The 72,089-nt window shown below is 35.2% G+C and overlaps 2 annotated features.

The window, feature by feature from the left end:
• Positions 13,638-14,175: an enhancer, noted in NCBI's record as "H3K27ac hESC enhancer chr11:96836046-96836583 (GRCh37/hg19 assembly coordinates)". NCBI's record gives its function as "activates a minimal SCP1, AML or CMV promoter by ChIP-STARR-seq in primed H9 embryonic stem cells {active_cell/tissue: H9 hESC(primed)}" and the evidence as "EXISTENCE:reporter gene assay evidence [ECO:0000049][PMID:30033119]".
• Positions 14,176-14,714: an enhancer, noted in NCBI's record as "H3K27ac hESC enhancer chr11:96835507-96836045 (GRCh37/hg19 assembly coordinates)". NCBI's record gives its function as "activates a minimal SCP1, AML or CMV promoter by ChIP-STARR-seq in naive and primed H9 embryonic stem cells {active_cell/tissue: H9 hESC(naive and primed)}" and the evidence as "EXISTENCE:reporter gene assay evidence [ECO:0000049][PMID:30033119]".

The raw sequence follows: 72,089 nt of genomic DNA, 5'->3' as shown, positions 1-72,089 counted from the left end.
TTACTACAGTTCTCTTGGATGTTAGAGTGGGAAGGAATACTTTTTTCTCTCTAAAAATACCTGATCTATTTTAGGCAAGATGACATGTATTTGTATTTGCCAGGATTTTCCTAGTTTACACCTGTTTTCCCAGTGTAATTATGCATTGTGTTCCTTTTTATTCTCAAAAGAGTTCAAGTTTGCATGATAAATTATGTGGTCATCTTAATATTAGAGGATAAGGCAGATTTCTCTGGAGGTACAGATTGTGGCACGGTCTTTCAGAATGAGTAAGAGTTATTGCATCTAAGAGAGAACAGATGAGGCGTAGGAATGAGGAAAGGGAGAGGGATGGGGAAAGAGAAGCACAAACCTCAGGAAAGCATGGAGAAATGGCTGAACAAAGAAAGTGTGGTTTTTGCTGAAATTACAAAAATGTATATGCTGTTACAGCATCAAATGTAAGAGAGAAATGGTAAAAGAAGAAAGTAAATTTGGGTTTCTGTTGGGAAAAAGGGAAGGTGGGATCCTTTGCTATTTATGGGCTTTTTTGTAGCACGGCTTAAAATATCAATTATTTTCATTTCAACATAACTCGACTGTCTGGCTTCCTAAGAACCTTCACAAAAATATGACTAAGGAGATAGATAGATAGATAGATAGATAGATAGATAGATAGATAGATAGATAGACAGACAGATAGATATAGATAGATAGATACAGATAGATAGATTTCTTCTATTATTTCCCTATCATTGTAGCTTGTGGTATGTAGTTTCTTTATCAGATAAACTAAAGGACTATTTTGAGACACTTAAATCATACTGTAAAACATTGAAAACATTATTAGAAGCATTGTTAGAAGCATTTTGAGTTTTTTAATTTTTCCAAAACATTTAAAAAATTATACTATGTTTAAACTCGTGACATCTAAAAAAAATTTAAAATTTTTAAAAACGCTTTTCTCCAAATTTATATATTTCAATCAAATTTCACCTTTTATTTATCAAGTAGCACTAAGCCCCACCGTAAAAATATTTATTCACTTAACAGAAATGGAAAGACACTTCTTAGTTTCACCCCATTCTGCTTTTTCTCAATTTCTTTTTTTTTTTTTTTTTTTTTTTTTGAGACGGAGTCTCGCTCTGTCGCCCAGGCCGGACTGCGGACTGCAGTGGCGCAATCTCGGCTCACTGCAAGCTCCGCCTCCCGGGGTTCACGCCATTCTCCTGCCTCAGCCTCCCGAGTAGCTGGGACTACAGGCGCCCGCCACCGCGCCCGGCTAATTTTTTGTATTTTTAGTAGAGACGGGGTTTCACCTTGTTAGCCAGGATGGTCTCGATCTCCTGACCTCATGATCCACCCGCCTCGGCCTCCCAAAGTGCTGGGATTACAGGCGTGAGCCACCGCGCCTGGCCGCTTTTTCTCAATTTCTATCCATTAAGCCCCGACTAATCTCCCAGATGTTTTACACGTTATCATTTTATTATCCACAACAAGACACAAGTCCTAAGTTTATACACAAGGAATTAAAGACTCAAAGATAGGTAAGATAATATTCAACCTAAATCATGTCACCAATAACTATCAAAACTCAACTTTAAATCCAAATCTGTTTGCTTCAAAATCAAACGACCTTTTGACTACAACATGTTGCCTCCTTTGCATTACCATGCTTTTTATTAGATTCAAAAAGAGTCTTAGAATGTTTCTTTAAACATTATCTAAACATTAGCTGTTTTTAAATTATTCAACGTACAGGACAGTCATATCAATCAGAAGAAATCAATCAGAAGAAATCAAATGATGATTTAATGATAACCACATTAAATCAGTTGTACACCTGTAAAAATACATCACAACTTCATATTCTGAGGAAACTTTCTCCACTACCATAATTTTTAAGAACTAGAACAGAAACAAACAAGAGGAGGAGGAGATGTTTCCACTGTTTCTCTTCTATAACCCTAAAGTATTGTCTGCTGTATCTCCTAGTGTCTCTATCACTACCTTCAATGCTAAATCACTATTTAGTGGAGTGTCAAATTATTCCTCTTTGCTACTCACTCTTTTTCTCTTTCACCTCATTTGAGCCAATAGATATGTTGTTTGAGAGGCAGAAAAAAAATCAGATTTAAATAGTCCTATAGCACTTCTGAGACTGCTCTAAATTTCAAGCTAATCTATTTATATTTTGTCATTAACTATGCACTCTTTAAAATAATTTCCCAATTCTTTTTCCCATGAAAAAGTTTCATGCGAAACTCTAAAAAAGTTCTTATGAGTCAGACAGAAAAATATTTCTATTTTGACAGACAATATCTATACATTACCAAGTGCAACAACAATTTAGGAAGCATGCATTCATTCTAAGACCTGACCCACAGACAAGAACAAACAAATATTAAAGACTGTGATTCCTGAACTATATAAAAAGAATCCTGAGCTTTTATGCTTTTATAATCTGGGAGTAATTGTATGAGTACTATGTTGAAATGCTAGAGGATAAAGAACAAATTATGCAGGACTAAGAGTTGCTGATCAATGATATTTTGTAATGTTTATTTGTCATGGAGAGTCCCTGAAAAGTAAAATGTCCATGAGACTTTCCAATATCTCCCATCTATAAACCAAAATGCCTCTTATGTTTAACCTAGATACCTCATGGCAGGCACATTTTAGTGAATACTTTTGTTTCTTCCCAGTATCTCTCATTCAAAATACTCTAGAAAAGCAAATCAATAGCTGATTGTTCCAAAAACTGTTTGCTTTATCATCCAAAAGTCAAATAATTTTAACCTTTTGTAGAGGACTAATTTTGAAGAATTCCAACTGTTTTTTAAGGTTCCACTCTGAACCATCTCCTAACATAACAAGGATGTGATGAAAAATTAAATAAAGGACTCAATTAGAGTCCCACTGATAATTAATAGATTAACTCCCCTAACATGGGTAAACTCCATCATGATACTTAAAAACTGAGTTCAAAATATTAGCAATGGCTAATAATATTTGCCTAAAAATTTCTCTGAACTCTATAGGTAAAAAAGGCAAATTTATTATACCATGAAAATGCCTATTTTTTTTATTATTTATGCATCACTCTTGGTTATTTTATCCCTTGCTCTTCAGTTCACCATAGAATTGCATGCCTACTGATACAAGGAAACAGAACAAAGAAAATAAAAATATGTCAAAATTTCTGGCTTTCAAGTAAAATAATATAGAAAAATAGATGGAAAAAAGCAAGGACCACTGTGAAATACCAGAAAATATTTTCTTGCTGAGGGGCGGGGGAGAGCTAGAAGGGAGTAAAGAGATCATTGAAGTGACTATGGCTGAGGAAGGAGTCTGAGGCGCACCTACGACTGGGGCTCCCTCCTGCAAAGCTTCAGTGGGGCAAAGGATGACTGAGGCTCCTAACTTAATGGAAAATATGGTTTCCATAGAAATTTTATAGAAAATTCTAATTTTCTAGAAAACAGAAAAGCGGAGAAACGTACCTCATATCAGAATCCCAGAGAAACAGGAAGATCATAGACATGGTTGTATGATCCATCTGGGCAGTTTCCCCACTTCCTGGTATGGAACAAAAGAAGTAAAATTACCCATGTGCAGTATTGCGAAGGTATCTAGGCAAAAAAAAAAAAAAAAAAAATGCTGCTTTTATTGTGAGCCCATACATTTAAAAGGTGGGGTTGGGTAGAGTGGGTGACCAAGCATCCATCCTCTAGGCAGATACCATGACATATATAAATCTCCCCAGAATGTAAATGTACCTCTAAGAACATAGAGAATGATCCTGTATTACTGGAGTTGTTTTTTGGTTTTGGTTTTAGCTTTGGTTGGTTTTACCACTCACAGAATAAATTCTAGACATTAAGTAATATAAGTTAGAGAAAAATCATGAAATGTGTTTATGTTTTAAATTGATACCTGCAATAAAGTATTCAACAAGTATTACATTATCATTATACATTTTTACCAAATTTAGATTTAATAAAACTAGATGACGTTTATTTTGTATTTACTCTTAATCATTTACTATGTTCAACATTTTATACACGTTATCTAATGTAATCCTCAGAAAAATCTGATAAGGTGGGTGTTACTATAATTGCTAGTTTGCTGATGAAGATAATGAGGCTTAGAGAGGGTTAGTAAATTATCTAAGGTCATAGAGTTAGTAAAGGACAAAGTTGCATCCAAAGGGACACCTGTTTGCATCCAAATTTAATGCCTTTAATCCATGCGCAGTGCCAATTTAATGCAGAAAGGAGACACTCCCTAACATTTTCTAGAAACAAAGAACTTTATCTTATTCTTTATATAAAGTTCTGTTGCTTAGAACAAATCTTTCTCAAAAAAAATTTAAAGTTTAATCATCTTCATTTCTTCCACTTTTAAATGTGGCCCATACAGATACCACACCCCTGTCTTTGACATAATGGTTAAAGACATATGCTATCCAATTCTTTTTTATGAGTTTTAGTTATTTTCAAAAATAATTAATTTGGGGTTAACTTTTGGTACCCATTTGCTTTTTCTCTCTGGATGTTCTTCAGTGTTCCCTACAATGTTGAAAATTTATTCTTAAAGTGCTGTGCTGTGTAATTTTAATAATCACTCTTTTGTTCTGTCATAAAATGCATTTAATTTTTGAAATAAAATCTTTTTTATTAAATTCATCTTCACATCATGATTAGTGTTCCAATCCAATAGTCTGAGTAAGAATTCAGAGACTATTCATGATATGAATTTAATTGAGTAAGGAGGATACTCAACACTAATCAGCTGAGAGAATGGTGATTAACAAGGTTAAGGGCAAAAGAAGGAAGCAGGGATTTGGGGAAAAGTTGGATTTCTGTGTAGAGCATGTTAAGTATAGAGGTAATTTGGAGATGTCCAATAGACTTGGAGAAATTCAGCTTTGTGTCTCCAGAAAGAGGACAAAACTAGAGGCCAATATAAAAAGGGAGAAATGGGCAGATGGCTGGAGTCTAAAGTAAAATTTTTCTGACACTCAAATGTGCTCACAGGAAGACTGTAGAAATTCCAAGGTCACCAGAATAACCACCCAATGAATTCTGGATCTCTTTTCTGTCATTTTTCCTACAAATATTATTTTTTGTTTGTTTATTGTCAGAGTTTTTTTATTTTATTTTTAGTTGACACAAAATGATTGTATATATTTATGGGATGCAGAATGATATTTCAATACATGTATACAATGTATAATGATCAAATCAGGGTAATTAGCATATTCATTACCTCAAACATTTATCATTTCTTTGTGTTGGAAACATTCAAGATGCAGTCTTCTAAGTTTTTGAACATATACAACAAATTATTGTTAACTATATTCACCCTACAGTGCTGTAAAATACTAGAATTTATTTCTTCTATCTAGCTGTAATTTTGTATTCATTAACCAACCTCTCTCCATCCTTCCTTCCCCTTTCCTCTTCCCAATCTTTAACAACCACAATTCTGCTCCCTACATTTTTTTTTTTTTTTAGATGGAGTCTTGCCCTGTCACCCAGGCTGGAGTGCAATGGCACGATCTCGGCTCACTGCAACCTCTGCCTCCAGGGTTCAAGCCATTCTCTTGCCTTAGCCTCCCAGGTAGCTGGGACTACAAGCATGCGCCACCACGCCCTGCTAATTTTGTATTTTTAGTAGAGAGAGGGTTTCACCATGCTGACCAGGCTGGTCTCAAACTCCTGACCTCAAATGATGTGCCCGCCTCAGCCTCCCAAAGTGCTGGGACTACAGACGTGAGCCATCGTGCCCAGCCCTGTTTCCTACTTCTATGAGCTGAATTAAATTTTTAGCTTCCACGTATGAGTGAGAACCTGCAGTATTTATTTTCTGTTCCTAACTTATTTCATTTAACATAATGTGCTCAGGGCGTATCCATGTTTCCACAGATTACAGGATTTCATCTTTTTATGGCTGAATACTATTCCATGGTGTATATATATCTCATTTTCTTTATCCATTCATCTGTTGTTAGATACCTAGGTTGATTCCATATCTTGGCTATTGTGAATAGTGCTTCAGTAGGTATAGGGGGTGGAGATACCCCTGCAATACATTAATTTCCCTTCATTTGGATAAATGCCAAGTAGTGGGATTGCTGGATCATATGGTAGTTCCACTTTTTGTTTTTTTGAGAAACCTCCATGTTTATCATAATGGCTATACTAATTTACATTCCCACCAATGGTGTACACCAGGTCCTTAAATAATGTTATGTCGTTCAAGGTCGCTTCATTATAACATTGATGGGATAAAAAAAAGTTGATTCCTGGCCGGGCCATTGTCCATGCGGAGTTTGCACATTCTCCCCACAGATGGTAAAAATGTTTCACTATACATCATTTTGCTTAAAGTCATATTTTCCAAGAACTTAATGGACACCATTAAGTCAAGACTTACTATATAAGAGTTCCATTTTCTCTACATCCTCACCAGCATTTGATACTTTTTGTCTTTTTGATAATAACCATTCTAACTGGGGTAACATGATATCTCATTGTGGTTTTGATAGGCCTTTCCCTGATAATCCCACCAATATTCTTTATCCACTTTCCTATAAACGTGTAAAACCCAACTCCTTTGTTTCATATACGTGGAGTGTCTTTCCAAGCCAACAACAATAGTATCAACTGATCTTGAAGAAACAAAACATATAAATTTTATGAACACAAAGGGTATTAGAAAGAAGTTATAAAAACCTTGAAATATACCAAACTAGACTTATAACACATTTTTCTACAAAAAGCAGAAAATTTTGAATGTTATTGTTTTAAAGAATATCTATGCATATGAGGCCTTTCCTATGTACTTGTTCAAAGATGTGCTTACTAGAGGAGTAGCTAGACTGATAGATTAAGCATTTCCTTTCAGCTTCTTAAACTACTAGACTGGCCATTTTTATACAATATTCAGATGTCTGGAGGTTGTAGGGTTTAATTTATACAATATTCAGATGTCTGAATGTTTTCAGGATTTTAAGCTGAGAGTGAAATATAATTTGTTACATTGCTGCACTTGAAAGACTGTTGCCCATTGAAATTATTCCCACCACTGTACTTTTAGGTTTCTGTCTCTAATGAAGCAATACAAGTTGGCTTCACCGTGAATTAGCAAAGGTGCCATTAACAATAGTGTTCAATTAATGCTAACATTTTCAATTTGTCTCATACCTCAAATTTTAATGGTTCCTTCTTAAATATTAATAACAGTAGGTACCACTGTAATAGCTGCTATAGAAACTCAAAGGGAGGTGTTAGCTATTATTAGTTTAAATTATAACACTAAAGAAACTCAGGGGTTCAAATTAAAACCCTCCACTATACATCTGAAAGGAAAATGTAAAACTCTAAGAAAAGAACTGCAATGAATGGAACTGGGGTGAGAAGAAGGAAAGCAACATTTTTCTAAATATTTTCTATTTTAACTTTTCTATTTAAAGAGAGACATAAGAACCCATACTTATTCCAAGCCTCAGAAATGTTCAATTATTCATATGGAACAAAAAAAATAGCCCCCAGATGCAATTAGACACCTGGTGGATCAGTCCCTCAGAAGGAAACCAAGAATATGTAATGTTTTCTCTTTGATACTCTTACAGAAAGAAGCTCTGTGAAAAATATAGCCATGTCTTATCTGGGACCTGGAAAGAAGAGATACAAGATACACCGTAGGCATTTTCAAAGAAAGCTTGGCCTTCTCCATTAACGTTCCAATTTTTAAAAAACAGTTACCTATGGCTTTCACAATTTTTATTTTTGCAAGCCCATTACCCTTGAAAACTGATTATCCTGCATTTTCCCAATTAAGATAGAGAGCAGAACTAGATGGGAATATCTGGTGGTATAGCCATTCAAAAGTTACAAAGGCCACAAGAAAAATGGAGAAGCTGACTCCTACCTCTGCCTAAATAAAAATAACCTAAAAGCCACCAAAATATTAAGAAAAATGTCCTGTGACATAATTTCTACACTGTTCTCTAATCTGATGAAGGCCCTCTCTTATTCTCCACTCTACCTTTGCTTAAGCTGTTCCTTCTACATGGAGACCTTTTAGAACCCCTTTTGTCTCCCCAAACCACAGGTATCATCCAGAACCAAATTCATGTTATCTTTCTCTGGAAATTACTAATTCAATTATTCCATCCCAAAAAGGGCTGTCTTCCTCCTTTTTGTACTGCTATCTTTGGGAACCTTGGCTTGTATCTTTCTTTCTTTGTTTAAATTGTCCCCCAGCTGGAACACAAATACTTTGAGAACAAATGCATCAGTGTCATATCATACCTCTGATAATGGTAATAAAGGAATCTGTAGATACCTAAGCCAGCTAACACACTGATCTTCGAGTCTTGGCTTCTCACTTACCAGCTACATAATTTTGGGCAAACATACAAGTGTTATTTGCTTCACTGTCTTTCTTATAAGGACTAAGTAGGATCTTATATGTAAAGTAGTTAGCACATGCCTAGCACACAATAAGAACGTAATAAATGTTAGAGGATATATAATTCATTCAGCAAAGAAAAGCGTAGATGAACCAATTTGTAAAACTTTAGGGGGCATTATTCATATTGAAGTCAATGTGAATAGCACCATGGAGCTCTACCTTTATATTGTGAATTGCATAGATATATCATATTCACTATCTTTTTTTTCTTCTGTTTGACTCTGTGCTAATCTTTAAGAATACAATAATGAAAAAGACCGAATTTATTTGCTCTTCTGTAAATTACTATCTATTATAAAAAGTAGTTTCACTATATAACTGTAAAAATGATAGTCATTAGACTCCCCCAATATTTAGTGTGGGAGTTGAGTTCTTTATCCCGATGGCATTTTATGACATTACTTTGCTGCCAACTACCAAGTTCAAAGTTTTGATAGTACATGTCAGACAGACATGATCTGCCAGCATGCATTATTCCTCCCTACTGATTAATCTCTAAAGATAAAATGAACATTTAAAGCCATGGGATTCTCCAAGTCCAAAAGTGAATAAGGATCTAAAAAGTTAAAAAAGTCTTTAATGTGTTTCAAAACCCTCTGTCTCAGCTGTGCCATACAAGCTGTGAGACATGCCTCTTGTTAGCTAAAATTTGAGAATTCATCCCTATTTTAGTGGCTTTCTTTTTACTTTCTATTTCTTTGCCCTATGCATCTCCTTCTTATTGGTCTTTCATCTCCAAATAATAACTTTCTTCTGACTGGTGAGTCATATATGGTAACCAGTAGCAGATTACTGGTAGAGGTTTCTCTTGGGTTAGCATAAATGGCCACATCAGACACAAAGATGTCCTTGCATGTCACCATTTGGTGAAAACTGATAACTTTGATCCCATTCTTTTAAAACTGTGCCCTAGATTTCAGATATATGAAAACATCAACAATTTTGTCCCACTGAATATTTAGTAGATATATCATGTATCTACTAGTCTTAATATTTAGAATTTATTAAGGCAAACAAGTGGATAGGAAACTATCAATAACATGCTTGAGTAGTGGACTAGTTATAAATGCATCTGAATCTATATCAGAACAATATTCAAGAGGGACCCCTGGAACTATGTGAAATCAGAGTAAGACAGTACTCCATACCCGCACCACAACATCTTGCTTTAGCAGAAGTCAAATATGAGCTCTGCAATTCTATGTTGTCCTGGAGAGATCTTCTTTTCTGCTCCCCTTCAATACCCTGGCCTGGCATTCATACCATTGCTTTGAGATGATTAACAACAATTATACCACGCCTTTGTCCTTATTCTCATGAGTCATTTTAAAACCAAAAGACAACAAAAACCCTTTATCTCCCAAAGCAGGCCTTATGACCACATTCTAATCCTATCATAGGTTATTATAGTACCTTTTTTTTAAAGCCTATATCCCACCACTCTCTACTTCCAAAAATCCCCTCACTATATCCAGTGAAACCCATTATCATTCATCAGAAAAAAAATCCTGTATATCTTTAACCTCTACTCTGAATATTTCCTATGTTTTCTTGCTTTTATGGAAACCAGTTTTTCTTAGAGCACTTTTTTTCCTTGTCAGTCTTTTCAAGTGGGGAAAGTCTATACTCCTCTGCTCTACATGGGAGACAGATGTGTCCCGTGATCTTCATTGTCAGTTTCAAATAAACCTTCTTAAAATCCCACAAACTTTGAATCTTATTCCATAAGGCCATAACACGCTTTACTTCTTTTTACCATACTTATCTATGAGAAATAAAAGTGAAAATTCTAAGCCCTCCAACTGGCTGAATGGGTCATCTCTTGGCCATGGGGACCATGGAATAAGCTTGGTCAGCCCTGAAAGAGGTTAGGAGGTCAGACATGCCCTCTTACAGTCCCTTCCTTGCTAACCACTACTAGTCTTTCTTCCTAAACAGAAAGCAGTCCTTTCAAAAGACTCCACAACCAATATCAACCAACTTTCTGAAACTGCACCTCCTTTTTTCCCTGATAAGAGACCACCAACCATGGAGTGGTTCTGGCCAGATTATGGACAATGTGCAATAAGGGTTTTCATGTCCTCTACTTCACTGTTTGATGTTAGAAGGCTGAAAACTGCACCCATGGATCATGCTAATGCTGTCATGTATTTTTTTTTTTTTTTGTACCTGAGGCCCATGAAGGAGCATAAAGCCCAATTGTGCACGTGCACATTTCACCTTTAATAAATATTCATGATTCCTCCTATAGTTTACTGAATATATATGTTCAGCCACCCAGCTCAGCATAAATTCCTCCAAGTGTTTGTCTCTGGCTTCTGCACAGAGGCTACACTTTCCAGCCTGTCAGAATGGCCACCCTGCAGGCTATAAGCTTTTATGAGAAATAAAGCTCACCTTTCCAAATCTATGAACCTCATCTTTCTTCAGTTGACATCTATAAGCCCCTGGTTCTCACCTCCTTGTGCCTATAAGCTTCTAGATCCTGATTGACTGGCACTTTCTCTTATAACAGCGTTCTAGAATCTGCTATCCATTGATCCCAATATCTTTTTTCTGTCCCTAAACCTCATTCTACATTCACTTCTCACTTTAATCCCCTTAAATTTCATTGCTCATCATTAAAATTACTTCCTTATATATACCATGAACTTCTTCATTTTTCTTTTACTCCTTAGTTGCTTGAGAAAAATCCATACTGCAGATACATCCATTGATCCACACTACACAACTGTACCTCCTCAGCTGAACATAGTTGGTAGAAAACACAACCACACACAAATATCTCTTTACATTCATGATCCTGATCTTATTCTGAAGACCACTACAGTCATGTGCCACATAACAACCTTTCAGTCAACGATAAACTGGATATATAACAGTGATCACATAAGATTGTAATGGAGTCAAAAAATTCCTATTGCCTAATGACATCTGTTGTAGCCATCATAACATCACAGCACAATGCATTATTCACATGTTTGTGGTGGTACTACTGTAAACAAACCTACTGCACTGCCAGTCACATAAAAGTACAGCACATACAACTATGTACAGTATTTAATACTTGATAACAATAATAAACAACTATGTTAACAGCTCATGTATTTACTATATTATATTATACTTTTTAATGATTATTTTAAAGGGCACTTATTCTACTTATGGGTGAAAAAAAGCTAACTGTAAAACAGCCTCAGGCAGGTCCTTCAGGATGTGTTGCAGAAGAACGCATTGTGATCATAGGAGATGACAGCTTCATGCATATTATTGTCCTTCAATACCTTTCCATGGAACAAGATGTGGAGGTGGAAGACAACAATACTGATAATTCCAACTTTGTGTAGACCTACGCTAATGTGTGGGCTTGGGTCCTAGTTTGTACCAGAGTTTAAAAAGTAAAATAATAATAAATTTTAAACATAGAAAAATTATGTAGAATAAAAATATAAAGAAATTATTTTTGTAGCTATACAACGTGTTTTGTGTTTTAATTTTTGTAGACATATAGGTATCTATATTTATGGAGTACAAGATATATTTTGATACAGGCATATAATACATAATAATCACATCAGAGTAAATAAAGTATCCATCACCTCAATAATTTATCCTTTCTTTGTGTTACAAATAATCCAACTATACTCTTTTAGTTATTTTAAACTGTACAATAAATTACTGTTGACTGCAGTGACACTGTTGTGTTATGAAATACTAGATCTTATTCAGTCTATCTAATTATATTTTTGTACCTGTTAATTATCCCCACTTCTTCCTACCCCACTACCTCTCCCAGCCTCTGGGAACTATCATTCTCCTCCCTATCTCCATTAGTTCAATTGTTTCAATATTTGTAGCTGCCTCAAATGAGTGAGAACATGTGAAGTTTTTCTTTCTGTGCTTGGATTACTTCACTTAACATACATGTTGCAAATGACAGGATCTCATTCTTATTATGGCTCCATTATGTGTATGTATACCATTTTCTTTATGCATTTGTTTGTTGGTAGATATTTAGATTGCTTACAAATATTGATTATTGCAAATAGTGCTACAATAAACATGGAAATGCAGACATCTCTTCAATAAACTGATTTCCTTTTGGGCGAGCATATACCTAGCAGCTGGATTGCTGGATCATATGGTAGTTCTATTTTTAGTATTTTGAAGAATCTCCAAATTGTTCTATATAGTGGTTGTACAAATTTGCATTCCTACCAACAGTGTACAGGTGTTCTCTTTTCTTTGCATCCTCACCATAATTTGCTATTGTCTGTCTTTGGACAAAAGCCATTTTAATTGGGGTGACTCACACCAATGTGTCCTGTATGTGGGACATGGAGTCAAAGGAGATTATTTTGGAGCTTTAAGATTTAACGACTGAACTTCTGTGTTTCTAACTTGCATGGGACCTGTAGCTCCTTCCTTTCGGCCAATTTATCCCTTTTGGAACAGGAGTATTTACCCAATGCTTATACCTCCATTGTATCTTGGAAATAACTAGGTTGTTTTTGATTTTACAGGCTCACAGGCAGAAGGGACTAGCCTTGTTTCACATGAGATTTTGGACTTTGGACTTTTGAGATAATGCTAGAATGAGTTAAGACTCTGGGGGGACTGTTGGGAAGGCATGATTGCATTTTGAAATGTGAGAAGGACATGAGATTTGGGGCCAGGGCAGAGTAATGTGGTTTGGATCTGTGGACATGAGAAGGGGCCAGGGGCAGAATAATGTGAATTGGATCTGTGTCCCTGCCCAAATCTCATGTAAAATTGTGATCCCCAGTGTTGGAGGTGGGGCCTGGTGGGAGGTGATTGAATCATAGTAGAGATTTCTCAGGAATGGTTTAGTGCCATCCTGTTGGTGCCTTCCTCAAGATAGTGAGTGAGTTCTTATGAAATCTGGTTGTTTAAAAGTATGTAGAACCTCTCCCTACTTTGCTCCTTCTCTGGCCATGTGATGTGTCTGCTCCCCTTTTGCCTTACACCATGATTGGAAGTTTCTTGACGTCTCTCCAGAAGCCAAGCAGATGCTGGCATCATGTTTCCTGTACAGCCTGAAGAATCATGAGCCAACTAAACCTCTTTTTGAAAAAATAATTACCCAGTCTCGGGTATTTCTTTATAGCAACGGAAGAACAGCCTTACACAAAGAGTGAGGTATTTATGTTAGTCTTCATACTCTGGGCTTGTTTGTACCTATCCTTTTTTTAGGATGGCTCTCTAGATATTTGAAGAAACTTGGGTATTGTGATGTAAGTCTTTGAACACTCCAGCTTCATTTGCTTTAGGGGGCATCCCAAGCCCAGTAATTTGCCAGCTCTAGCAGACTCATAGACGTACCACCTTGGTGGTCTTAGTAAGCTCTGAAAGAACTCCCTGGATTACCAGGTGGACCTTTGTTCTCCTTTCCTCACATTCCTCCAAAGAAAGAGACTCTCTCTGTCTGTGCTTAGCTGCCTGGTATTGGGGATGGGTGATGCAAGCATGCCCTTGGCCACAGCCACTGGGACTGTGCTGGGTCCGACCTGAAGCAAGTACAGCACTGGGTTTCACCTAAAGCCCACAGTGACCATTGCCTGTCTACTGCCTGTGTTCACCCAAGGCCTAAGGGCTCTTCAGTGATCTTGTGGTGGATACTGCCAGTCCTTAGTCTCTCCCTTCAGGTCAGTGGGCACTCCCCTGGCCCAGGGAAGGTCTAGCAATGCTGTCTAGGAGCTAAGGCCTAGAATCAGTGACCCTAGGAGCCTGCTTGGTGCTCTACCCCACTGTGGCCGAGTTAGTGCCCAAGCCACAAAACTAAGTTCCCTTTACTCTTTCCTCTCCTTTCCTCAGGCAGAAGGGGTTTATCCCCATAGCCACTATAGCTGAGAATGTGCTGAGTCACACTTGAAGCCAGAAGGCCTCTGAATTTCACCCAGTGCTCACAACAAGTACTGCCTGGCTACCAATGCTGATTTTTCAGAGCCCAAGGGCTCTTTATTCAGTAGGTGATAAATCCTGTCAGGACTGCATTCTTCCCTTGAAGAAAGTGGGTTCCATTCTGGCCCAGCGTATGCTTAGAAATCTCATGGAGGAGCTAAGGCATAGAAAGGGGGCCTCCGGGCTCTGCCTGGTGCCCTATTCTATTGTGGCTGAGCTGGTCTCCAAGTTGCAAGACAAAATTCTCTTTAATCTTCTCTCCTCAAGCAAAGAGAAGTAGTCTCCCAGGGCTGTGGTTGAGGGAGGGGTAATGCAAGCACTCCCTTGGATGCCTCACCTGGTGTCCCACTAGATTGTACGTACCACAAGTCCACTGGTTCTGAGACTAGCACAGCACCAGGACTTCCCCAGGAATTGTAGTCCTTGTGGCCTAGACTGCCTGTCAAGTTTATTTTGAACCCCAGAACACTTTGGCCCGCCATGGAAGGTCTTGTCGAAACTCAGGTTTCTGCTGAGGGATGAGGGAGGAGTAGTGTAGGTGATTCAAGACCTTCTTTCCTACTCTCTTCAGTGCCTCTTGCCTTGATATGATGTTAAAAGCAGGTACTGTGATAATTCATTTGATTTTTGGTTCTTATGAAGGTGACTTTTTGTGTAGAAAGTTGTTCAATTTGGTGTTTCTGCCAGGAGGAAAGTAGCTAGAGGCATCTACTTGGCCATTTTGTTCCACCTCCCACAATGTATTTGTGTTTTAAACTGTTATTACAAAAGAGTAAAAAAGTTTTAAAAAATTAAAAAGTTTATAAAATGAAAAAACTACAGTAAGTTAAATTTATTACTGATAAAAGAATTTGTTTTATAAATTGAATTCAGCTTAAGTTTACAGCATTTATGAAGTCTACAGTAGCGTACAGTAATGTCCTCAGCCTTCACATTCATTCACTCACTGACTCACCCAGAGCAACTTCCAGTCATGCAAGCTCCATTTATGTTAAGTGCCCTATAAAGGTATATCACTTTTTATCTTTTATACCATATTGGTTTTTGCTGTACCTTTGTTAACCTTTTATCCTATATTGTTTTTACTGTAATTTTCTATACTTACAAATACAAATATCACTGTCTTACAATTGCCTACAGTATTCATCGCAGTAGCACGCTGTACAGGTTTGTAGCCTAGAAACAATAGGCTAAGCCACATAGCCTAGGTGTGTGAGAGGCTATATCATCTAAGTTTGTGTAAGTCCACTCTATGATGATTGTGCAATGATGAAATTGCCTATTGACAAATTTCTCAGAACTTATCCCCACTGTTAAGTGACACATGCCTGCATTATATTGCTGTCAAGCAATTGTGCTACATTTCTCTAAGCTACTCTCCCAATTACCATATTTCATACTCTTTCTTCATATATCTCCAAAATCTTCTCCTCATAGTCACTCTACTGATTTTATTTTCAATTTCACTTCTACCCAGTCTTAACACCACATCTACCTAACCTTCTTTACACTCGTGCCCACATAATCTGCCTTCCCACCAGCTTGCCCCATGCTTTTGTAAATGATCCAGACACCAAGTAAGACCACTACTTTCACTTTTCAGTTCCATCCCATTTCTTCTCCCCTATTTAAGGACACTGCCCACACACTTTTTCCTCATTCTCCTACTTCATCAGTTCCATCTTCACACAGCACATTGTAATTTCTGCTTCTCTCACCTCATTGAAAAAAAAAAATCCTCTCTTTCGATTCCATTTCTCCTCCAGCTAACTCTATATTTTTGTGACTTCATACGACAAAATCCTTTGAAAGATTTATTTATACTTATTTTCTTCCAACTTAGCACCTCTTGTTTTTTCTCCAACCCACTCATTTTCCTTCTACTACTCCACTGTAACTCTTATTCAAGGTAGAAAATAATTTATGATCTGCTTATTCCAATGGTTAAATCTATCTTCATTTCATTTGACTTATTAGTGGCATTGTACACCACTGATTATTCCTTTCCATGGGAGAGAAAATAAGACAAAACTCTCTCCTCTCAGCTTCCTAATTCTACACTCTCCTGATTATTTTCCTACCTTACTGGCTCCTTCCAATCAGACTCTTGCTTGTTCTTTCTCACTTTCCTCAACTTTTAATATAAGATGCTTCAGGTCTCAGCACTTGTATGATTTCTCTTCTCTTTCTATACTTATTCGCTTGTCAATCTTACCCAATATTACAGTTTTGAATAGCATCTGATGATAACATTCAGGTCAGAGTTCTTTCTGATCTCCACATTTATATATAAAAATGTACAAGTAAAAATAATGTTGATGTCCCATTTGTGGGTCCAGTAGGCTTCTCAAACTCACACGTTCAAAATTGTAGTCTTGATCTCCCTATCAAAACTTTCTTCTACTATATTTTTCCCTTTCTAGGTAAATGGCAACACCATCATTCCAATAGTTGTTTTTTAAAAGTATAATTTTTCTCTTATATGCCATATCTAATTCATCCACATCCCTGTTCCAAACACATCCAGGATCTGACCACAGGTCTCCACTTCTACCATTGTCTCTCATCTGGATTAATCAACAACTTCCTGACTTTTCTCCCTGCTCCTGTTCTTGTCCCCTACAATCCGTCTTCAACACAGAAGTATACCTTCGTGTGTCATGCAAAATAAAAGCAAATTCCTTACAGCAGCCCACACAGTCCTAGGAAGTGTATCCCTTCCCCTTGGTTCTCTGATCTCATTTCTTACTCCCCTCCCTACTGTTCACTGCTCCAGCCACACCGTCCCTACTGCTCCTCAAATACATCAAGCCCATTTTTGCCTCAGGGCTTTGCATATGTTTCTCCCTATGCCTAAAATGCGATTTTCATAGATGTCCACATGGCTCATTCTCTTGCCTACTCTTGGTTTTTGCTCAAATGTCCCCTTTTCAGTGAAGCTACCCCAAACACCGTAATTTAAATTTCAGGCCTCTCTCCATTATTACCTTTCCTTTCCCTCCACTGTTTTTCTCCATAGTGCTTTGACTCATCTAACATGTTTTATATTTTAATTACTTTTTAAAATATCTTCTTGAATCCTCTTTCTTTCCTCTCCCCAAAGACTTCACCAGAATGTAAATTTCTTTGAGTACAGAATTTTGAATCTGTTGTTCGCTGCTGAATCTCCAGTGCCTGGTTTAGTGCCTGGTAATCAGTAGATGCTAAATTAATGTGTTGAATAAATGAATACAAATCAAAAGAAAAAAAAATCAAGTACTTTTCCCTCCTTCAGACATTCCAAGCTCTTTTATCTTCCCTTTCTGCATCCTATAAGCAATTACTTATTTTATAAAACATTTTCTACTAATCACTAATATCTCATTAGAAATTTTAGTTATTCAATTTCTATTTTCATAACACTTTCCTTTTAAATGCCTAATGTCACGTATGCATTTCAAGAGTGTGTACCACCATAAACAAGCATCAGGTGATAGAAGAATGTTAGTGCTTCTTTTATGTACCCTTAAATTTACAGTCTTACACTGTCCCTTTTTGAATCATCTCTTCTGCCAGTCCTGGTGCACTTGCTAACATTGGTACCTTGTATAGTACAACTGAGAGAAAAATGGGGTGAGTGCATCATATTTAAACCCAGTTATGCAGTCACAGTTTTTTCATAGCTGAGTAAAACTGGCCAGGCTTACAGCTAGCTATTACTCACTTGGCTGATTTAGTCTTCTCTTTCAGCCACATAAAAATGCCACCTGCTATTCACTTGATTGAAGATGGAATGATGTGAGCATCTAATAAAGAAGACAGAAAAATAACACAGCATTTGTGATTCATGTGTTCATATTAATGCTCATTCTTTCTCCCCTTCCCTCTTTCCATCTCTCTAAGTCATATCTTTTCCGCAACAGATTATGTTTACTCCAATATTGAGCCCATTACATTATTCTATTTTTGCTTTCATTCTGGATTATTTGTTCTCAAAATATATCTCTCTATTCAATTGATTCTTCTAAGAAAGAATTATTAGTATCAAAGTCACATCACAGATTTTCAGTGAGGTGTAGCATATTCCCCCAACAGTCTAAAGAAAAGATTTATAATGTCATTGCAGAGTATCATTCAAATACCGTGGCCCATTAAGGTGCAACTGATGCTTAACAAATGTGCTTTCTTTTGAAGTGCCTATCTTTTCACAGCACAGGATAGCAATATGCCAAGGAGATAGAGATACGATGGGTGAGAGTTCAACTTGAGAATGCTATATAAGAGAGAGGCTAACTAGAGTTCAAAGGGAATTTTATGCTCATGTACAATCATATCTGAGGCAGTAGACATTCCTTAATCAGACTTTTAAATTCTCATCTACCTAGTCTAAGTCTCATATTTTCACTTATATTTTTAACTTAATTAACAAAGCAGAAGATAAAGTAGTATTTGGACTTATAAAAATGCAAATCAGGGCTGGGCATGGTGGCTCATGCCTGTAATCCTAGCACTTTGGGAGTCCGAGTCAGGCAGATGGCCTGAGCTTAGGAGTTTGAGACCAGCCTGGGCAACATGGTGAAACCCCATCTCTACTAAAATACAAAAAAAAAAAAATAGCTGGGCATGGCAGTGTGCTCCTGTCCCCCAGCTACTCGGGAGGCTGAGGCAGGAAAATTGCTTGAACCCGGAAGGCGGAGGTTGCAGTGAGCCAGTGAGCTGAGATCCTGCCACTGCACTCCAGTCTGGTGACAGAAGGAGACTCCGTCTCAAAAAAAAAAAAAAAAAAAAAAAAAAAAGCAAATCAGTTAGCAAATCAGTTACCTAGCAATAGAAAAAGAAAAATAAAAGATAAATAAATACTCTTCACATTTTACACCCAAATTTAATCCATTATTTAAGCCATATCTCAATTTTTCTTTGGGAAATACTTTCTAATATAGACTAATAGATGTGTATTTTCTACTCTTTCCTGTAATTTACCATTATTGAAGCATTTATTCCATTCTGTGTCACATATATTATTAATATATATGTCTTTCTCCATGTTCAGTTATAAGCTGCTTGAGAGCAGAAATTGTACTATTTTCCTGTTTTTACCTTTAGCGCCTTTCACAGTGCCCATTATGGAGACACTCAAAAAGTATTTGTTAAATAAAACAACTGAATTTTAATTCCAGAGATATTTATTAATACCTTCCTTTGTCAAGCATTCCACTAAACAATAGAAGTAAACCTAGGAACAAGACAGAGTGATTGCTTTTGAAAAGCTCATGGTGCATATTTTAAACCCTAGGTTGACGTGCAGCTCTGGCAATGCTATTGGGCAGCTTATATTCAGGGCTCACGGTCACCATGTCCTTCCTCACTCTGATTTTGGCTCTGCCAATAACTACAGCATCTAGTCCACTTTTTAGAAAATTAAGTTGTTTTGATATTTACAAATACATATTTGCATTGTTGTAAACTTAAAAATGTAAAAGAAAAAGTTAATAGAGGAAAACAAAAATCACCATCATCCTCAGGTCCACAGGTATCCACTGTGAACTCATTGTGTATTTCCTGTCCAGTTTCTTCTATTCATTTTGAAAATTTGTAACATAACAAGGGTCATGCTGTACATACAAAAAAAAAACTCATGGTAAATTAAACTCAATTGTGTGCGGCTATGAAAAGCAATTCAGATGTGTGTAATTCTTAGTTTCGAAGATTATTCCATGTGGACATACCTAACAATTGAAAAAGTCCAAGGCAACCCATGAGAAAATAAAAAGGAGTCTATATCTGACTTAGCATAAGAAAACTGAGTCATATTAGGAATAGGTTCTCATGTTTTTCAGCATCGGGACTCTGAGAGTCCCCCCACCGTCTTCAATTGACCTATATCGAAGTTCTAGGGAGAATCAGAGAACACACAGGAAACCTCAATCAGAAAACACTCTCCAGAGCTATATAAATTGAGGTTTCCAGAACACAGCATCCTACCTATTTACCTTGTTCTCATGGTACCTGGTCTACAACATCACATTTTCATTTAATCATTTGAAAAATACTAGAAAATACAAAAATAAGTATTTACTTATTATATCATTCTCTCTCTTTTTTTCTTCTTTCCAAAAATTTAACATAGGGATGGATAAAAAGCCTGAATTTTTTACTATTGTAAGGGGTCATCTTTCTATCTATGGTATTTCTTCCAGGCAATTGTAATGCTTCATTGAACCATTATTCTGGGCAAACATATTGATTCTTTTCATCAAAGTAAATTTTTCCTTATGGTTCCCACCACCATTATGCAGAAGTAAGTTTATGAGTACTCACTTTTCCTATGCTTATATTTCTTGAGTAATCATTTAATATACATATCTTCTTCCATTATTCTGAGAGTTTTTAGTTTATCTACATCGCCCAGCACAGTGTCTTCCAGGTAAGTGGTGCTTATGTTAACTGCTATCATCTCTTCAGTGTTTACTAAGTAAATCTTTGAAACTGTGCTAAGTACTTTAAACATGTAAGTTTAACCTTGTAAAGTATTGAAAGAGCGATACCACTGTAACCCTATATATATTACCATATATTTGAAGGACTATATAATTCCTATATAATCACATATCTACAATTCTTATATATCTTCATGTATATAGTTATAAAAGGTAACTAAAAAGTTAAGAATAATTAGAATTAAGCAACTTGTTTTATTAACTGTGAGTCAAACCACTATATTAAATTATTTTCTCAACTATCTCTTTAAATAAATAAGTTAATAAACTTCACATAAAGATGGTTTTAGGACATACAATTCTGTTTAGTCATTCTGCCTGTATATCCACTTCAAATCAATTAGCCTTATAAGGAGTAATTTTGAACATGCAATGAAAATGAAAAAAGGCTAATTTTTAATAATTCTTGCTAATGGAAATAAACTATGAAAAAAATACACCATCCAGAAATCATTTGTTTGCAGCTTTTAAGTTAATCATATGACTTTTATATGACAAGTTTACTTTCCTAATAAAACATTACTTAGGCTATATATTACTTATGCTAATACTGAAATATTATACCCTGGAATAACTTTATTTTATGTTTTTCATGATAGAAAAATAGAAAGGCAAATTCAGTCCTTATTGTTCATTCTAAAATTAAACATCTTCAGCATACAATCCTTTACATGGTATACTATTTGTAGATAACTGAGAGATTTAGATCCTAGCCTCCAAGAGTGATTAGAAAATGCTTTGAGGCGGCCGGGCGCAGTGGCTCACGCCTGTAATCCCAGCACTTTGGGAGGCCGAGGCGGGCGGATCACGAGGTCAGGAGATAGAGATCATCCTGGCTAACACGGTGAAACCTTGTCTCTACTAAACATACAAAAAATTAGCCGGGCGTGGAGGCAGGCTCCTGTAGTCCCAGCTACTCGGGAGGCTGAGGCAGGAGCATGGTGTGAACCCGGGAGGTGGAGCTTGCAGTGAGCCGAGATCGCGCTACTGCGCTCCAGCCTGGGCGACAGAGCGAGACTCCGTCTCAAAAAAAAAAAAAAAAAAAAAAAAAAAAAAAAGAAAGAAAAGAAAATGCTTTGAGACTAATGTCAACTCAACTTCTCTGTTACATGGAAGGATGAGTGCATTTCGATGAGCTTGGCCTTTCCCTTGTGAGCACTGTTTAATCCTTGAACTACTTCTATGGAACTCCAGATCTTGAGAATATAGGAGGAAAACCACTGGACTGGAGAACCTCTGAGGTCCATTTCCAAAGCCAACAATTGAAAACTTCATGACACATGGTCTTAAATGAATGTTTTATTTTGGTGTGTGCATGCCTTCGTTTTTCAATTACCCTCAGGGTTTCCTTGAAGTCAAAGACCACATTTTACATATTTTACTGAATCCACATTAAATATTCAGTAAACACTTACTAAAGCAATGAATGGACACTACTCCACAGCTACCACATCCAACATATTTCTGAAAAATAGGAACAAAGGCTTGTGTACCTCAGGGACATCTGGTTCACTACTGTGGGGGGTCAACAAAAAATACCTCCTAGCAGATATCCTCTTAACTGTAATGGTTCCTCCTGATAAGGTTTCTGTTCCATTACACACACTATTTGTGCACAAATTGTTTTCTGTAGCCACCTAAAGGATCTTTTCATTTTCATGCCTCTGGTGGTATTCAGTACACCTTTTCTCTGGTTATTGTACCTCCTATGCTACATTCATTCATCTGAGATGACATCTTTGATCTACTCACACTCAGCCACCCACTTTGATGGCCCATGGGGCCCTAGTGCCTGTTCCTGCACTGCAGTTTGATGTCTATTTGGCTATGAATGAAGATGGAAGCAGAGAGAGTGTTATCAAAAAATGAACACAAGGCCTTGGGCAGAAAAGCTCCTTTTGTAGAATATTTGCTAGGACATAAGATAGTGAGGCAGAGAGAGAGAGAGGCGGTGTCAAGAGATAATGAATTTGCCTGAGGCAAGTTAATAAAATAAAATAGACATATAATCAATGCTTTGAAGGAACACAGTGTTAAATATTTTGTCAAATTAAGCATATGTTTTTAATTTTTAATTAAGTATATAATATATATATTCTGTTTTGTAGTATATGTGTGTATGTGTGTTTTAATTTTATGTTCTGTACTTGGAAGAGATTATACCTTTGCTGGAGCACTATCTATGGCCAGGTATATTATGAATTTTTTAAAAAAACTGCTTATATAATAAGACTGAGTGATTTTTCTGTATTATTTGTTCCATTCTTTCCATTTCCCTTTCCACGCAGAAGCATTTATCCCTCCACCATGATGGTTACACCTCTACAAAATGATCTAGAAGTAAATTGGTCTACTTGAAAGTGTATTTGCAGCCATTTACCTTAAGGCTTTGAGTTTCAAAAGCTAATAACAAAGTACAGTTGACCCCTGAACAACATAGGTTTGAAGTACACTTTAAACTTTCATGTTTTCCTGAAAAGTCAAAGTATATTTAAGGTAACAACACAATATATGGATACCCAGGAAGTAATAAGAGAGAAAAAAAATCCGAAGATGTAATATTTGGTGGGGGGGGGGGGGGCGGTGGTGAGATTCTACCTGATTTATATGAGATCTTGGTAATGTCAACCAATGTTTATATTCTTGCTGAAAACCATAGGTTATACATTTGTTCATTTATTCAGCCATTCTCTTTAAAACAAAATTCATTCTCTACTATAACCTTATTAATTTTTAAATTACCTTACAATCTAAGCAAGAGATATTGGCAATGAATAGAATTACTTCCATGAACAATAACAGCAAACAAACAAAACACATGCATACATAGTAACAGAGAAGAAAACATTTCTATGCATTACTAGTCAACAGCAATTTGGCATCTTGAGCAATCAGAAGGAGTTTGGGCTTTGTGCTCTCCACATGTAATACTTTTAATTGTATTATTGCCTCAAAGCCTCAGTTTCTTCATCATTAAATTTGAAATTATAACATTTCCTTTATTATGTTATTGTGAGGGTTAATCAAACTCATGTTTGCAAATCATTTAACATATGGCTGGGAACAGAGTAGGTTCTCAATTGGTAACTCTTTGTTGTGTGATTATGATTACTATTTTATTATTAACATTATTATTATTTGCCTTATCTTGAATAATTTAGTTTTTCTTCTATTTATTTGATAGATATGAACTAGACTTTTTATTCTTGGTCATTAGCCTTCCCAATTCAGTGGTCAGCATTTTCAGTTAGGTCATTCTTCATGCTCTAAATGGAGCCATTTATCAAAACTCACCAGACTTCTTGCTCATGTACAAGAGGCCATCCTGGAATATCCTCTATCCATTGAAATGTGCACTCAGGCAGTGACACGGAAATCAGTACAGCAAAAACTAATGATCTGGTTCTATTAACAATTGCTAATTTGGGTGGTAAGTGACCTGAGATGAAGAAAACGCAATTTTGCCTGCCAATAAAATAAAAAATGGTTGCCCTTCCAGTTCCGTAGAGATTATAATCAATGATACTTTTTATTGGAATCAATTGAACTACACTGTAGACAATTAAATCCTTGTTTTGATGACGTAGGGTAAAATGAAAGCCTTGTATCTTTCATGGCTTGTACAAAATTATCTGGTATATAACAGCTTTAGCCTTAGTACTTTTTAATGGCAGGAGGTCACCTTGTTCATCTGACAGATGGACCTTCTCCTTAACCAAACAATTTTTATCTCTGCATTTAAATAAAAAGTGTTTAAAAGTTTTCACATCCTTGAAGAAGAAAATGGTTATCCTCTGCCTATTCCCAAGCAAAGGTTTTTGTTGTTCTTTTTAAAAATATACATAGTGGAATTTTGTTTATATGGAAATTGGCAACATTGAGATGCAATTTCTAACTGATTGCATTATAGACTAATTACTGAGCACTTTAAAACTCTAACACCCCTTTATTATCCAGGAAGTTATGTTATTAAACATCCATACAACATTTTTTCTAATAAGGTCATTTGGATCTAATCATGCCAAAGTTCAGCTTTCTTTTCACAAGAATCATTATGGAATCAAATGTGTAGAATAAAATTTTTGTTTTAAGTTCAATTCTCCCAACATTTGGGCTTTGTCTCATAAACACTGTATTTTCAAATCAAACCACAATTTTGCTTCTGAAAGACATGTACCCTGGGATCCCCCAAACATAGTTAGTTCGATGTAACTCAAGATGGTGATGTTTCCTAAACTTCTATATCATCAGAAAGCTTTCATAGCATTAAAAAAGGGCATATGTAACTAAATTATTCTGCTAGATCTATTTTTCATGCCAAACTTACTGAGAAGTTGAAATAAGAGAAAATGCTCTTTCTTCTATGCCTTTTTCCAACTGTTTAAATTTATTTTTGTTTCAAGAATTACTGAGTACTTGTGACAACCACTGTGCTAAAAGATAGATACAGAAAGAAGAATATAAGATGCAATAACTTCCTTTTGATTTTTCATATTCCTGTTTGCATATACAGATAAGTTGGTTCGTCCTTCGACTAGATATTCCTGAAGGTGGGTTGGATGTGCTATTTGGCAGGAACAAGATGGAGCCACTTGGATAGCTGTAAAAATTGTAACATTAATATCTACTTAGTGGATATTTTGTTCAGCACAATTTATGTCTGCTTTGAAAGAACACAGCCAAATCTTTCTATCAGAAGAAATTTTAGGACACTGATGGTCAGGATCCTATTTAATTGCCGATATAGAAAGCAATTCTGGTCTAGGAAGAAATTGAGAACTGACTGAGGTAAGAATAAAAATATTTTTTAGAAATCAAAACTTTTATCTTATAATGAGATTTATAGTTTTAAATATCTGTAATTACTTCTTTGAAGTTGTAAGCACCAGGAAAAACACATGATAATTTTTTGTTATTATAGATTGGTTGATTCATTTGATTATTTTATTTAAATAAATATAAACTTGGTATCTAATTTAAAATAGAATCTGGATAAAAGACCCTAGTGAGACAGATGCTAACAGAACATTATGCACCCCAAGCAAAAGTAGAAAGATATTTATTTTATTTTCCCCTTACAATACCCTGGATAAGAAAGTCAAGGTTTTTGTGAAGCTTAATACTGACTAAATCTATACATCTCTATAAAAATTTAACTTGCCAAAATTGAGTTAAGACATATAAATAAAACATACTTTATATATTTTTTAAAAAAATTGAAGCTGAAGCTAAAAATCTTCCCAAAAGACTATGCCAGGGCCCAGGAATTTTAATTAATATAAATGAGGTTTTCTGCCTACAAAAACACATGTACTAGAAGGCTCACAGCAGTTTTATTAATAGCAATCAAATTCTTAAAAAGAGAGTACTCCACGTTTACCTGTGTAACAAATCTGCATGCCCTGAACATGTATTATGAAACTTAAATTAAATTAAATTTAAAAAACCAAGCTTCATGCCTGCAAAATCTCACATCAAAACCAAAAATATTTTAAGTGGAATCATCTAATATTACGCAAAAAGATGAAACTTTTCATGCTCATGTATTCCAAAGCTGTTAATTATAAGGAACTGCATGCCTTACTGATGTTACTCCATGCATTAATGAATGAAATGGTATTATTAAATATTTTGCTACTTCTGAAAATAAAAAAGTGCTCATGAATGTTCAAAAATGAGGAAATACGTTGAGAAGAGGGTAAGTGTTCTAGGCAGAGAAAATATAAGAAATGCGGGAGAATATGGTGTCTTCAAGGCTCCAAAATAATTTTTACTAGAATATTAAATATTAGAGAAAGAATAGAAAGTGAAGAAGCAATGAGCTAGAGATTTGGGAAAGATGCAAATAGAGGAGAGTCATTAATAAATATAAATAAATTTGGACTTTTTACCCAAGAAAGCCATGTACAAGTTTTAAGCAAAGAAGTACTGTGATCACATTGAATTGTAGTTCAGAAGAAGGTTATGGCTGCAGAGAGTAAAATGACTGATGCAGAGGGTGCTCTCGCGGATACAAGGGTATTTACATGATTGGCACTTTCATAATATTCAAGAATTGACTTAAATTTAACTTCTTAAAGAGGCTTGACTTAATTTCTCTATCTAAACATATATACCACTCTTATAGCCAATTTGGCTCTATGTCTTTCTTATACTCCTGAGTTTTAAAATGTCTTCATTATATTTTGAGTGTTTATTTTCTATTTTTTCCAAAGATGTAAGATCTGTGAGAGGTGAGCCTTTCTTTTTCTATCTTTCCATCACTGAATCACCAAGAACAGTGTTAGTACATAGTAGGTATTCAGTACATGTTATGTGAACTAATAAATGAATCCCGAAAGTACTGTATTTTAGGTGTAGTTGAACTTTTATAGATGGTACATTCATGCTATTCCCGATCTACTGCTTACACAGTATATTCCTGCTGACTTTTAATATATAAATATATATAAGCAAATGACTGAAAAGGGGTGAAAGGGGGTCTCAACTATTTAAAAACAAGCTCGACATTCATTTATACAATAAGCCCTCAATTTCTTTGCTGACATATCATTTCCGGGAAGCAGGGAAATTTATCAGGGATCTTCAGTGCTATTCTATCCTTAATCTGACCATCAGTTCTTGAAACCGACAAGAACATTGAGAAGTCAGTGAGGCGATTCCTCAGGGATCTAGAACTAGAAATACCATTTGACCCAGCCATCCCATTACTGGGTATATACCCAAAGGATTATAAATCATGCTGCTATAAAGACACATGCACACGTATGTTTATTGCGGCACTATTCACAATAGCAAAGACTTGGAACCAACCCAAATGTCCAACAATGATAGACTGGATTAAGAAAATGTAGCACATAATACACCATGGAATACTATGCAGCCATAAAAAATGATGAGTTCTTGTCCTTTGTAGGGACATGGATGAAGCTGGAAACCATCATTCTCAGCAAACGATCGCAAGGACAAAAAACCAACCACCGCATGTTCTCACTCATAGGTGGGAATTGAAGAATGAGAACACATGGACAGAGGAAGGGGAACATCACACACCGGGGCCTGTTGTGGGGTAGGGGGAGGGGGGAGGGATAGCATTAGGAGATATACCTAAAATTAAAAGATGAGTTAATGGGTGCAGCACACCAACATGGCACATGTATACATATGTAACTAACCTGCACGTTGTGCACATGTACCCTAAAACTTAAAGTATAATAAAAAAATAACAATTTAATTTTAGAAACTGTGATAGAGGGCAAATGGTAAAAAGGCATACCTGTCCCTTAGTATTTTGGATAGCAGGGATTTCTAAATTCATACAAAAGAGAGATATGATTTTTTTAGTGGGAAGTTATGAAGGGAAGGTATATTGCATTAGAAAGCTCTCATAACAGCAATCTGACTGTGAGATTAATAATACACTGCAAGTTGTATCATGGAGGATTTGGGGTACACAAATAATGCCCCATGTTTCCTTCATTCATTCAATAAAAATGTAAATTATTGCTTATGACAGATACTATGCTTGGTGCTGTTGACAGGGTGCCTCTCCTTGTAGAGTTTTTGATCTAATATGGAATATAGAGAAGAACAGAGGTGATAAAAACCTAGTGTCACAAGTGATGTATAGGGCAAATTTGATGATGACACCGTACATGTATGTGGAGCATCTAATCTGGACTTGAAAGGAGATGCCCTTAGCAGGTAAAGTCCATTTGGGGAATTAAGGAATGAGTAGGAGTAAGTTAGACAAAGTCTGGGGAAAGATAGTTCTAAGAACATGAAACAACATCAGTTCATACCAAGAGGACAAGTTTTCAAGTGATTTTTTCAAAGATTTCAGATGTTTTCTAAAAAATAGATATAGGTGATAAAATAAATAACTAAAAAGTGTGGTGTAAATGCAAGTTTTATAGTAGCATAAAAAATAAAATGAACTTTTTGATTAAAAATTTTCTAAGAATGGCCAAAAGGAATTTTTTGTTTGTTGATATAGTAAGAGGCAGAGGAAGATCAAAGAATGGAGAAATCTGCTAACAGAGGCAGAGCATCAAATACTGACAAGCAACACAGAGGAGACTAAACTTTTGTTTCTATCTCCAAGAAAAAATGTATTCAGAGTGGAAAGGGTAGAATAACCTGCTTTGGCTAAGGTCAGAGAAAATGAATCATGGGTAAAAATACTTTTGGGGAGCCTTCTAGATTGAATAAATGTTATTCAAATCTCCTGGTCCATTCTATATTCTTGTCAATGCAATTAAGATTCAACAAAGCAAGAGTATAGCATGTGTAGCTGCTCATTAAAGAATAACCTTCGGCTAGAAAGACACTTCACTTAGCAAAATTAATCAGATTGCCCTTGAGAATGGTCACATATTTCTGTCTTTTGGTACATTACTGAAATTCCTGGCAGGGATAGACGGGTCAGGGAGAATTTCATAAGTAGGGATAGAGTGATTTAAGTAATTTGGCCATGGTACTAGTAGACTTTTCCTTGGAAAGACACAGACATTGTTTTCTTTGTTTTTTATTTTGAGTAAAAGTTGGCAATTTTACAATTTAGCAGAACAAATAAATCTGTGACATTATTGCCAATTTGGTAGTCAATTTCATGCACTTTTGAGACTTTCTAGGTAAGAGTCCAACAGAATGATTAAGTGTGCAAAATCTCTGGAATCAGACTGCTTGATTTTGAAATCTCCACTTTATGATGAAACTGAATCACAGAGAAGATAAATTACTTCCCTTTGGTCATGCCAATGTTTGACATTAACCTTGGTGTTCGTTAGGTTTATCTACTACGAAGTTTTATTGTTTCCCTTCCTTTCCATACTATATGCTTGGGAAGAAAGTCAAATGCACAGCCCACACTTAAGAAGGGACAATGTCCTTAAAGGCAGTTTATCTATATAAATCATTTGAATTCTCTGTTTTCTCTCATTTATTTATTTATTCAATAATTTATATCAGTATGGTCTCATAGCTATGTATTTTGTACTTTGTTTTGTAATCCAATACTAATTTGTTCCAACTGTGGTCATTGGGAGTTCTTTTAGTTGGTTCCTGTATCACTTTGACATGCCCTTGTCATTGTGGTGGTTTTTAAAAGCACTTTCTCACTTTATAGAAGTACAAGATGCCCCAGACTCATCTTGTACATTTCCTCCCAGTCATATTATCAGCCATTTCTATAAGGAGCCCTTGTTCTCTTTAATTGGAAAATGGTATAAGAAACCAAGATTTGTGTGTTAGATGTGTTCATGTTACTGGGGTGGCATTGCTCCTGGGCCCTCTCAGCTAACAGAGCAAGAAGGTTTATGTGTATATACTAACCAATGTACATACACATATTTCTAAATATTTCTATATGCAACTGCCTATATCTATATTAAGCTAAACATGAGTTCATATTGATGTCTTCAATGTCAATCAACTATCACACAGGTCATTTAACCCTTCCCTTGTCTGTAACCTCCCATTTCAATGGTAAAAAACCTGTCTTCCACAATCTAACATCAATTCACTTAATAGTTTAACTCCAGTATAGATAAATAGTTTATACTATACTCCAGTATGGATAAATAGTGGTTTAAGAATCATTAGCCTGGCTGGGTGTGGTGGCTTACGCCTGTAATCCCAGCATTTTGAAAGGCTGAGGCAGGCAGATCACCTGAGGTCAGAGTTGAAGACCAGCCTGACCAACATGGTGAAAGCCTGTCTCTACTAAAAATACAAAATTAGCCAGGTGTGGTGGCACATGCCTGTAATCCCAGCTACTCAGGAGGTTGAGACAGGAGAATGGCTTGAACTTGGGAGGTGGAGGTGGCAGTGAGTTGAGATCACGCCATTGCACTCCAGCCTGGACAACAAGATTGAAACTCCTTCTTAAAAAAAAAAAAAAAAAAAAAAATCATCAGCCTATACCCCTTGGGAAACAAATTTATGAATTAGAAGACAGTGCTTACATACAGTTCCTTTTGCCTGCAGTCTTACAGACTCCACACACTTCCAAAGTTTATGGCTCCTTATTTCTCTACACACTTTAGTGAATTTTTTTTTTCATGTGTTTGTAATACATTTAGTTTTTTTGTCACAGTCAGCATTCTCTTCTTGGACCCACCTACCTCCCAATTGATTTCTTAGATTTTCATACATTGAGACTACTCTTTGTGCTGTAAAGCTCTATGATTTTTGACAAATGCTTAATGTTGTATTCAAAAAATACATAGAATACTTTTAATTTCTTAAGTAAATTCTATGCGCTTTACCTATTCAACCATCCCGTGACTACAAACCACTGGCAACCAATGATCTGCTTATCATTACTATAGTTATGCCAAAATATAATATAATTGGACTTACACAGTATGTATATTTTTCAAACTGGATTTTTTTTTCACTTAGCAATATGCATTCAGGATTAATCCATGCCTTTTTGTACAACAGCTCATTTCCGTTTATAGCTAGATAATATTTTATTGTATATCTTATCGTATGTACATAGTACAATTTATTTATTCATTCACTATCTAAGAGCAAAAACATTCGGCCTTTCACCATTAAACATGACGTAAGTTGCAAGATTTTTAGAGAAACTTTTTTATTTGGAAAACATTTTCTTGTTGCATTATTCACAGTTAGCTGAAAGTTCCCATCAGAAATGCAGGTTAGATTTGGTCGAACGCTTTTTCCGCATCTATTAAGATGATCAAATAGTTGTTCTTTTTCAATCTGTTAATACGGTGAATTATATTGATTGATTTTAATATATTATACCAATCTTGTTTCTTTGAGATAAACCCACCTTGGTCATGATACTGTTTGTATATATTATTGGATTAAATTGGCTGTTCTTTTTTTTAATTTTAGTACCTATGGTCAACAAGGATATCACTCTGTAGTTATCTTTTCTTATAACATTTTTTTTCAAATTCAGTTATCAGAATAACACTGGCCTCATAGATTGAGTTATAAAATATTCCTTTCCCCTTAATTTCCTGAATGAGTTTATAAAAAACTGATAGCATTTTCTACATATAGTTTTTAAAGAAATTACCATTGAAGTCATATGAATCTGGCTTTTAATGAAAAAGAGAGGAAATATTTTAAACTACAAATAGAAATTCTATAACAGGTATAAGACTATTTAAGGTATCTATTATACCAAGAGTGGGCTTGATATTTTGTGACTTGCAAAGGATTCATTTCACCTAAGTTGTCAAAATTGTTGTCATAAAGTTTTTTCTCATATTTTTTCTATTATTTCTTTTATATGTATACTAAATATCACCACTCCCATTCTCATATCAGTAATTTGTGTAATTCTCCCTTTTTCTCTGCTCAGTCTGAGTAATATTTATCAATTTAATTCGTCTTCTAAAAGAGCCAGCTTTTAGTTTATACTTAACATTGGGTTTAGTCTGTGCTTCCATTTTCTTGTTTTCTTAAGGTAGAGGTTTGAACATTATTCTAAGGCCTTTCTTTTCTAATATCTATAACTTTTCCTCCAAGCGCAATTTTAGAAGTATTCTATAATTTGTGTATTCAGAGTTTTTATTTTTGTTCCATTCCAAATACAGCCTACTTTTAGCTCTCTTTCGGTTCACGTGTTATTTAGATATATGTTAATTAATTTCCAAGTATTTAGAAATTGTCAAGATATCTTTCTCATATTTATTTACAATTTAATTTCTGTCTAGTCAGAGAATATATTTCATCTAAACTGAATTTTTTACATTTATTGAGACTTGTTTTATGTATGAGCATATTGTCTATCTTGGTAAATATACATGTGCACTTGAAAATAACTTGTATGCTGCTCTTGTTCAATACTGTTCATGTCTTCTATGTTCTTAGTGATTTTCTGTCAACTTATTCTCTAAATTGTTAAGAAATAGGACAGAAATCTCTGACTAGAATTGTGTTTGTATCTATTTCTCCTTACATTCCTATCAGTTTTTGTTTCATGTGTTTTAAAACTCTGTTAAGTGTATATACATTTTGAATTATACATCCTTTGGATGAATTCATTTATTTATCCATTTATTAAGAAATAATCTTTTTATTATAACATATATTTATGTGATATTAATATAGACAATACAACTTCCTTTTTATTACAATTAGTATGCTTTTTTTCTATTAATTTTTTAAAGAAAATTAACAAGTTTCTTTTAGTGTAATTTTAGGTTTAAGATCCAGTAGAAATTACAGAGAACTTTCTTCCATTTCCTCCTCTCTTTCACACAGTTTCTTGTATCATAATTATCTTGCATTATTTATTACAATTGGTGAATCAATATCAATACCTGATTATTAACTGAAGTCCACAATTTGCATTAAGTTTACTGTTTTTGCTGTGCAGTTCTGTAGATTTTGACAAATGATAATGTGTTATAGCCACCCTTACACTACCGTGCAAAATAGTTTCACTGCCCTAAAAATCTCCTGTGCTGTATCTATTCATTCCTTCCTCTATATCTTTTTACTTTTAAACAACTTATGTTTAGATTTAATGTGTGTTTCTCATAGGAAACATATAATGAGTCTTTTTTTTTCTTTGTATCTAGTTGGCAATCTACACCATATAATTGGTACATTTAAATCATTTACACTTAATGTGCTGATAAATATGTATGGTTTAAGTACCAACTTGCTTTTTATTTTCTTTTTGTGACATCTGTTACTTCTCTCCTATCTTTCATCCCTTTCTTTTGTTTCTTTTTTTTTATTTAATATGTTTTTTGAGTCAATGCTGTCTCCTTTGTTGTATTATCAACTATAATTCTTTGCTTTTTTTTTTAGTGATTGCTCTAGGAGTTGTACTTTTCATCTTTAACCCATCAGTGTCTACCTTAAAATAATATAATAGCACTTCAGATGTAGTATAAGAGCCTTGAAATAGTACATTTTCATTTCTTCCTCCTGGACTTTATCCTATTTTTATCATGCAAGGTACTTCTGTGTACGTTGTACTTATAGTGTACTTCACTATATACATGAATTTTTATTTAAATAGTCATTTATCATTTAAAGAGACCTAAATAATAAAAAATATTTTATCTGTACAAATGTAATTACAATTTCTAGGATTCTTTATTCCCTTGTATTGAGTCAGATTTTCACCTGATGTCATTTTTCCTCTGCTTGAAGGACTTCTGTTAATATTTCTTGTCAGGAAGGTCTGCAGTTAATAAATTATCTCAGCTTTGGCACCTCTGAAAAAGTCCTTATTTCTACTTTATTCCTGAAAGATACTTTTTTTAGGGATTAGAATTATGGATTGGCCTTTTAGTCTTTGCAATACTTTCAAGATGTTGCATTGTTGCCTCCTGGCTTTTATGGTTTCAAAGAAGTATGCGGCCATTATAATCTTTGTATGTTAGTATGTAATGTGTCTTTTATATCTGTCTGATTTACATACTTTCTTTTTACCTTGACTCCAAGAAATTTATTTATAATGTCCATTCATGTGGCCTTGCGCACGCACGTGTGTGTGTGTGTGTGCTTAAGGTTCATTTATTTTCTTGTATCAGTAAGTTTATAATTTTTATCAATATTGGAAATATTTAGGCCATTACTTTCTTAAATAATTTTCCTGAAACCTGCTTTAACTTCTTTACTTTAGGTTTCCAATTTTCCATATAATAGACCAACATCTCGCTGAAGCTGTTTTTGTTTGTTTGTTTTTTTTTTTTCCAGTCTTCTTTTTCTCTTACTGGTTCATTTTAGCTTCTTTCCATTTCTATGCTTTCAAGTTCCCTAATTATGTCCTCTGCGGTGTATGATCTGTTATTAATTCCATCCAGTGTAATTTTTCTCAAACATTGTAGTTTTCATTTTTAAGAGTTAAATGTAGATCTTTTAAAATACTATCAATATCTCTAGCTGATATGCTCACTCTTTACTTTAGCTCAATGAATATATGGAGTAGAATAATAATACCTGTTCTTGGGGAAAGGATCTGAATAAGCATTTCTCAAAAAAGAATGCTAATTCTTCTTTTGAATACTAATCTCATGTGTCCAAAGGGTACATGAAAAAAATGTTCAAAATCACTAATCATTAGAAAAAGGCACATAAAACTAACCCTATTTTAAATGCTGCTTATCAAATGTCAGGCAATAGCAAATGCTGGCAAGGATGCAGAGAAAGAGGAACCTTTGTACACTAGTGGCAGGAATGTAAATTTTTAATAGTACAGCTACTATGGAATACAGTATAGAGGCTCCTCGTAAAACTAAGAATAGAACTATCATATGATCCAGCAATTCCATTGCTGGGTGTATATCCAAAAGAATAAAAATCAGTATATCAAAGAGTTATCTGCACCCCCATGTTTATTCCAGCACTATTCTCAATGGATAAGATATGAAATCAACTTAAGTGTCCATCAATTAACAAATGGATTAAGAAACGTGGTACTTACATGTAATACAATATTATTCCACCATAAAAAGAATGAAATCCTGTGATTTGCAGCAACATGGATAGAACTGAAGGTCATTATATTAAATGAAATAAGCCAGGGAAAGAAACACAAATACTGCATGTTTTCAGCTCCTATAGGGGAGCTAAAAACATGGATCTCATGGAGGTAGGGAATGGATCAGTAGTTAGCAGAGTCTGGCAAGTATAGCCAAGAGAAGTTGGCTAATAAGTACGAAACACAAACAGAAGAAATAAGATCTAGTGCTCAATAATACAGCAGGGTGACTACGGTTAACAATAATATGTTGTATACTTCAAAATAGTTGGAAGAAAAGATTTGGAATGTTCCCAATAAAACAAAAAATTAATGTTTGAGATGATAGATACCCCAATTACTTTTATTTGATCATTACAATGTTGTATGCATGTATCAAAATATCACAGGTATCCCCCAAATATATAACTATTATCTATCAATAAATAACTATTGTAATTTTGTTATCTACTAATTTCACCATCTATATTATTACTAGATCAATTACAATTGATTCATCTTTCTCTCATGACAGGTTTTATCTTTTTCCACTTTTTTTCATGCTTAGTCATTTTTTTATTGCATGTGAGTGAAACTTTGTGAATTTTACATTATGTTGAATAATTTTGAAATTACTTAAATATTCTTGAGCTTTATTCCACGCATAGATTACCTGAAAACAGATAGAGTTTTTTAGGTCTTGCTTTTAATCTTTCTTAGGTGAGATTAAAGCAGTGTTTAGGCTAGGGCAGGGGTCCCCAGGCTGCGGACCTGTACCAGTCAGTGACCTGTTAGGAACCGGGCTGCGCAGTAGGAGGTGAGCAGTGGGTGAGTGAGCATTACCACCTGAGCTCCACCTCCTGGCAGATCAGTGGTGGCATTAGATAGATGCTCATAGGAGTGGGAACCCTATTGTGAACTGCGCATGCGAGGCATCTAGGTTGTGTGCTCCTTATGGGAATCTAATTAATTCCTGATTCTCTGAGGTGGAACAGTTTTGTTCCAAAACCATCCCCTCCACAAACCCTGCTCCATGGAAAAATTGTCTTCCGCGAAACCAGTCCCTGGTGCCACAAAGGTTGGGGGCTGCTGGATTAGGGGATATTATTTTCCACTACTGAGACAGTCTTTCTGAAATACCCACCGGAGTCCTTGTAAATTACATGGTTCTTCACATTTTATCTAGTAGAAACAACTATTCCTAGCCCAGCTGTGAATGGTTCCTTCAGATGCACGTACTGATGAGTACTCAATTTCAGAAATTAGGGTGATCCTCTGCAAATCTCTGGAGCGCTCTCTTTTTGCAGCTTTCTCCACTTTGGTGCTCTGCTTTGAGAACTCCAGCCAGTTGGACCTTTCAAGTTTCTTAGCTCTTCTCAACTGGAGGAGACCACTGGGTTCTGCCCGAGTTACCTCTCCCTGTGCCCATGACCTGGAAACTTACTCTCCAGGAACTAAGCTGGATAATTAAAAAACCATATTTGTTTCCTTCCTCATCTCTTAGGGACTAGTGCTTTTCATTGTCTGATGCCTAATATTTTACATTTCTTGTTTTATATATTTTATTTGGATTTTTAGTTGTTTTTAGTGGGAAAGCATATCTGGATTCTATTGCTTCATCTTGGCTGGAACAACAAGTAATAAATGTGATTTATTTTCTTATTGCTATCGAAATGATACATCACTTGAAAATCTGCATAATTCTGCAAACCAATGTTTTCCTAATGACCAAGGCATGATTTTACAAAATCATGTGTAGTTAAAATATCCCTTCAAATTGCAAGCTAGATCTCTTGATTTTTATGTAACCAAGCATTAAGTATTTATTGATATGGTTTCAGATTGTATATTTAAATAAAAATATCTAAAATTAATAGAAAGGATATTAAAATGCTCTTCTCTTTTTCAACCACATATACATGTGAAGCCACGTTTTCTTTAAAAGGTTTCAATTACAAGATTATATAGTCAGCGGTTGAATATAGAAATAGATATGGCAATAAACCTGTGTTTTATTAAGCAAGATATTAAGTCAGTCATCAAAAGTATAAAACGATGTCATTCTTCTTGTTACTTTTTTTTGTTTGTTTTGGAAAATAGCATTAATTTTTCCTAAAAGCACATTATTTAGTTTAACATGTAAAAAAATAGTATTATTTTAAATAAATCAACAAATACACATCTTAGAATTTCTCAGTTTCAGTCTTTTAGTATGGTGAATACCCTACATAAACCAAAGCTCTTTGAAATTCTCGGTAGTTTTTAAGTGTAAAGGATCCTGAGATCTTAAAATTTGAGAATAGCTATATTAGAAATATGAGTGCCTGTTATGGATCTCTTTCCCTAAGGTTGTTAATAGAGAGGCTGTAACTTCTCTTTTGTTGTCCTATATCCTCTTAAGAACCTGTTAGAATAACATATGTGTATGAGACTGGGGTAGGGAATCCCATCATATATACTCATTCAATTACCTGTAAGACTATACGACTAAGAAAGACAAAATTCAGTAATTTTATACATAAAAATGGGTTTAGCCAAGGTACATTATTGGTTATCTTTGTTTTATCTTATCTTTTGAGTGAAAACATAATTACTACCTGAACTGTGACTGTAACAGCATTATTTTGTCTTCCTGTTTTCTCAGAATGAGAAAAAAAATAACAATATTCAGAAGATGAAAAATCCTGTAAATATTCAGACTCACTTCTCCTTTAGCTTTCTTCCCTATAACAATGTTAGAGAATCACAAACAGCAATGCCTTCAGAAACCTATTTCATTAATTCAGAAAGTGTTTATTTAGCATCGTTTATTGTGGTAAGAAAGCCAAGGCAGAGTCCCTGCATTCAAGGAACTTACTATCTCATAGACGATAAAAAAGTGATATAAAGGTAATATAAAGTAGTATAATAAATGGAATTGTGGTATAGAAAAGCAGAAAGTTTTAAAATTTAGATTAATCATTAAAAGTATGCTAAGAATAAATCTTGATTCGATCACAGTCTTCAGGAAGGAATATTATAATAAGAAATCCTGGTTCTTCATGACTTTAAAGAATTATACACAATAAGAGTGTAGAAAATTGGCCTGCTGGGAGTTGACCTCTTTTCATTTTTTAAAAAGGTAAATTCTAGTGAACATTCTTCTCTTTCCAATTTAAATATTGTTCTATGCTTCTAATATTATTCTCTAAAATTATTTACAAGTCAACAATGATATTTAAACCAAATCTGAAATATTTAACAAGTCAACAATTATATTTAAACCAAATGTGAAATATTTAAGAAAAAGAATAAAAATATTTAGAAAACAAAAAGTTATTTTCACTTTACATTGCAGCCCAGTTCAGAGTATTTATTCTTATGTGGGTTATCTAATCAGGAAGAAAACAAGTGTACCTGTCAGCAAAGACAGGAGAATGAGCTCTGAAATTTATTGTTTTGTCATTTTCTCTGGATTTAAAATAGAAAGGATGCCACTGTACTCTTAGGGCTATCTTTAGATCACTCAAATGATTTATTTCTTTCCCCTTTAGGAAATAGCATACATCAGATGATTCCCATGGGAAGCTTAAAGAAATTAGAATGTGTTTATTTAATTTTATTTTTCATCTCTTCATCTTGAACATTAAGAATCTGTTCCAAAGGGATAGAGATAGACAGACAGACAGATAGACAGATAGATAGATTAGGCTTTGAGGGTCTGTGGGAGAGGTCAGTGTGCCATGATTACTGTCTTGATCTATAACCCATAATAGCTATAGTTTCTCTAGCCCACAGTAATAAAAACTGTGTTATTTAAGCATTACCATGTGCCAGGCACCATGCTAAACACTTTCTGTGCCTCCTCTCATTATTTCACACAAAGTGGATTGGTTGATCACATTGGACTCCAAAAGAAACAAAATAAAATTGGCTCATTCCTTTTTTAAAAATACACGCAAATAAAGATTTTTATTTTCTCTAAAAAAAAAAAAAATCTGTTCCATCTCAACCTCTAGGCTAATTGGTTTGTGAGTGGCATTCACCTTTTGTTTAAGTTATTTGTATATTTGAATGGCATGAGCAATAGGTTTCTTTAATTACCCAAACATTTTTGATATCATAAGATGTTATCGATTTCATTTGCTTTGGATGTATTTGTGATTTTAATGATAATGTAGCTTGGATAGTGAAGATTTCAGTCTCTAATCATCCAACATCATTGGGGAAACTAATGTCGTTCTTTAATACTGATATTAGTTTTAATATTCTCACTGTTCTACACTTTATCCACATAAGCAGGTTCTTTAGAAGCCTTATTCTAAAATGATAGCATATATATATAATCTGATCAAACACACTCCATACATTTACTGATCTTATTCTACTATAATAGTCTACATTTGTTCATTTCTAATTTTTAAATATTATAGAGGTATAGGTCCTGTATGTTAATTATACTACTACTGAAATTTATTTTATATAAGAAGGGTGTTTTTGCTTCACATAAAAACTGACATAATATGAAATATGACAAAATATGAAATGAAGAAAATATTCTAGGCCTGTAATAGAGATGAAGAAGTTAAATAACCAGAATTTAAAGGTCCTGGTGGATTAAAAATTTTTATCATAGAATCATAACATTTTAAAACAGGAAAGAACTTTAGAGCGTATGCATTCTAATACTTGTGCTCCAAAAATGAGGTAACTAAGATTCAGAAAAATTAAGTGACTTGTTCAGTAACATGTAGTCTTTGGTAGTGTTAATACTAGACTAACATATAGTTAGTCTTTGGTAAGATGAATACCTAGTTTCTGTGTAAGATTTTGCCACCTAGAAAACTAATTGGCCAATTCATATAAAGAAATGATTTTACTTTATTTAATTTAAAAAGTGTCGGCAGCATATGGAGGAGTTTTCTTAAACCAAACTGTTAATAAAGCAATTGGGGTTGTATTAAAGTAGATGTATGATGTATATTCATTTGGGTATATACCCAGTAATGGGATTGCTGGGTCAAATGGTATTTCTGGTTCTAGATCTTTGAGGAATTGCCACACTGTCTTCCATAATGGTTGAATTAATTTACATTCCCACCAACAGTGTAAAAGTGTTCCTATATTTCCACAACCTCGCCAGTAACTGATGTTTCTTGACTTTTTAATAATTGCCATTCTGACTGATGTGAGATGGTATCTCATTGCAGTTTTGATACATGCACGTGTATCTTCACTGCAGCACTGTTCACAATAGAAAACATGGAATCAACCCAAATGCCCAACAGTGACAGACTGGATAAAAAAAAAAAAAGTGCTACATATACACCATGGAATACTAAGCAGCCATAAAAAGGAACAAGATCATGTCCTTTGAAGGAACATGAATGGAGCTGAAAGCCATTATCCCCAGCAAACTAACACAGGAATAGAAAACCAAACACCCCATGCTCTCACTTATAGGTGGGAGCTAAACAATAAGAACACATGGACACAGGGAAGGGAACAACATACACTGGGGCCTGTTGGACGGTGAGCTGGGGGGCGGAGAGCATCAAGAAAAATAATAGCTAATGCATGCTGTGCTTAATACCCAGGTGATGGGTTTATAGATGCAGTAAACCACCATGTCACACGTTTACCTATGTAACAAACCTGCATATCTTGCACACGTACCCTGGAACTTTAAAGAAAAATAATTTGTTTTAAAAAAGTAGATCTATGATTGAAGTAGACTAGGGCTGATAGAAGTTGTTCAAATTGAAGAGATTGCCATTGCTAAAGCCAAATCAAAAAGTCACATTGTTAATTTAGTATATTAAAATCATGTGTTTTTTTCTTAACCTCACTGACAAGTAAATTTAATGAAACATTTTAAAATGACAGTTCATTCTAGGATGTACTAATGCAGGAGCTCTCAACTTTGTAGGGACTGCATATTCTAAAACAACCTGATGCTATTTAGTTTACAGCAAGGTATCCAGTACCATCTGACAAATGTAGGAAGTGTTCATCAAATTGTATTAACTAATTTATCGACCAAATACTATCCGCAAAAGAAAGGCATAGAAAGTGTGATTGCAGATTCTATCTAATTGGCATAACACACTGAACTATCAGCACCTAGAGATAAGCATGTGGCACTCTATCAATCACCTGATTTTTTTAAGAGAGGAGATAAAAATAGGGAAATAAATAAGAATCAAGTGCACTACCAATGAGAGACAGTACTTACAATCACTGAATGAAAGTGATTGTAATCACTCTTTACATGGCTTTTAAGGGTTTTCAATAAGTCATGAGTTCTCAACTGAGGATTAGTGTTAGGGGAAAGCAGAGAACTTTCTTTCCCCTCCATATGATTTGGGAGTAGAGCAGTCACTCCGACAGATGAAGTGAAGGCATTTCTTAAAAACAAACAAACAAACAAAAATACCAACCATCCATCATAGTAGTTGGTAATGCCCTCAAGAAGAAGGGCACATCTCTCATCTGCTCTTCTTATGTGAAATAATATTTACACACTGAAAATTCTCAAGTGGTTATTTTTGACCCAGAACTCTTCCATGAACAGTACATCTAACTGTAGATTTTGTCTCTGAAATTAGATTTCTAACACTGCAAGCTTAACATGTCCAAAACTGAACTTATTTCCATACACTCCTACTCACCTCTCACAGTCTTCTCCCATCACAGGAAATATCAACTCCTTTCTTTCAGTTTCTCTAATAAATGTTATCAGAATCATCCTTGACTTTTCTCTTTTTCTTATGTTATATATTCAATCTATCAAAAAATTCTAGCATTTTTTCCTGCAAAATTCAATCGGAATTCATTTACTTCTTCCCATCTTTTTTTTTTTTTTTCATGATGTTTCTTTCTCTTTTTTTTTTTTAATGTTTTTTTTTTTTTAATTATACTTTAAGTTTTAGGGTACATGTGCACATTGTGCAGGTTAGTTACATATGTATACATGTGCCATGCTGGTGCGCTGCACCCACTAACGTGTCATCTAGCATTAGGTATATCTCCCAATGCTATCCCTCCCCCCTCCCCCGACCCCACCACAGTCCCCAGAGTGTGATATTCCCCTTCCTGTGTCCATGTGATCTCATTGTTCAATTCCCACCTATGAGTGAGAATATGCGGTGTTTGGTTTTTTGTTCTTGCGATAGTTTACTGAGAATGATGGTTTCCAATTTCATCCATGTCCCTACAAAGGACATGAACTCATCATTTTTTATGGCTGCATAGTATTCCATGGTGTATATGTGCCACATTTTCTTAATCCAGTCTATCATTGTTGGACATTTGGGTTGGTTCCAAGTCTTTGCTATTGTGAATAATGCCACAATAAACATACATGTGCATGTGTCTTTATAGCAGCATGATTTATAGTCCTTTGGGTATATACCCAGTAATGGGATGGCTGGGTCAAATGGTATTTCTAGTTCTAGATCTCTGAGGAATCGCCACACTGACTTCCACAATGGTTGAACTAGTTTACAGTCCCACCAACAGTGTAAAAGTGTTCCTATTTCTCCACATCCTCTCCAGCACCTGTTGTTTCCTGACTTTTTAATGATTGCCATTCTAACTGGTGTGAGATGGTATCTCATTGTGGTTTGGATTTGCATTTCTCTGATGGCCAGTGATGATGAGCATTTTTTTCATGTGTTTTTTGGCTGCATAAATGTCTTCTTTTGAGAAGTGTCTGTTCATGTCCTTCGCCCACTTTTTGATGGGGTTGTTTGTTTTTTTCTTGTAAATTTGTTTGAGTTCATTGTAGATTCTGGATATTAGCCCTTTGTCAGATGAGTAGGTTGTAAAAATTTTCTCCCATGTTGTAGGTTGCCTGTTCACTCTGATGGTAGTTTCTTTTGCTGTGCAGAAGCTCTTTAGTTTAATTAGATCCCATTTGTCAATTTTGGCTTTTGTTGCCATTGCTTTTGGTGTTTTGGACATGAAGTCCTTGCCCACGCCTATGTCCTGAATGGTAATGCCTAGGTTTTCTTCTAGGGTTTTTATGGTTTTAGGTCTAACGTTTAAATCTTTAATCCATCTTGAATTGATTTTTGTATAAGGTGTAAGGAAGGGATCCAGTTTCAGCTTTCTACATATGGTTAGCCAGTTTTCCCAGCACCATTTATTAAATAGGGAATCCTTTCCCCATTGCTTGTTTTTCTCAGGTTTGTCAAAGATCAGATAGTTGTAGATATGCGGCGTTATTTCTGAGGGCTCTGTTCTGTTCCATTGATCTATATCTCTGTTTTGGTACCAGTACCATGCTGTTTTGGTTACTGTAGCCTTGTAGTATATTTTGAAGTCAGGTAGTGTGATGCCTCCAGCTTTGTTCTTTTGGCTTAGGATTGACTTGGCGATGCGGGCTCTTTTTTGGTTCCATATGAACTTTAAAGTAGTCTTTTCCAATTCTGTGAAGAAAGTCATTGGTAGCTTGATGGGGATGGCATTGAATCTGTAAATTACCTTGGGCAGTATGGCCATTTTCACGATATTGATTCTTCCTACCCATGAGCATGGAATGTTCTTCCATTTGTTTGTGTCCTCTTTTATTTCCTTGAGCAGTGGTTTGTAGTTCTCCTTGAAGAGGTCCTTCACATCCCTTGTAAGTTGGATTCCTAGGTATTTTATTCTCTTTGAAGCAATTGTGAATGGGAGTTCACTCATGATTTGGCTCTCTGTTTGTCTGTTGTTGGTGTATAAGAATGCTTGTGATTTTTGTACATTGATTTTGTATCCTGAGACTTTCCTGAAGTTGCTTATCAGCTTAAGGAGATTTTGGGCTGAGACGATGGGGTTTTCTAGATAAACAATCATGTCGTCTGCAAACAGGGACAATTTGACTTCCTCTTTTCCTAATTGAATACCCTTTATTTCCTTCTCCTGCCTAATTGCCCTGGCCAGAACTTCCAACACTATGTTGAATAGGAGCGGTGAGAGAGGGCATCCCTGTCTTGTGCCAGTTTTCAAAGGGAATGCTTCCAGTTTTTGCCCATTCAGTATGATATTGGCTGTGGGTTTGTCATAGATAGCTCTTATTATTTAAACACAACTTTCAAGGTCTAAGCTTCCATCAACTCTTTCCAAGATTATTCTAACAGGCTCCTACTTCTATATCCTGTCTTTGCAATTGACACCTTCAATCTATATTTTTTTCAGCAGCTAAAAGAAACCATTTAAAAAGAAAACATGAGTGTGCCGGATCTCTCTTGAAAACTCTGCAAAGCCTTCCTTTCTCACTAAGAGTGAAATCCAAAGTCCTTCCTACGGCTAAATGCCTTGATTAATCTGGCAGTCTCTCCCTGGCCCAGAACTTCCCCCACCACATACCTCTTTGAATCTTTCTCCCACTCTTTTCTTTGCCTTGCCCTTCCCTATTTGTCACCATGTGTACATACCACGCCTGCTTCCATCTAGTTCCTTTGTACTTGCTTGTTCTTATGCCTGAACCAACTATTTCTTTCCTTTATTTTCCTCTAGTCTCTGCTTATTAGTCTCTTTGGTACTGGGGCATGGTTAATCCATATAAAAATCGCAACATTAATCTGCTGGAACTCTCTATCCCTCTCATTCTATTTTATTTTTTCTACAGACGTTATCACTACATGACATAATACTTTCAAAGTGTTTTATTCATTTTTTTTTTCATTAGAATGTAGCTCCATGAAGACAGGGTAGTTTATGTTATCCATTTCTATATCTAAGATTATCAGATAAAATACAGGGCACTCAGATAAGCTTTAATTTTTTATGAAAACAAGTAATTTTAATACAAAAATGTCCCAAATATTGCACACTTCTACCAATAACTTATGTTTATCTGAAATTCACATTTGGTTGGGCATCTGTACTTGTATTTGCTAAATCTGATATCCCCACTTATATTTCCAGTGCTGAAAACAAGAACTGGCATGGCTTAACCATTCAGTAAATATTTTCTGAATGAATTAAAAAATGAATTATATGGCCAGCAATGGTAGAACACCATTAACGTGTTATTAAATGAACATGTATCCCTCAGGGCTTAGGGGAGTATATAAATCAAGAGACTGAAGCCTGTTTCTATCCTAGAAAAGTCTAAAGACCAAAGATTGGTTGAGGTAACAGGAATCTACATGATAAAGAAAGAAGGATTAGTGGTCAGATCAGGTACACTTCCTGAATGGCAGGGTAAGCAATAAATTCTCAGGGAAAGCGGGATGGGTTCAAATCATCTTCAAGTTACTTTGGCCAAGTGGGTTGTCTGCTGTGGTAAGAGGACCATAGCAATAAAAATCCATGGGTCTTCTATCCCACTAAGAAAGGGATAGGATAAAGAAGACATAGCAAAGCATTTATCAGAGAATGTATCACTCAAGACAGGAACCTTAAAAGTCTCAGGTTTTCCATGAGAGAACCAATATTTGAAGGTCAGCTCTGACAGTGGATGGTTATAAGAGATAACAAACAATATAACTCATTTAGACATTTTTTTTCTAACTTTTTTTAACTCTACATAAAACCTAGAGGACAGGAAGAAAAACAGAGAGGAAGTCAGGGAAGACTTAAACAAGAACTCACACCCTCATTTCTATATTGTAAGTCCCTGAGCTACAAGTCAAAGTAAAGCTAAAAAAAAGAGAAAACACTTCAAATTGCATGTAGAACTGAAATTTTAAGTGGAATTGGACTACTGCACATGTAAAATTGAGTCACGAGTTTCAAAAAAAGAGATCATGATTAAATAATAATATTATTAAATGATACTATTATAAATGAGTGGCTAGAAACATATGAAAATTTGTCAAAGTTTTATCATAGGAAACAAGAAGTGATAATATGTTTGTAGTAAAGTATAAAGCCATTTTCTGTATTCTGTTGAGTTTAATATATATGATATTAGTTAATAACTTTGGGAGTAATATGAAGGGGCAAGAGGAAGGTAAAAGTGAAGGTAATAAAGAGTGAAAGAAAAATAAATGGAAGGGAACTTGAAATGAATATATCCATACAAAGAAATCAAACTGTAATTAAAACATAATATATTACATCTTACCAGAGTATAACTTATAAAGCCTCACATTAGCATTTAGGAGTTCTCAACAGTTATAATTCAAATTAACTGTCTTCAGAGAACAGTTATAAGGGCAAAAACAAGGAATTATACGTTGGGAAAACAATAGATGAGATATCACAAAGATATACATGGCTAATTATTAGATGATTCATACAGACATAAGGAGTTTTGAAGAGGAAGATATAAATTTGGCATTGGTAGACGAGGAATATTACAAGGATGTGAGATTTAAAATGTATAATTAGTAATAAAAATGATTTTTAATAGGTAGCATAGAGAAGAATACCACCTCAAGTACACAAAACAATGAGTAAAATGATAAGGGAGGTGTTACTAAAGGAATATAAGATCTTTTCTGCATCCAGCATACCAACAAATTAGTCTGAAAAGTTATCCCATTAAAAAAAAAGCAACCAAACAACCAAACAAAACTAAATGCTGAAAAAATTACAAAAAAACTTAACACACCATATCATTCAACTCTCAAGAAAATAGAAATAATCATCAAGAGCCAAAATTTTTCTCAAAATGAACCTAGAATGTTAAACCAACTGGATATTAAAAGTAGCTCTGGAAGGAAAAAAAATTGTACTACCAGGAAATAAGGGTTTGAGAGATTAACAGTAGTCTCAGATACTAGTTTTGGGACGTGAGCCTGCACATAATTGTGCAGCTGAATCTGATCACCACACAAAGATCCCTAAGGGACTACAGCCTCAGTGGAAATGAAAAAAAAAAAAAAAAAAAAAAAGGTTAACCAACAGAGTGAAACTGTAGGGCAAACTATCTGTACTTCAATTCCAGTGAAGGAAAATAACAAACAATAATAATATAATTTCCCCTTGAAAACCATATATTTATATAACCATAGATCTGTACTTATGTGGATCTCAGAAATTAATATATGCAACTATGCAGAAGGAAAAATTTCAAGATGAAATAACTATAAAACTGTCATTAAATAATCTCATCTACCATGCTCCATAACTGCACATAACCCTATGAAATTATGTAGTTTAATCCTCATGGCAGCCCTACAGAGGCCATAAGGTTCTGAGTGTGAGTGTCTTGCCCAAGGAAAGACAAATTTGAACCTCAGAAAGTTCAGTTCTAAACCCATGCTCTTCTACCTGTAACTAAGAAGAATCACCTGCACATCTTTCTCATCTCACTGTAACAACACAATAGATTACCTTGATTCTAACATCTTTTGTATAAAACATTTTTTTAATCTGTAATTGGAAAAAAAACATAGAAATTAAGAGGCTAAGAGACAGAAGGAAAAGTAGCATATAGAAAAAAGAGGGACCAGGAAAAGAACAAAGCATATGCAGAACTTTAATATCTGAAAAGGTGATACTGAGATTTGTGGAGAAATGCCGGTTTATTAAATAACACTGGAAATCTTTTATATGGACAACAATTATATATTTGTTTACATGACACAATTCATAAAAATTAATTCCAGGTTTACTTTTTCTGAAATTAATCTCTACATATAAAAAACCAAAAATTTAGAATATAAAAGAGAGAAATATCCATATGTCCTTTAGTGAGCCAAGAATGCCTTTAAAAAATCAAAATATCACAAATCAAAGCGCAGATCAAAAGAGGGAAAATATGTATACGTTTAACTACATTAGGAAATATTAAGCCTATTCAAAGGACACTTTAAAAAGCGAAAGTCAGTTTCATCGGGGAGGCGGGGAGGGATAGCATTAGGAGATATACCTAATGCTAAATGATGAGTTAATGAGTGCAGCACACCAACATGGCACATGTATACATATGTAACAAACCTGCACACTGTGCACATGTACCCTAAAACTTAAAGTATAATAATAATAAAAAAGAACAACATTCAAAAAAAAGAAAAAAGAAAAAAAAAAAGCAAAAGTCAGCCCTTAAACCAAAGAAAGTATTTGCAATGATAACTGGCATTATGAATCTCAAATTCATAAAATCTCAAATATGACTTAAGAAAAAGACAGGATAAAAAAGAACAAGTATTTCATAAAAGAGGAAATATAATGGCCAAATAACATTTTAAAATGTGATCAATTTTATCAGTTATCAGAAAAATTAAAAAGTAAAACTACCATGAAATATTTCACAGCCTCTAAATTGGCAAAAATGTAGAAGTCTGAAAATACAAATATTGCAAGCATATGGAGAAAAGGGATCACACCCTTTAGAGGTAGAAGTGTCACTGGCAGAAAACAGTTTGGAAAACTATTTGGCACTTGCAAATAAATGTGCTATGACTACAGGCAGCCCTATAGATAAATTTCAAAAATAGAATTTTGAATGAAAAAAAGCAAGTCACAGAAGGATGCATACAAAAGTAACATATAGAGTTCAAACATAAAAACGCAGTATATCTCTTTGGTGGTACATATGTATATCGTAAAACCATAATTAAATCAAGGGAATGATAAACATAAATCTTAGAAAAGTGCTTACTCTAAACAGAAGGTTGTGACCGAGCACGATGGATCATGCCTATAATCCCAGCACTTTGGGAGGCTGAGGCGGGAGGATCACCTGAGGTCAGGAGTTTGAGACCAGCCTGGCCAACATGGTGAAGCCCTGTCTCTACTAAAAATACAAAAATTAGCTGGGCATGGTGGCAGGCACCTGTAGTCCCAGCGAACTCTGGAGGCTGAGGCAGGACAATCGCTTGAACCAGGAAGGCGGAGGTTGCAGTGAGCCAAGATCACACCACGGCACTTCAGCTTGGGTGACAGAGCAAGACTCCATTTCAAAAAAATGAAATAAATAAATAAATAAATATAATAAAATAAACAGAAAGTTGAGATGCAACTATTAGCAGGTAGATAGTACGCACAGGATCTTCAATAGTACTCAATACATTTTTAACTGGGTGGTGAGTGGGTTATTTAGATGGCCAATGAAGAATCTAATCAGGCAATAAAGAGGTCAGCAAAATTCTGATATTTAAAGGAAATGAGTAAGGAAGACCATCACTGGGAGTGGTGCAGAATTATACCTACCAGAATTAAGTTATGAAAATAGGAACAGGTAACAACAAAAAAGTGTATAAAGATATCATTGCCCAAGGGACATTGGTTACAAAGAGAAATACCTGTTGAAGAGGATAGTTTTGATGTCTCCATTCACAGAGGATATAAGAAAATTTTATCAAATCTACTTGTGATTCAAGTTGACTCTATAAGGACTATATAGCCTAGGACCTTTGATCAGTTTTTGCTCTAAAAACAACCCTATTAATGTCCAAAATTATTCTTCCAATCTCAGCCTTCCTGAGATAATAAATCCGCCTCATCAGAGTTAAATAAACAATCAAATATAATGATGATGTTAATCCAATCTAAAGCATTCATGGTTTTATAATAACTTTAGAAAAAGTGTTTGGTTATTGTATCATTAACCCAAAAGAATATGACATATCAAGTAATCTGAAAATTAGCCTTGAAATTTACACTTGAAATTTATAATTGATTTAAGACTTGTAACTTCAAGATTCAAACACAAGGGGATTTAAACTTTAGAGTATGTAAGACAACTTGATTCACTACAAGTTTAATATGATAGCTTAACAAGAATTATTTAAGGAATTACAAAGATTTTGCCAGATAGCTCTGTAAGACTGACCTATCACACATCTGAAGGCTTTTTATGAAAAATTAAATATATTATATAATCAGTTTAAAATATTTATGTAAATTTAGCTAACTTCTAAATTTGAATGTTTCATAGATTTTAATCTATTAAACTTTATTTTAATGTGATTGTTCATATTTCTGATGAAAATTACTTGATTTATGGCAATGTTAACATGAACTTAAGAGTTTAAAGTCTGTATTTCTAATTTGTAATTTTGATACATTTAATGCTAAGTTAAAATTGAGGTAATTGTAAGTAGTCTTGGTCACAAAATCATACCTTGAGTCTTAAAATAAAGACAAAAATTGTTAGAAAACCTTAAGAAATTACAAAAATGTGAGGCAAGTCAAAGAGGAAAGAAATCACTTGAAATGGATCATGGTATGATTTGAAAGATAATTCCAAATGGGATCTAATTAAACTAAAGACCTTCTGCACAGCAAAAGAAACTACCATCACAGTGAACAGGCAACCTACAGAATGGGAGAAAGTTTTTGCAATCTACTCATCTGACAAAGGCCTAATATCCAGAATCTACAAAGAACTCAAACAAATTTACAAGACAAAAACAGCCCCATCAACAAGTGGGCGAAGGATATGAACAGACACTTCTCAAAAGAAGACATTTATGCAGCCAACAGACACACGAAAAAATGCTCATCATCACTGACCATCAGAGAAATGCAAATCAAAACCACAGTGAGATACCAACTCACACCAGTTAGAATGGCAATCATTAAAAAGTCAGGAAACAACAGGTGCTGGAGAGGATGTGGAGAAATAGGAACACTTTTACACTGTTGGTGGGACTGTAAACTAGTTCAACCATTGTGGAAGTCAGTGTGGCGATTCCTCAGGGATCTAGAACTAGAAATACCATTCGACCCAGCCATCCCATTACTGGGTATATACCCAAAGGATTATAAATCATGCTGCTGTAAAGACACATGCACACATATGTTTATTGCGGCACTATTCACAATAGCAAAGACTTGGAACCAACCCAAATGTCCAACAATGATAGACTGGATTAAGAAAATGTGGCACATATACACCATGGAATACTATGCGGCCATAAAAAATGATGAGTTCATGTCCTTTGTAGGGACATGGATGAAGCTGGAAACCATCATTCTCAGCAAACTATCACAAGGACAAAAAAACCAAACACCACATGTTCTCACTCACAGGTGGGAACTGAACAATGAGAACACATGGACACAGGAAGGGGAACATCACACACCGGGGACTGTTGTGGGGTGGGGGGAGGGGGAAGGGATAGCATTAGGAGATATACCTAATGTTAAATGACAAGTTAATGGGTGCAGCACACCAACAAGGCACATGTATACATATGTAACAAACCTGCACGTTGTGCATATGTACCCTAAAACTTAAAGTATAATTAAAAAAAAAAAGAAAGATAATTCCAAAATAACAACATCTATTCAACATATGCTTTTCAGGCAAACACGCTTAGAGTCATTCAATTTAGCTCAGCCCTTTGTAACTGTGTGACTATGGACACAACTCTTACTTAATGTCACTAATCTGCTGCTGCCTCAGATAATAATAGTATATCTCTCTCTCAGGGTTACTGCAAATACTTAATGACTCTATACATGTAAAGCACATACAAGACAAACAATGCCTGATACCTAGTATATATTTAACACAAGTTATTATTTTGATGTTACTATTATTACGACCATGCAAGAAGTTAACGAAGCTCAAACATTTGGTTAATACGGGGGAAATAGGACCATGGAGTAATCAATTCTAATATATATATATTACTACTACATTAGGTTTTTGAGTTGATACTGATTCAACCACTTCGAACTTATAGATGCAGATATGAATTCACAAGAAGAAGGTTTTGTTGTTTTTTTGTGTATATAAGGAGAGCCTAATCTATGTGTTATATTCATCCACCTTCTACATGGAGGCTATGTCCTAGTTAAAATTAGCAGGGTGGGGTGGATGGAGATGATACTAAAGCAATGTATTTATCATCTTTATACTGAACCCTCTAGTAATCCATTAAAGTGTTATTATGATTATTTGCACATCAATTATGAAGAAAATAAGGCATAGAAAAATTCAGTAATTTACCTAAGGTTTTACAACTAGTGAGGGACAAATGTAAAATAAACTTCCTGTTCCTTGAACACTACATACAGTCTCATTATAGTTACTAAATTTCAAAAGCAACCTCAAAATGCAGATCGCCCACCAGATATGATTCTTTTATTCTTCCTTGGAACTCCATCTTAGTAAAATGTGTATTTCTACTTTCTATTTGGTTGTAAAGTTACTATGACCAGAAATATCTTCATCCTCTTCATAATTATATTACTTAATATATTTAGCTATAAACATTTAATGTAAATATTTCTGCTAATCAGATGCTGCCAGGCAAGACTTAGAATTGAGATTGAGAGAGGGTTTTTTCTGTTTTTTTTTTCAAGTGGTTTTTTGTATATCTATACTTGTTCTTTGCTGACGACAGACAAAATCAAAGAGGTGCCGCTGCCCAGTCTCCAATTTTGTAAGCATCAAAAGGTTGTTGCAGTAGCAGTGGCAGATTGACTCATTGTTCTAATATCTGGTCACCAGTTTTGTGGATGTAAGAAAGGACCAAGTAGAAGTGATCACCAGATTCTATGTGCCAGTGTTCAGGAAGTTGCAGTAATGCTTAATTGCTCCTAGCATACTGGTATCTAGATCATAATTACAGTTTTTCAGTTTAGTATTGAACTGTCAGACCCTTGATTCTCCACCTTTCTGATTGAGATACAGATAGCATCCCTGCCAGGTCAGTTCTGTGATATTCTGAAGCTAATTCCTGAAGGCACAGTCTAGAGCTTGCTTCCAGCTTTTCTGATGATTTTGTAGGCAATCATCAGAAAAGCTGGAAGCAATCATTTTAATTCCCTGAATTAAATAGATTTCTGCTTAAAATTGCACTCCACTGATATATTCTGTCATACAGACAAACTGCTTCCTACAATTATGATGTGTCTGGGTGAATTCATTCCATGTATTTTTCAGATTGAAATCATGTCCAGATAAGCTATAACCACCAACTCACATACTTGGTCTGGTTTTTACAAACAAGTGATTTTGGTTTTGAAACTTAGGGTGTGGCTCTCACATTGAGAAAATATGCACACTGGTCTCTTCTGAAATGTACACACAATGATATCTTCACTCTGCTTTTTCATGTGCTTCTGCTCTATCTTCTTGATTTTGATACTTTCTACTTATTTGGAGGATGAGACTTCAGATGTTTCCTATTTTCACTGAAGAGGAAGTTTGCATTTCTGTTTTTTACAGAATGCACTGAATGCTTTGTGAGATTCTCACACAGCACAGAATGCTTTTAGGAGATTTCTAAAAGGATAATGAGAAAATGTTAATTTTACTTACCCATGTTCAAAGAGGAATTCTGCATTTGTTCTTTCCTTGAGATACCTCAGGCCTCAAAATATATAATAAACTTTCAGCTTCTTCTGGGCTGGATGCTTAATTTTTAAATGTCTTGTTTTAAAATGTCTTATGAATAACAATGGAGCCAAACTATCATTAGGCGATATGTCATGATGCTTGAAGTAATTTCCACTGGTAATTGTAGTAGATATAAATTCATAATTCAATTACACTTCTACATTTCAAATTTGGGTCCTAATTCTTGTCACTTTTGATTGGATATCATTGGCTTTAGTTTGTAATTAGATACATAAAAAGTCCATAATAGTTGATACATTATACCTCATACATCTAGAATAATAGATATAGAAAATGTAGCAACTTAGCTACTCCTCATTCTTCACTTGTGGTTACACTAGAATATTTTCAACCAGTGGTTTCCTTCAAGGAATAATTTTAAGCCTCCTTCATTAATTTTCTTTTGCATCTTTGTCAAAAATCAGTTGAGTATATTTCTGGGTTATCTATTCTATTTATTGATGTGTGTGTCTATCCCTCTGACAATATGACACTGTCTTGATTACTATAGCTATCTAGTAAGACTTCATATCAGGTAGCAGTCTCATAATTCCTCCTATATTATTCTTCTTTGTAATAATCAAAACATGCAAAGATGTACTGAGTGAAAAAATGTGAGTTCTCTCCTCCCTACTCTCTCCAACCTCTGGTAACCACTGTTCTACTCTCCTTTTCTATGAGAACAACTTTTAGATTCCCATATGAGTCAAATCATGTGGTATGTGTCTTTATGTGTCTAGCTTATTCGACTTAACATAATGTCCTCCAAGTCCATCCACATTGCTGCAAATAACAGGATTTCATTTTTTTTATAGCTAAATAGTACATTTTTATCCACTCATCCATTGATGGACACATAGTTTGATTCTATACCTTGGCTATTGTGACTAGTACTGCACTAAACATGGGAATGCAGATATCTCCTCAACACAATGATTTCATTTACTTTGGATAAATATCCAGTAGTGCAATAGTCAGATCATATGGTAGTTCTTCTTTTAATTTTTTTGAGAAACCTCTATGTGGTTTCTATAATGGCTGTCCTAACTTAAATTCCTTCCAGTAGTGTATAAGAGGTTCATTTTTTCCACATCACTGAGGTGAGGTGATATCTCATTGTAGTTTTAATTTTCACTTCACTAATGATTAGTGATGCTGAGCAGTTTTTACTATACCCGTTGGCCATTTGTATGTCTTCTTTTGAGAACTGTCTATTCAGATATTTGCTCATTTTTAATAGGGTTATTTGGGTTTTTTCTTATTAAGTGGTTGAAATTTATTATATATAATGGATGTTAGTTCTTTATCAGATGTATAGTTTGTAAATATATCCTCCCATTCTGTAGGCCATATACAACAAACCCACAGCTAACATCATACAGAACAAAGAAAAGCTGAAAGCTTTCTCTCTAAGAGCTGGAAGAAGACAAAAATGTCCATTTTTACCACTTTCATTCAGCTTAGTGCTGGAAATCCTAGCCAGAGCAATCAAGCAATAGAAAGAAATAAAAGGCATTTGAATTGGAAAGGAGAAAATCAAATTGTCCCTGTTTGCAGATAAGAAGATCTTATATATAGAAAACCCCAAAGACTGCATGAAAAAAATTTAGAATAAACAAGTTTAGTAAATTTGTATAATACAAAATTAAAATACACAGATTATTAGCATTTTTATACACCAATAAAATTAACTGAAAAAGAAATCAAGAAAGCAATTCCTTTTACAATAGCTACAAAAACAATTGATTACCTTGGAGTAAATTTAACCAAAGAAGTGAAAGATGACTACAGTAAAAACTATAAAACATTTATTGTATATGTATATGTATATGTATATGTATATGTGTATATAGAAAAAAATTGAAGACAGTTGAATCCAATGTTCATGGATTGAAAGAATTAATATAGTTAAAATGTTCATATTACCCAAAGCAATCTATAAATTCAATGCAATCCCTATTAGAATATCAATTACATTCTTCACAGAAATAGAAAAAGTCATCCTAACTGTGTTTCGAAACACTAAAGACCCTGAATAGCCAAAGCAATCTTCAGCATAAATAACAAAGCTGATGGCACCATGCCACCTGACTACAAAACATACTGTAAAGCTATAGTAAACAAAATATCATGCTACTGGCATAAAAGCAGACACAAACAATACAACAGAAGAGAAAGCCCAAAAATAAAGGTCCAGTGAATTTTTGACAAAGGTACCAAGAACACACAATGGGGAAATGACAGCCTCTTCAACAAACTGTGTCAGAAAACTTAATATCCGCATGCAGAAGAATAAAGGAAGGTAGACCCTTGTCTCTCACCATATACAAAAATTAACTGAAAATAGATTAAAGACTTAAATGGAAGACCCAAAACCATGACACTACTAGAAAAAACAGAAAAAATCTCCATGACATTGAAATAGAAAAGGATTTTTTGGATATAACCTTAAAAGCACAGGCAATAAAAGTGAAAACAGACAAATAAATTACATTAAACTAAAAAGACTCTGCACAGGAAAGGAAACAATCAATAGAGCAAAAACAGAAAACCTTTATTTCTCTGTATCACACTGGTAAAAGCTAGGAATTACTTTATATCTCATTGCACAAAATTCACCAGTGAAGTTTTTCTGTATTTCCAGAAGTAAGACTTCAGAAGTATATTGATATTTGAACGGCCAAATTCTTTATATTATCCCTATGAGAATGCCTAAGGCTAGAAAATGAAGGCTATTTATTTTCTTTCCTCTTCCTCCTTTTATGTGGGGGATGAGGGATGGGTAGAGATATGGAACTCAAACTATATAAGAGCAAAAATTATGAAGACTATATTTCTGAAAGCAACTATAATCCTATGAAAAAATAATTGTCCCTGGGCTGAGTAATACCAGTAATTTTTACTTATCATATGTAACTCAGGCAGTATGAAACTTTTTTTTGTTTGTTTTGATTTCTGTTATGTTTTGTTTTGCTTTTAACTACAGGTTACAATACGAATACCAGATGTAGAATATGTCAGACATTTTAGCCCTCACTCAAAGACATTACCTTCTGCCCCTTCGTTATGCCCATCTCCTACCACTACCTGGCCCATTAACATCACTAGTCTAGTAAATACTCTCAGAAGCCACTATTAGTTATCATTCTATTGCTGACCCAATGAAAGAGTTAACTTAAAATTAGTGTAATACTGTGGGTTGATGGAGAAAGTAATAGGATTTTAACTTTCATATTCAAAACAATTTTCCACAAGAAATAAAGGTCCATCCATGAGTCATTTAAATGGAGATGGAGCAAAAAAACAGAAAAAAGATGGATAGGGATTGTGATCTAAATATCTTTCTCTACTGCTTCTCTTCATACCATGAGGCATAATTAGGTAAAAAGAAAATTAATAAAACTAATAAATTAAGGATCAAATTTTTTGAATAAGAAAATATATAAGAAAAATGAATTTTATTGAATAAAAAATTATAAATGTGTAAAACTAATCCAGACATAGAGAATTTTTATTACGGTAAATATTAATTAACTTTATGTTTTTTTAACTAAAACAAATGCCCTGCCATTTCCTGCAGCTTTCTTAGGCTGTCGTAGCAACTTAGATGAACACCATATAAGTAGAAGCATAGATTATTGAATCTCAGAATCTAAGGACACCCTCTCAGCCACAAAGCATATATTGATAATGCCATATCTTTTTTTTTTTCTTTTTCTTTTTTTTTTTTTAGACAGGGTCTCGCCCAGGCTGGAGTGCAGTGGTGCGATCTCAGCTCACTGCAAGCTCTGCCTCCCGGATTCAAGCCGATTCTCCTAGCTCAGCCTCCCAAGTAGCTGGGATTACAGGCTCATGCCACCACATCCGGCTAGTTTTTGTATTTTTAATAGAGTAAGGGTTTCATCATGTTGGCCTGGCTGGTCTCCAACTCCTGACCTCAGGTAATCCGCCCGCCTCAGCCTCCCAAAGTGCTGGGATTACAGGCATGAGCCACCGCACCCAGCCAATAATGCCATATTTTAAGTAAGATCTTGAGTGAGGCAAATTCAAGAAATGGAATATTCACAAAGACTTTTTAAGTATCGCTCCATCCCATCATCATGATTACCAACAATAAGGGCTAAAACATTACAAACAAAAATGTTGTCAATGATCATCATTGGGTAGTGGTTGACTGAGTCTGACACACCATTTTATTGTACTATATAAGTTTTTATTATCTTAATATCTTAAATTTAAAAATTTATTATTGAAAAACAACCTTTAGTTCCCCTGAAAACTAACAAGACACAAATAGGAGTTATTATGGGAAGGCATTGCCCACATCTTTTAATTGTGGCTTATATTTGCTAATTTTCAAAGCACTATGAGAACTCTTTGATTTATTGGAATTTACAATAAAGGTTTTCAAAATATAAGATACAAACTTGCCCAGAATTTTTGTAAAATTCTGTGTGGTATTCATGAGGGATACTCATCAACATACTGGTATCTCTTCCTGAATATACTGCTATTTTACTTCAACATTCTGTTTAATTAGGGATAGATATATGAATAGATTTGGATATTTGAAAGGAAACACAAGTCATATATATTCCTTATAAGCAGAATCCTTCAAGAGTGTGTGCTTTTAAAAATGTTGTCCAAATTCTTTTATCTACTGGTATGTGCGCAGTGATGTTCCAGATAGTGAAGTTTCAGCTTGTATTTTAGATTAAAGATGGTATAGGCTGTATTCATTTTTTAGGGCAACCATAATAAACAACCACAAATATTTGGTTTAGAAAAACAGATATTTATTATCTCACTGTTCTGGAGTCCAAAATAAAGGTTCCAACAAACTATTCTCCCTCTGAAGGCTCTACAGGAGAATCTTTCCTTGCCTCTTCCAGCTTCTGGTAGCTCCTGTCATTATTGGGTATAAAGATGCATTACTCCAGTCTAGCCTTTGTCTTCACATTGTCTATGTATGTCTTTTTGCATACTTCTCTATCTCTTGTAAGGATACTGTCATTGGATTTAAGGCCCATCCTAATCCTGTATGATCTCCTATCAATCCTTACTTTAATTATGTCTGAAAATAACATATTTTCAAATAAGTAACATTCTAAAGTTCCAAATTAACACAAATACTATTCAACCCACTACATACCACATACAGTGTAAGCAAGAAATAAAATTTGTTTTTTTAAACCACTGAGAATTTGGGATTATTTGTTATTGTAGGAAAACCTAAACCATTCTAAGTTCTATCCCCCTTTTCAGAAAGAAAGTTTCTAAATTGAATTAATGAATGTTATTTTAAATGTAAAGATTCCTGGAGGGTGTAAGTTAACAATGCAATCTATAATATTAATTGCATCTGCTATCATTGAACAACTTCCACATTAAACAATATTAAATGTCTTTGGTATTAGTACAATTAATCAATGTTCACACAAGGGGAAATTATAAAGCTTGTTCCCACACAGAACCCATTTGAACATTTTAACTTATTTAACCAGCAAATTAATTAAATGGAAGTTAACTCAAATATTGTGTGTGTGTGTGTGTGTGTGTGTGTGTGTGTGTGTGTTGGAGGATGAGGTCTATTATATAGCAAAGGGGAAACAAACTATCATCTGTTTAATATCCATTAAGTACCTGGCATTATTACAGAGGCTTCTCACATATTTTATCTCATTTTTTCCTCCTAACACAGCTGTTAAATATTATAATTCCCATTTTATACATGATGAAACTGCAGCTTGGAGAGTTTAGGTAATTTGGTCAAGGCTATAAAACCAGAAAGAAGCAAAGTCTGAATTCTTATCTAAGATTACTGATCAACAAAGACCATTTTATTTCTATTATATTGCAACACTAATAGAATAAACTAAGTTGATTAAATGACTTTGGGACTAGTCGAATCTTTTGCAACAGATAGAGATATTTATAGACAGATGTAGAGCAAGTAGCCCAAATTAGAAGCTATCCCATCTTCTTTGCAGATGAACTTTGACTTTGTTTTATAAATGTGTGAGATTGCTTTGTAAAAGATAGAAGGTTGGCTAAAGCAAAATATATTTGTGTCATTTGATTCTAAGCACAGTGACCCATCAGGAAAAGGGAAGAATAAAATGGTGGTATGAATATGAACCTACTTTGATTATTGGTTAAAGTCTAATTATACTATACTTTTTTAACAAGGTAAGAAAGAACTCAGCTCAATCTCTCATTAGCAGGAATTTCCACTGAAGAACCTATATGAGAACATTGAAAATTAGGTACAAAATATCTTGTTTATCAGAGATCAAAGTGCTCACTAATTCTGCAAAGAGGAAGAAATTACAAATGGATAATCCTAAGTAAATCATGGACTCATGGACTCCAAATGCTTAAGACTTAAACACAAACCATAAATAATTTTCCGCTATACAAGACAGATATGACTTATTTATTTTTAGTGTTGGCATAAAAATTCTAAATGAGTTACCCAGGTTTAGATACAAGCCTGCTATTAAGAAAACATTTTATGAAATCTTATGAGAATCATAGATTCATGTCTGTTCTCATTTATACTATATGCTAGCCATATTTATTTTATTTGATCCTTATGGAACACATTGTAATTTTTAGCTCTTGTGCTTTAAAATTAAGCTAATATAATAGTAATTTTGTTATTACTTCCAATATTTTCCAATATTTGAAGCTTCTTTGGATGTAAGTTCTACTTCTAAGTCAATTTATTCAAAAAATTGTACTTGCATTGTCATAAATTGTAATCTTAAAATGGAAATTCTTCTTAAAGTTTAGAAAACAACAATCCACAGACACCTCTTGCACAAGAGGCAAACTTATTCTCCTCAACAATTTTAGATATGCCAAGGCTTCTTTACTCTTAAGGAGTAAAGAATGAATAGAAAGTTATACACAAAAGTTTTAGATCTGAAGAAAGTGTCAAATGACACATCAAAAGGAATGCAATGGGTAAGAAAGATGTTTCCAGGCATTAAGAAGCTACAGATAGTTTTGTGTGATGATGTTTTAAGTTATGTTTAATGATAACAGTCATAACTGGAACTACAGAGATAAAATCCATTAAGACTTTTCTACTTAAATCTGAACATTGAAGAGTTTTAGGAAAAGAAAATACAATGCTTACCTACAAGGGTTGAACAATCCATAATTACAAATTTTCCTGACCACATAATGTGGTTTAGCCAAACAAAAATTATTATGCTTGTTGTCTTTAGAAAGTTCCAAGTTGAACAAATACTTCAGATATCTTTATGTTTTATGTTTATTGATTCAACAACATTCAACAAATGTGTCTGGGGTCCTACTATGTCATGAGCCCCATTCTAGAGCCTAGGAATGAGGTAATTAGTAAAAAAGATAAAAAATATTTTCCCTCACAGAGCTTACAATATAGTGACAAAATATTTTACATAAATGAATATGTAAAATATACATTATGGTAAACGGGAAGCAGTGACGTGGAGAAAAATTAAGGAAGAGAATAAAGAGTGCTGGGGTAGGAACAAAATTTTAAGTAGGGAAGTCAAGAAAGTCTTCAAAGAAACGGTGGCATTGGTAATGAGACTTGATGAATGTGTAGGAATGAAACCAAGATGATTTTGGGGTGAAAGAGAGTTACCAGTGGAAATAACAAGTGCAAAGACCCAGAGGTGGGAATATGCCTGCTACATTTCAGGACAGAAAGAAAGCCAGTGTGGCTGGAACACAGTGTAATGGGCCTTACAGGCAACGAAAGATTAGACTTTGTACAGAGTGGGCACAACTGATATCTGAAAAGAATATTCTGGTAGCCAGAGTAGAATAAGTATTATAGTAATTGGCCATCTGACAAAAATGCCACCTCAACCAAATTTTGTTTGTTTACCTATTTGGACTTATTTATAAGTTTTTTTTCCTATTTTTAAATGGAAAAATGTGAGTGAATAAATAAAATGGGGAAGAAGAATACTAAACTTGAAATTTTCCACACTTGTTAAAGTCACAGCCAAGAATTAAAACAGGCATATGAAAAATTTTCTAAACAGACAGATTTATATTGCAAATTACCCAATGAAAAGAATCCAGTAATTTAAAGCAAAATACGACCACCAGAGGGAAGACATGATTTCTAGTCTACTTCACTTTCTTATATTCATGACACAAAAAGAATGACCATGTATGTGAGTTCAACTCTCCACATATTTGATCTATAATATTTTGCCATATTTTTTATTCAAAGTATACCTTATCCAAGACATTATCGCCAGTTTTAAGCAGTGTAAATTTTGCCTCATATCTGTCAGTTTATAAAATTTTTGTTCATGCCGAGAAATTTTGAGAGAGAAATATATGATAATTATGTTCAACACAGACCATATCCATTTACCATTAGATACAATTCATCCAATGGAAGAGAAAGGATGACTGTTTCTGTAGCTGTCCTTTCTATTTTTTCTTCAAATCAATAGGTCATTTTGTTAGTTCGTTTTCATGCTGCTGATAGACATACCCAAGACTGAGTAATTTACAAAAGAAAGAGGTTTAATGGATTTACAGTTCTACATGGCTGGAGAAACCTCACAATCATGGTGGAAGGCAAGGAGGGCAAGTCACATCTTACGTGGATGGTGGCAGGCAAAGAGAGAGAGTTTGTGCAGGGAAACTCCCATTGTTAAAAACATCAGATCTCATGAGACTTATTCACTATCATGAGAACAGCACAGGAAAGAATCACCCCTATGATTCAGTTATCCCCCACTGGGTCCCTCCCACAACATGTGGGAATTATGGGAGCTACAATATGAGATTTGGGTGGAGACACAGTACCAAACCATATCATCCCACCCCTGGTCCCTCCCAAATCTCATGCCCTCACATTTCAAAACCAATCATGCATTCTTAACAGTCCTCCAAAGTCTTAACTCATTTCAGCATTTACTTGAGAGTCCACAGTCCAACATCTCATCTGAAACAAGGCAAGTCCTTCCCCATTTGAGCCTGTAAAATCAAAAGCAAGTTAGCTACTTCCTGGATACAACGGGGGTACAGGCACCGGGTAAATACAGCCATTCCAAATTGGAGAAATTGTCCAAAACAAAGGGGCTAAAGGCCCCATGCAAGTCTGAAATCCAGCGCGGCAGTCAAATCTTGAAGCTCCAAAACAATCTCCTTTGCCTCCATGTATCACATCCAGTTCATGCTGATGCCATAGGTGGGCTCCCATGGCCTTGGGCAGCTCCACCTCTGTGGCTTTGCAGGGTGCAGCCTCCCTCCTGGCTGCCTTCACGTGTGGCATTGAGTGTCTGTGGCTTTTGCAGGCACAGAGCACAAGCTGTCAGTAGATCTACCATTTTGGGGTCTGGAGGATGGTGGCTCTCTTCTCACAGCTCCATTAGGTGGTACCCCAGTAGGGACTCTGTGTGGGGGCTCTGACCCCATATTTTCCTTCTGAACTGCCCTAGCATAGGTTCTCCATGAGAGCCCCGCCCCTGCAGCAAACTTCTGCCTGGGCATCCAGGTGCTTCCATTGATCGTCTGAAATCTAGGCAGAGGTTACCAAACCCCAGTGCTTGACTTCTGTGCACTCACAGGCTCAACACCATGTGGAAGCTGCCAAGGCTTGGGGTGTGCACCCTCTGAAGCCACAGCCTGAGCTCTACGTTGGCCCCTTTCAGCCTTGGCTGGAGCATCTGGGACACAGGGAACCAAGTTTTCTATGCTGCACAAAGAACAGAGATGTTGGGCCCAGCCCATGAAACCAGTTTTCCTCCTAGGCCTCCAGACCTGTGATGGGAGGGGTTGCCGCAAAGACCACTGGCATGCCCAGGAGACATTTTCCCCATTGTCTTGGAGATTTACGTTCAGCTACTTGTTATGTATGAAAATTTCTGCAGCCCACTTGAACTTCTCCTCAGAAAACAGGATTTTCTTTTCTATGACATTGTCAGGCTGCAAATTTTCCAAACTTTTATGCTCTGCTACCCTTATAAAACTGAATGCTTTCAACAGCACCCAGTGAATGCTTTGCTGCTTAGAAATTTCTTCCACGAGATATCCTAAACCATCTCTCTCAATTTCAAAATTTTACACATCCCTACAGCAGGGGGAAAACACCACCAGTCTTTTTGCTAAAACATAACAAGAGTCACCTTTACTCCAGTTCCCAACAAGTTCCTCATCTCCATTCTCAGCCTGGATTTCACTGTCCATATCATTATCAGCATTTTGGTCAAAGTCATTCAACAAGTCTCTAGGCAGCTCCAAACTTTCCCACATTTTCCTGTCTTCTTCTGAGCCCTCCAAACTGTTCTCTGCCTCTCACCCAGTTCCAAAGTCATTTCCACATTTTCGGGTATCTTTTCAGCAGTGTCCCACTCTATTGGTACCAATGTACTGTATTAGTCCGCTTTCACACAGCTGATAAAGACATACCTGAGACTGGACAATTTACAAAAGAAAGAGGTTTAATGGACTTACAGTTCTACATGGCTGTGGAGGCCTCACAATCATGATAGAAGGCAAGGAGGATCAAGTCACATCTTATGTGGACTGCATCAGGTAAAGGCAGAGAGCTTGTGCAGGGAAACTCCCATTTTTAAAAGCATCAGATCTTGTGAGACTTATTCATTATCTCACAAGAACATCATGGGAAAGACCTACCACCTTGACTCAATTATCTCCCACCAGGTCTCTCCCACAACGTGGGAATTATGGGAGCTACAAGATGAGATTTGGGTGGGGACACAGAGCCAAACCTCATCAGTCATTTATCTTTGGGAAATTAGAAATTAATTTGTAAATTTATTAAACTGGTTTCTAATATATGATTCACTATTTGTATTTACTCTCTTGCCCAATTTTCTATATGATTTAAAATATACTTACAAATTGTATAAAATGTATATATTATCCTTCCTAAGATTTTCATAAAATGGTCCAATTCTCTTTCCCCAGATAAGTCTAATTCTCTCTTTCCTATAGAGTGTAAAACAAATTATATATTGACTAAATGCATAACGATTGGCTTTTAAGCATTTGACCTAAGGGCACAAACATTTAAAAAAATAGCTTAATGCACTTTAAATCATTAAAATGTTTTCTACATTTAAATGGCTTTAAAAAATTCAATGACCAAGGTACTTTTTTGATTACACTTGCCCAAGAAGAAGTAGCAAATATAATAATGAAATCCGTTAAATTGACAATTTACCTTTGCCATACTATAATAAGTCACAGAGGGAGGGAGGGAGAGGAAGGGGAAGTGAGAGAGAGAGAGAGAGAGAGGGAGAGGGAGAGAGGGAGAGAGAGAGAGAGAGAGAGAGAGAGAGAGAGAGAGAGAGAGAGAGAGAGAGAGAGACAGAAAAGCAGATGAGGCATGGTCTCATGGAGACTCATACATTGCTCCACCACAAGTGAGTATTTGAGATGGAATGAAAAGGAGGATGACAGTTTTCAAACTATAACGTTCTCATTTTTTTAATTTTTGAGATAATTAAATAAAGAAAAAGAAAGAAAAGAGTTGACTTTCAATAGGGGTATCAGCACTAACCTCCACACCCTCATCATTGTAAACACATGTGCTTTCTGACTTTTCTTTTTTTCTTTTTTTAAAATATATATGTATTTTTTATTATACTTTAAGTTCTAGGGTACATGTGCACAACATGCAGGTTTGTTACATATGTATACATGTGCCATGTTGGTGCGTTGCACCCATTAACTCGTCATTTACATTAGGTATATCTCCTAAGGCTATCCCTCCCCCCTCCCCCCACCTCACAACAGGCCCCGGTGTGTGATGTTCCTTTCCTGTGTCCAAGTGTTCTCATTGTTCAATTTCCACCTATGAGTGATGTTTGTTTTTTTGTCCTTGCGATAGTTTGCTGAGAATGATGGTTTCCAGCTTCATCCATGTCCCTACAAGGGACATGAACTCATGGATTTTTTTATGGATGCATAGTATTCCATGGTGTATATGTGCCACATTTTCTTAATCCAGTCTATCATTGTTGGACATTTGGGTTGGTTCCAAGTCTTTGCTATTGTGAGTAGTGCCACAGTAAACATACATGTGCATGTGACTTTATAGCAGCATGATTTATAGTCCTTTGGGTATATACCCAGTAATGGGATGGCTTCGTCAAATGGTATTTCTAGTTCTAGATCCCTGAGGAATCGGCACACTGTCTTCCCCAATGGTTGAACTAGTTTACAGTCCCACCAACAGTGTAAAAGTGTTCCTATTTCTCCACATCCTCTCCAGCACCTGTTGTTTCCTGACTTTTTAATGATCACCATTCTAACTGGTGTGAGATGATATCTCATTGTGGTTTTGATTTGCATTTCTCTGATGGCCAGTGATGATGAGCATTTTTTCATGTGTCTTTTGGCTGCATAAATGTCTTCTTTTGAGAAGTGTCTGTTAATATCCTTTGCCCACTTTTTGATGGGGTTGTTTCTTTTTTTTCTTGTAAATTTGTTTGAGTTCTTTGTAGATTCTGGATATTAGCCCCTTGTCAGATGAGTAGGTTGCAAAAATTTTCTCCCATTCTGTAGGTTGCCTGTTCACTCTGATGGTAGTTTCTTTTGCTGTGCAGAAGCTCTTTAGTTTCATTAGATCCAATTTGTCAATTTTTGGCTTTTGTTGCCGTTGCTTTTCGTGTTTTAGACATGAAGTCCTTGCCCATGCCTATGTCCTGAATGGTAATGCCTAGGTTTTCTTCTAGGGTTTTTATGTTTTCAGGTCTAACATTTAAGTCTTTAGTCCATTTTGAATTAACTTTTGTATAAGGTGTAAGGAAGGGATCCAGTTTCAGCTTTCTACATATGGCTAGCCAGTTTTCCCAACACCATTTGTTAAATAGGGAATCCTTTCCCCGTTTCTTGTTTTTGTCAGGTTTGTCAAAGATCAGATAGTTGTAGATATGTGGTATTATTTCTGAGGGCTCTGTTCTGTTCCATTGGTGTATGTATCTGTTTTGGTACCAGTATCATGCTATTTTGGTTACTGTAGACTTGTATAGTTTGAAGTCAGGTAGCATGATGCCTCCAGCTTTGTTCTTTTGGCTTAGGATTGACTTGGCAGTGTGGGCTCTTTTTTGGTTCCATATGAACTTCAAAGCAGTTTTTTCCAATTCTGTGAAGAAAGTCATTGGTAGCTTGTTGGGGATGGCATTGAATCTATAAATTACCTTGGGCAGTATGGCCATTTTCACAATATTGATTCTTCCTACCCATGAGCATGGAATGTTCTTCCATTTGTTTGTGTCCTCTTTTCTTTCGTTGAGTAGTGGTTTGTAGTTCTCCTTGAAGAGGTCCTTCACATCCTTTGTAAGTTAGATTCCTAGGTATTTTATTCTCTTTGAAGCAATTGTGAATGGGAGTTCACTCATGATTTGGCTCTCTGTCTGTTACTGGTGTATAAGAATGCTTGTGATTTTTGCACATTGATTTTGTATACTGAGACTTTGCTGAAGTTGCCTATCAGCTTAAGGAGATTTTGGGCTGAGACGATGGGGTTTTGTAGATATCCAATCATGTCATCTGCAAACAGGGACAATTTGACTTCCTCTTTTCCTAATTGAATACCCTTTATTTCCTTCTCCTGCCTGATTGCCCTAGCCAGAACTTCCAACACTATGTTGAATAGGAGTGGGGAGAGAGGGCATCCCTGTCTTGTGCCAGTTTTCAAAGGGAATGCTTCCAGTTTTTGTCCATTCAGTATGATATTGGCTGTGGGTTTGTCATAAATAGCTCTTATTATTTTGAGATATGTCCCATCAATACCTAATTTATTGGGAGTTTTTAGAACGAAGGGCTGTTGAATTTTGCCAAAGGCCTTTTCTGCATCTATTGAGATAAACATGTGGTTTTTGTCTTTGGTTCTGTTTATATGCTGGATTACGTTTATTGATTTGTGTATGTTGAACCAGCCTTGCATCCCAGGGATGAAGCCCACTTGGTCATGGCAGATAAGCTTTTTGATGTGTTGCTGGATTCGGTTTGCCAGTATTTTATTGAGAATTTTTGCATCTATGTTCATCAGGGATATTGGTCTCAAATTCTCTTTCTTGTTGTGTCTCTGCCAGGCTTTGGTATGAGGATGATGCTGGCCTCATAAAATGAGTTAGGGAGGACTCCCTCTTTTTCTATTGATTGGAATAGTTTCAGAAGGAATGGTACCAGGTTCTCCTTGTACCTCTGGTAGAATTCGGCTGTGAATCCATCTGGTCCTGGATTTTTTTGGTTGGTACGCTATTAATTATTGCCTCAATTTCAGAGCCTGTTATTGCTCTATTCAGAAATTCAACTTCTTCCCGGTTTAGTCTTGGGAGGGTGTATGTGTCAGGAATTTATCCATTTCTTCTAGATTTTCTAGTTTATTTGTGTAGAGGTGTTTATAGTATTCTCTGATGGTAGTTTGTATTTCTGTGGGATCAGTGGTGACATCCCCTTTATCATTTTTATTGGTTCTATTTGATTCTTCTCTCTTTTCTTCTTTATTAATCTTGCTAGCGGTCTATTAATTTTGTTGATCTTTTCAAAAAACCAGCTCCTGGATTCATGGATTTTTTTTGAAGGGATTTTGTGTCTCTATTTCCTTCAGTTCTGCTCTGATCTTAGTTATTTCTTGCCTTCTGCTAGCTTTTAAATGTGTTTGCTCTTGCTTCTCTAGTTCTTTTAATTGTGATGTTAGGGTATCAATTTTAGGTCTGTCCTGCTTTCTCTTGTGGGCATTTAGTGCTATAAATTTCCCTCTACCTACTGCTTTAAATGTGTCCCAGAGATTCTGGTATGTTGTGCCTTTGTTCTCTTTGGTTTCAAAGAACATCTTTATTTCTGCCTTCATTTCATTGTGTATCCAGTAGTCATTCAGGAGCAGGTTGTTCAGTTTCCATGTAGTTGAGCAGTTTTGAGTGAGTTTCTTAATCCTGAGTTCTAGTTTGATTGCACTGTGGTCTGAGAGACAGTTTGTTATAATTTCTGTTCTTTCACATTTGCTGAGGAGTGCTTTACTTCCAACTATGTGGTCAATTTTGGAATAGGTGCGGTGTGGTGGTGAGAAGAATGTGTATTCTGTTGATTTGGGGTGGAGAGTTCTGTAGGTGTCTATTAGGTCGGCTTGGTGCAGAGCTGAATTCAATTCCTGGATATCCTTGTTAACTGTCTCATTGATCTGTCTAATGTTGACAGTGGGGTGTTAAAGTCTCAGATTATTATTGTGTGGGAGTCTAAGTCTCTTTGTAGGTCTCTAAGGACTTGCTTTATGAATCTGGGTGCTCCTGTATTGGGTGTATATGTATTTAGGATAGTTAGCTCTTTTAGTTGAATTGATCCCTTTACCATTATGTAATGGCCTTCTTTGTCTCTTTTGATCTTTGTTGGTTTAAAGTCTGTTTTATCAGAGACTAGGATTGCAAGCCCTGCTTTTTTTGTTTTCCATTTGCTTGGTAGATCTTAGAAGAGAGTGGGGGCCAATATTCAACATTCATAAAGAAAAGAATTTTCAACCCAGAATTTCATATCCAGCCAAACTAAGCTTCACAAGTGAAGGAGAAATAAAATACTTTACAGACAAGCAAATGCTGAGAGATTTTGTCACCACCAGGCCTGCCCTAAAAGAACTCCTGAAGGAGGCACTAAACATGGATAGGAACAACTGGTACCAGCCACTGCAAAAACATGCCAAAGTGTAAAGACCCTCAAGGCTAGGAAGAAACTGCATCAACTAATGAGCAAAATAAACAGCTAACATCATAATGACAAGATCAAAGATCAAATTCACACATAACAATATTAACCTTACATGTAAATGGGCTAAATTCTCCAATTAAAAGACACAGACTGGCAAATTGGATAAGGAGTCAAGACCCATCAGTGTGCTGCATTCAGGAAACCCAGCTCACGTGCAGAGACACAAATTGACTTTTCAAAATATCCTGAAATCTCCACAAATGCATTGCCAACAAACAAAAAAGAGGTACTTAGCCTGGGCTCACATAGAGTGTACTCAGTATCTTAACCCGAGATTTCAGAATGGGATTTGTTTATATTCAGAGATAAATTTGACAAAGTAGCAGAAAAAGAAATCTTTATAGAGGAATCACTTGCTCAAAAGTGCCCATATGCCAGTGCTCCTGAAAACCTTGTGTAGAATAACTTACACTGAAGACCCTATAGGAAAAATAGAATTGAAGGAATAGGATCAGAAGTGTTAGTATGGGAGCCTCATAAATACATTTTATTTTCATAAAACTAAAAGAAAGTCAATACTCATTATAAAGAAAACATTTATATTATACTATCTTATCTAGTACTGGTTAGTAATGTACAATTAGTTTGTATTTGTCGTCTCTTATCTGCACTTTTAAAAAGAGCAAGATGATTTTGTAAATTGGTTTTACTCTGTTACAGTTAATAAGGTTGTGAGAGTCTGAAAATAGTCTAAAAAATCTAAAAATAGATGTCCCCTAAATAAAGGTTAAATGAGTGAAATTAATAAATGAGCCTCCATTCAAATGCACAATGCTTTTCTGAGTTTTTAACTCCAAGATCCTAACTGCTCCCCATAAACATATATTGAAACAAAGCACAGATCAGCCAATCTCTAGGCACAGCTTAGCTCCCTCCCACCTAACAGACACAGGATTGTAGTTCTAAAGGGCATCTTGACTTTCCCTCATCTTCTTTTGTCTCATCTAGAAATGTCATTTCCAAAACCTTTACTCATACTTTGCCTTTTGTTTATCTCCCTTCTCGAATCACAGTTTACCAGCTTCATTTTCTAATATTCTAACACTGTGACTCAAAATTATCCTATGCTGAATCAAATTATCAACATTATAGAAAAAGCATAAAGATATAAAACCATTTATAGTCTATTAAAATTCTTCCTACAAGTTAATCACAAACAGAGAAGATGTAAGTTTAACTACTATATAGAAATTAAAATCTTTGTAGATTTTTTTTAAAGAAACTTCGAAAATTCAGTTTATCTTCCCATATCCTGACTGACTCATTTGTGCCTTCTCTTAACAGGTGTGTTCTCAGGGAACAAACACTAATTGCAATTTGGCCAGACATAATTAAAATAGCAATTACTCCCCGCCCTCCCATACAATATATAATGTATTTTTAATTGATTTTGGATTACATATGCCACTGATTTTCCTTTAAGTAGATAATGTGGAGGTAAGTTTATATAGTAGCATAAGAGGAGAAGTGAGTGTTTAATATTTAGACACAGACTTAATGATTTGAAGAAAGTTTTCTCTCCTATTTGCTCACTATGGCACAGATTTGTTCTTTGCCCCTACCAGTAAGCAGATCCTAATTCTTAAATTTAAAAAGCAGCTTGATTAGCGCTCAGATTCAAAAATAAGACTTAGACATTGTGACATCTGCTTTGCTTGTTTCTTAAATCAATTGCTCTGGAGGAAGCCAGCTGCCATGTCTGCAAGACACTCAAGCAGCCTGAAGGAGAGGCCCATATGGCAAAGAACTATGACTTCTTCAAAACAACCAGCATTATCTTGCCAGGTATGTGAGTGAGCCACCATGGAAGTGGCTAGTGCAGCCCCAGTAAAGTCTACGTAACTGCAGCCTCACCTGACATCTTGACTACAATTTCATAAGAAACCCTGAGCTAAAGCCTTTGAACTATTTCATTCCCAAATTCCTGACCCACAGAAACTGAGATTTAAAGGTTTTTGTTTAAGCTGTGAGGTTAAGGGCAGCATAGCCACAGTTAACAAATAAAGATTTTGTTTGATGTAAAACTATCAACTATTCTGTTACCTGTCTTTTGTCCTTAGTGTCCTGTCTTTTGTCCTCCTAGACTTTAGCCTTCCTCTCCACACCATCCTGATGTGGGAGTGCATATGAGAATATGTATCTCTGACACTAGGGGGATTCCATTTGCTTTGTTCCCTTCCTCACTGTTTTTGACCATTCCAAAACAAGAGCTTCACACAAATCTAAATCTCTACATTTTTATGCTGCTATATTCCTCCTGATAATATACGTCCAAATCCCTTATTGTCAAAAAAGCTCATAAAAATATTCCCAAGGAATTCCACTGTTTATGAATTATATCAGAATAATATTCCTCAAAATAGTTGTCTGCATTTTAAGGTTATGCATAGCTTTATCCCATACATAAGAATAACGAACAGCCACAAGAAATAAGAAAAGTTCATTGGATGAAAGGAAAAATCCTTTCTGCTCAATCTAATAAATCCCCAAATTCTTTTAGACAGGGACCTTGGGTTATTACATTTTCTTCTTCAGATAGCTCCTTTGTGCAGCCTTGAAGAAGGGAAATAAATCAGTTAACTGAATGGGTATTTAATCTCTTTCTAAGTTCAAGAAAAAGAGGAGATTAGGATTCATGGTTACTTCACTGAAAAGCTCTTGGCCATATAAATTTGTAATTTCCTGGGGATGGTGCCATTTAGGTATTATTAGATGAAAATAGGTAAGTCAACTAATAAAAGGTGGCTTTAAAAACTTTTAATTTCAGAAGCGAAATACTATCTTCATTAAATTTCTT

This window comes from Homo sapiens, chromosome 11, assembly GCF_000001405.40.
Source record: "Homo sapiens chromosome 11, GRCh38.p14 Primary Assembly".
Classification (NCBI taxonomy): domain Eukaryota; kingdom Metazoa; phylum Chordata; class Mammalia; order Primates; family Hominidae; genus Homo; species Homo sapiens.
This window is presented reverse-complemented; position numbering and strand designations above follow the sequence as displayed.